This window comes from Carettochelys insculpta, chromosome 33 (genome assembly GCF_033958435.1).
Source record: "Carettochelys insculpta isolate YL-2023 chromosome 33, ASM3395843v1, whole genome shotgun sequence".
NCBI classification, from domain to species: Eukaryota; Metazoa; Chordata; order Testudines; family Carettochelyidae; genus Carettochelys; species Carettochelys insculpta.
In genome coordinates, this window is record NC_134169.1 from 1,956,059 (window position 1) to 2,024,680 (window position 68,622).

The 68,622-nt window shown below is 55.1% G+C and overlaps 2 protein-coding genes and 7 non-coding genes across 9 annotated transcripts; 6 read left to right on the forward strand and 3 right to left on the reverse strand.

The window, feature by feature from the left end:
* Positions 1-6,863: 6,863 nt before the first annotated feature.
* Positions 6,864-6,936, forward strand: TRNAV-AAC (transfer RNA valine (anticodon AAC)). Its single transcript has one exon. It is a non-coding gene; the product is annotated as a tRNA-Val (tRNA).
* A 1,719-nt stretch (positions 6,937-8,655) lies between these two features.
* Positions 8,656-8,729, reverse strand: TRNAT-UGU (transfer RNA threonine (anticodon UGU)). The gene has a single exon. It is a non-coding gene; the product is annotated as a tRNA-Thr (tRNA).
* A 6,444-nt stretch (positions 8,730-15,173) lies between these two features.
* TRNAL-UAG (transfer RNA leucine (anticodon UAG)) lies at positions 15,174-15,255 on the forward strand. Its single transcript has one exon. It is a non-coding gene; the product is annotated as a tRNA-Leu (tRNA).
* A 6,884-nt stretch (positions 15,256-22,139) lies between these two features.
* On the forward strand, positions 22,140-27,930 carry LOC142005134 (C-signal-like). The gene is made up of 6 exons (XM_074982823.1): positions 22,140-22,286; positions 23,131-23,182; positions 23,884-24,071; positions 25,734-25,892; positions 26,840-26,959; positions 27,817-27,930. Exons 1-6 carry the CDS (start codon positions 22,140-22,142, stop codon positions 27,928-27,930), a joined length of 780 nt encoding a protein of 259 aa, XP_074838924.1.
* A 3,701-nt stretch (positions 27,931-31,631) lies between these two features.
* TRNAP-AGG (transfer RNA proline (anticodon AGG)) lies at positions 31,632-31,703 on the forward strand. The gene has a single exon. It is a non-coding gene; the product is annotated as a tRNA-Pro (tRNA).
* Positions 31,704-41,615: 9,912 nt separating this feature from the next.
* On the reverse strand, positions 41,616-41,688 carry TRNAA-AGC (transfer RNA alanine (anticodon AGC)). The gene has a single exon. It is a non-coding gene; the product is annotated as a tRNA-Ala (tRNA).
* Positions 41,689-47,525: 5,837 nt separating this feature from the next.
* LOC142005131 (C-signal-like) lies at positions 47,526-53,049 on the forward strand. Its single transcript, XM_074982820.1, has 6 exons — positions 47,526-47,734; positions 48,565-48,616; positions 49,311-49,498; positions 51,210-51,368; positions 52,269-52,388; positions 52,862-53,049. The coding sequence occupies exons 1-6, from the start codon at positions 47,588-47,590 to the stop codon at positions 52,973-52,975; spliced, it is 780 nt and encodes a 259-aa protein (XP_074838921.1). The 5' UTR covers positions 47,526-47,587; the 3' UTR covers positions 52,976-53,049.
* Positions 53,050-57,991: 4,942 nt separating this feature from the next.
* TRNAP-AGG (transfer RNA proline (anticodon AGG)) lies at positions 57,992-58,063 on the forward strand. Its single transcript has one exon. It is a non-coding gene; the product is annotated as a tRNA-Pro (tRNA).
* A 551-nt stretch (positions 58,064-58,614) lies between these two features.
* TRNAV-AAC (transfer RNA valine (anticodon AAC)) lies at positions 58,615-58,687 on the reverse strand. Its single transcript has one exon. It is a non-coding gene; the product is annotated as a tRNA-Val (tRNA).
* Positions 58,688-68,622: the final 9,935 nt, after the last annotated feature.

The following is a 68,622-nucleotide window of genomic DNA, read 5'->3' on the forward strand; positions in this document are numbered from 1 at the left end:
TGCTAGAGTGGGGAAGGAGCCATGAAACAAGTTTCTAACCCCTGGCTGTGGGGTTGGTGTTAGCGTGGCTCACTCATGTCTTTCTTTGGGGGCTTTGGGCCAATGCATGGGGCTCTGCAGCTGGGAACTGTCAGTGACTTTTCTGAGATGTGTTGGTCCTTTCTGCAGCCCCCACTGTGGGAGGGTTTTGCCTGGTCCTGGGCTGGGTTCTTTTCTGGGGCTTCCAGCAGCTCTGCCCCTGCCATTTGAATGTTTCTTGGTCAGAGACACAGGCTTCTTCCTGTGCCTGGGGTGGGCCCTGATGCTGCTGGACTAGCGTGATGAAGACAAAGTGCTGTGAGCTCAGTCTGAAACAAGTGGTCTTTGTGTGTTAGATTCCTGAGCCCCCTGGCTTTGAGCCTGGTTCTCCTGCCCAGCACAGGCCACTGTGAGCAGGGCCCTGCATATCTGTGATGTAAAGTACCCTTGTGTGTTCAATGGAACAGAACCCTGAGCTTTGCAGGCTGGGAACTGATCTCCGCTGAAGGATAGGTTTGCTCAGTGCTGGTACATTGGCAGAGGAAAATGATAAGTGTTTAAATGTATTTCAAACATCCAGGGAAAACCCCAAATGGACTGGAGATGAAGATCTATTTCCCTTAAGACAACCATCTGTGAAGGAGCACCTGGGACTTTTTCAGCTGCAGTCAAATGCTCCACCACGAAGCTGTATTCTTTACCAGCGGCAAATGGTGAAAGTTTGGTTATGCTGTGGAGGCAACTGTGATGGCGTGGGAGGAGTGCATGTGTGAGACTCAGGCTGGATGTGTGTGAGACAAGCAGAGCAGCTCCCAGCAGCTAAGGATGACCCTGGGGCTATAACCTAGGCTGGCAGGTAACACCTCTGCCCTGAACAAAGAGGAGGGAGGAGCTGATCTGGCTTTGAATCAGAAGGGGCAGTTAGAAGCTGGAGGGGAGAGGGAGCTTGAAGCCAGCCAGCCTTGCAAGGGGAAAGCTACACCTCAGAGGGGCACCCCTTGGGCTCCTCTCCCCAGGACGAGATGGAATGACTTTCTCTGATTGCTTCACTGACTCTTCTGTGAGAAACTGGGCCTCTGTCGCTTAATAAATTTCCTATTCAACCTGCTGAGTGAGAGTCACTCCTGCCTACGGCTAGGGTGCAGTGCATGGGGACCCCTGAACCCCACCACAGAAACTCTACCTTTCTCAGAAGGAATGCATGTATGCCAGTATCAGTAGCCAAGGTATGCAGGGTGCCAACCTTCAAAGAGTCAAAGGTGCCCAGAAAGTGTTTATCTGCAGGTCCCATGGCGTAATGGCAGTATTCAGAGCTCTGCATTCTGCAATCTGATTTCAAATCTGTGGGTTTTGCTATAAATCTCTGTCTCTCCAGGGCCTTTCTTCTCCACAGGTACACCTGAGTTGGAGCTTTTTCCTCCTAGTGAATGAGTGAGGTGCTCCGGATCTCCATCAACAGCATTTTACCTTTAGGGGAACTTCCCAGAAAATGGCCTACGTTTCCTACTGCTTCAAAGCCCTCCCTGTGGACCAAGCACAAATCTGGTGCTGCATTTTGTTGGCTGGAAAAATATGCAAGGGGTTGTGGACTTTGTTGTCACTCCACCATTTCCTGTTTGTCAGACCTCCTTCCCTTTTTCAGCCACCCACTTGCCTGGCCACTCTTTCCTCATCCAGCAGCTTAAAGCTGGAAACCAAGAAAAGAGAGTCCTTAAAGGTTTCTCAGCCCACCACCTCAAAGGGTGTCTCAAGTGTGGAGAGGCAATCTCACATCTCAAGGAAGATGAGCGAGCTCAGCAGCTTCTGAGTTGGCTGCTTCTTATTGCCTCAAACAGAAGAAATCAACAGCATACAGGCACCTAAGTGCAGCAAAGGGGCCAACTACTGTTGGTGGAAGTATTTTGTTTCACTAATTACAAAAGTGTTCCCATGTCTCATTGAAAGGTACCACAGGCTGTCTGATTGCTGGCACTCATAGGGACAGGGAATGTCCGGCTCCAGGCCAGACATAGAAGCAGGAAAACAGGCCAGGACACAAATGACATACTGTGTTTTTTGCTGATTTCAGCTTGGAAAGTTCTGTGATAACCAGTGCACCACAGAATCTCGGCTGTGTTCCTCTGACCCTCCCCTGCAATGCCATCCACCTGTGTAGCATTTGCCGTGACACCTGGATGGGCCAACCTGGAGAAAGTGGTGGTGAGAGGGCCTAAGAGCTGCCTTTCACTCGCTCAGTGGATTGAGCAGTGGACTTTAGGGAACACTGAGCAAGGTCTGTGAAGTTGGCTGGATCATACTGGGCACAATGGGGTCTTTTTTTTCCCTCCCCTTGCTGAGGAAGAGCAAGAGAAGAAAGGAAGAGCATACTTGCTCATTGGTGTCCCAAGACTGCTGACAATATCCTTTCCAGGAGCATTTGCCAGCAGCAATGCCCAATGCAATCACTAATTGCTCTCTGGCCAAAGTTCAGAAAAGCCCTGTTGAAGCCTGCAATTGAACCAAGGACCTTTAGATCTTCAATCTAACGCTCTCCCAAATGAGCTATCTCAGCAGCTGTTTATGAGGTTTTCAGGCCATCATCTCAATATTGGAGATGTTTTTCTCAGCTATTGCTATGACAGCAAGCCTACGTCTACACGTGAAGCCAACATCGAAATAGCTTATTTCGATGTAGCAACATCGAAATAGGCTATTTCGATGAATAACGTCTACACGTCCTCCAGGGCTGGCAACGTCGATGTTCAACTTCGACGTTGCGCGGCACCACATCGAAATAGGCGCTGCGAGGGTACGTCTACACGCCAAAGTAGCACACATCGAAATAAGGGTGCCAGGCACAGCTGCAGACAGGGTCACAGGGCGGACTCAACAGCCAGCCGCTCCCTTAAAGGGCCCCTCCCAGACACAGTTGCACTAAACAACACAAGATACACAGAGCTGACAACTGGTTGCAGACCCTGTGCCTGCAGCATGGATCCCCAGCTGCCGCAGAAGCAGCCAGAAGCCCTGGGCTAAGGGCTGCTGCCCACGGTGACTGTAGAGCCCCGCAGGGGCTGGAGAGAGAGCATCTCTCAACCGCCCAGCTGATGGCCGCCATGGAGGACCCAGCAATTTCGACGTTGCGGGACGCGGATCGTCTACACGGTCCCTACTTCGACGTTGAACGTCAAAGTAGGGCGCTATTCCGATCCCCTCATGAGGTTAGCGACTTCGACGTCTCGCCGCCTAACGTTGAATTTAACTTCGAAATAGCGCCCGACGCGTGTAGCCACGACGGGTGCTATTTCGAAGTTAGTGCCGATACTTCTAAGTAGCGTGCACGTGTAGACACAGCTCAAGTGTCCTTGGGAGGCAGGAGGAATTTTGACAGCTTCCTTCAGCTTGAGTTCCTCTCTTGCCCCATTTCTTCCTTACTTCCTGGGTTCACCCAGTGACCACAGGGGACTGCAGGATACTGATGGCAAGGAAGGAGATGGGATTTGACTCTTATGCCACAAGAGTCTCTTTCCACACCCTAACCACTTGGCCCCAGGATCATTGTGTGACTGGATGGTGGCCAAGCTTTTGGTGAGGGGCAAGAAATAGGTAGAGTTATTTGTTTGTAAAGGTCAAGAGTTACAAAGACAAAGCAACCCCAGGAACAGTCTTTGAAGAAGTGACCCCGAGGGATGAAGCATCTAGAGGTCCTCGGGTGCTCTCGGCCAGACTCCTTGTTGAAGGAAAAGGTCCAGGATCATTGGAGATAAATGCGTGGTTATGCAGAGAGCTATGTTTTCTTCAACCATGGGATTCTGTTCTGGGCATAAACATTGTGAGGCTGAGATGCGGTGACTTAAAAAAGAGAAGATTCTATGTTTCTATGACCTTATTGTGTAACTATATAAGGGGAGTTGGGAGAGAGTTAAAAAACTGTTTAAAAACAAGCCACAGACCTGGTCTTGAGATCCAACAGCACCTCAGCTCAAGAGAGTTTCTCTTGAAAAGAGAACTGGCTCCACAACCCTGAAGTTTTTATACCATTTTAACCCTTTGTTCAAAAAAAAGTCTGTAATTATCAGGTTGATTAACCCACCACCCCTCCCTATTGTTCTCCTTTTCTGAAGGGAAGGGGAGTGGGGCGTGGGGGTAGTTAAGATGCCTGCACAACTGGGCTTTTTTTCTTTGGGCTATTTTTTCCTTTTGGCTTAAAGTCCATTTTTTTCCTGTTTCATTGGAAATTAGAGCCCTGAATGACCTTCTTATAGGATTATAAAGTAAATCACGACACTTAACAATCCTTAAAATGTTGTGTCCGTAACTGAGCTGCTTTCGGGGTTTTAGCCCCTCTTAGTTTAAAATCCATTCTGTTTTCTGTGTTTCAGTGGGAACCAGAGCCTTGTAGGACTTTCTTAGAGTATTTAACAGTAAATCATCATGCACAACAATCCTTAATGTCAATGTGACCTTGTCCGGAATGAGGACCCTTTGCAAATATCAAAGTTTGTTTTTTTAAAAGATGCTTCTTTCATATTTTGAAATAAATCTATTGCAAGCATAAGGTGCACTCGACAAATACCTCTATGCTTGTAATATCTGTTAATTTTAACAGCAATTGCGTGTTCAGAAGTATGGTAGAAAAACTAGGAATCCTTGAAACTTTTCAGTTTGGGTTAAAGTTGGGGCTTCTTTCCCCCCAAATGTTCCTGAGTTACTAGAAAGTGTGACTGATAGGCTGTTTCTACACAGGTCACTTCCTTTGGAAGTGGCATGCTAATACACGGAGCGAAAGATGCTAATGAGGTATGGATACAAATTCCCTGTGCCTCATTAGCATTACATCACCTTCCGGACTCCAAAATGCCATGTAGAAGCGTGGCCCGGGGGGCCGTTCCAGAAGCCCCTTCTTCCCAAAAATTTTCAGGGGCCCAGCTTCTACATGATGTTCAGGAGTCTGGAAGAGCATCTTCTGGACTCCAAATCATGTGACCTTATGCTAATGAGGTGTAGGAAATTTGAAGGAAACCCTTGCTGGGTTCTGGGCAGTCTCAGACCAACCCTGGTCCAGCCTGGCAGCCCTGTTTACCCTGATTCATGTTAGACAGTCACAGGGTCAAGTTACCACCTGTAGCTCTTTCTGAGCCCCTTGAAGCTATTGCCACTCCCACCACAGTTCCCCTCCCCTGTGTGAGTGGTGTGGGGCAGGACTGAGCATCTTTCCCTTTCTCACACGAGGGCACCACAAGCACCACAGACAGGTGTGTGGCTCCCTCCCTCTCTCATGGCATCATTCTGGCCACGGGCTGAGACTAAACAGCTATCACAGGGGACCACCACAAGGTGGGGAAGTGACCTACAGGGGCAAAATCTCCTTTGGCGTATTACAAACCTGGCATTCTTGTAGTTCTCAGAGCAGAAAATAGGTGACTGGTACAGGTGCTGGCTTCATAACTGTGCGGCTGCAGTGCGAGTTTCTCCATTAATTTCCCATGAAGTTCCTGTCTGAATTGTGCCTCAGTCGTGCCACTCGTCTAACAGAAACCCATAGCAAGGGCTGGCGCAATGTTAGCAGAGACATTGAAATGAGGCCAGCTGAGCATGCAGAGAATAGAACTGATGTTAAGAGTGGGATTTGAACCCACACCCCACTTTGGAGACCAGAATACCGAAATAAGGGACAGACAGAACCTTGAGTTTGGAATCATAGACCAATTGAGCAGTGGTGAAAAGGGGAACTCTCAGTCCTAGCTATCTTTAATGTTTGATGAATTGCTCAGGCAGACCACAGTAGCACGTCTTTTTCAACACCAGCACAGCTGTGTTCTCCAGCACAGCTGGTTTTCATAAAGAATCACCCTCACCTAACATTTGGAGGTGCTTTGTCATTAGCTAAAAAGTTTTGGACAAAGTAGGAACTGCCGGCTTGCAGAACTCAGGGCTGGAAGTCTTCTATGCAAATATTTGCTAAACAGGTGGTTGATGGGAGCTCTGATGGGCCGTGTCTACACTTACACAAAACTTTGAAATGGACATTTCCACCAGCTTCTCTTCCCCACTTAACACCTGTGAGCTAAGTAAGAACATAGAACTCCTGGCTACCAAGTAAACTTAAACCCACCAACTTGTTATTACAATAAGAAGCCAAACAGCTAAGCTAGCCAGCCCACCTGAAAAATGCCTTGGAAGTGGCCCTTTCAGAAATGATTCAGAGGGCAGAGAGAGGCCTATTAGGGGTTCAGGAACAAGGTGAGTGGGTTAAGAGTTGCTCCTAGGTAGAGGTGTTAGTTCAAGTGGCAAAGCCCTCAAACCCTTGTCCTTCTGTAAGTGAATAACACAAATTCAGAGTAAAACTGGTGTTTAAACATTTGTTTGTTCTATAGTTGTTAAAAGAATTCTTGTGTTCTGTTATGAACACACACATTTCTTTGTTATAAGCTGTTGCAATTGTTTTGGCTGCAGCCTGGCTCTGCTTTACTACTTTTTCCCCATGGCTATGTCTGCACTAGAGAGTTTTATTTCAAAAAAGCCACAGATCTTTCAAAAAGTCCTGTGGAGCAGCTACACAGCAAGGCTGTGGCTACACTGCCCAGCCCTTTCGGAAGTGGCGTGGAAATGTGGCCGATAGGAAATGCAAATGAGGTGCAGATTTAAATATTCCATGTCCTATTTGCATAACCGGTTAGGACCTCAATTCTGGAAGAGCTGATATTGAAAGTCCCAGTTGTGAGTGCAGCTGCTTCCCTCTCCTCGAGCAGCTGAGCCAGTAAAATACTTCCCTCAATTTCTATAAGGTCCCCCATCCACACGTGGCAGGGCAAGCAGTGGCTTGAGGATGCAATTTAGGGGAGGGCAAGACATGAGAAAGTAGAGCTCCTGTAGTGTAGTGGTTATCACATTTGCCTAACACGCAAAAGGTCCCTGGTTCAAAACCAGGCAGAAGCATGAATGCCTCTGTTTGTGGGGCTCACTCTTATGCCCAGAAGGGCTCATCTCTTTCTCCTATAACCTCTCTTACAGATAAGCCCAGCACCCATGTGACAAGAAGAAGTTGAACCAGACCCTGTTGTACAGCAGGACAGCCCAGCAGATGCATTGTTGCTCGTGCACAGAAACTCTGTCCCAGCATGTACTTGAAGGCTTTTCCCTCACTGATGTCGCTGGCTGGGAATCACAGAGCTATCTTTGCCCCTCAGCCAAAAGAAGCTGTGCCAGGCAAGTGCCCCTGCCCTATCCCACATGTTCAGTCCCAGCCAGACTCAGCCAAAGCCTGCTCCTGAACCTGCCTCCCATCGGCCCCTCACAGACTGACCTGGCAGAGAAGGGGCCAATCCAGCCGGAGCTGCTGTGCTAACAGAGCAGCTGGAAAGGAGCAGAGCATGTCAGGAGGAGACACAAATGCTTCAGTCCCTGCCCATGGCCCTGCTCTGTACCCACCCAGCAGGGACACATGGGCTGAGCTGTGCTGCTCCCAGGGCAGGGCACCACAGTCCCCTGCTCACCCCAGGAAGCAGCTCTGCAGGGGACATGAGTGATCATAGCCCTGTTGGGCCAAACCTGCCCTTCCTGTGTCCCCGGCCAGCCAGTGAGTGGCAGAAAGGTTCCTGGCAGGGTTGAAGTTGGGACATATGAAAAAGTTCCAGGCACGTTGGGTGAGGTGGCCGAGTGGTGAAGGGGATGGACGGCTAATCCATTGTGCTCTGCAGGGCTTGAATCCCATCCTCACTGAGCCTTTATAGGCACCATCCTGCTGAGCTTTGTTGAGTTCCAGTCCTATTGTGTGATGCTACTTCTACAACGGCTGAGCCTGCTGCCCCCCAGCGCCTGTGCTGGGCAGACTCCAAGTACAGGCCAACACTCTTGCTCACTAGTGTGGGGTGTCTCTGCAGAGGCAGGTCTGGGGCAGGAGAGGGCCAGGAGACAATACACACTGTGAATGGGATTCCCCAGTGCTCAGTGGCCCAGGCCTTAATGCTGAGCCCTTGGCTCCATAGACCTGTTGGTGAATAACAAGAATCAAGGGCATCACCTCCCTGCCTTTGTAACAGACAAAGGGCTTTGGGGTTCCTCCCATGCTGCCCACACCCACTCTACAGCCACCTCAGCTGTCCACCTGTCAGTGTCTGTTACTTCTTCCTGCAGAAGGACGGCAGCCGCCTCCTGCAGCTCTCTGAACTCTCCAGCACAGCCCAGAGGTGCTGCAAAGCAGGTGAGAGGCAGCCAGAAAGATTTGTCCAGGCACCACTGGGTGCTGCTTTCCTAATCTGCCCTTACCTGGGAGGTCCATGGGCAGGGGAGCCACAGAGCCTCTGGGACTTTTCTCCTAACTCGTTTGGGTTTTGTCAGTGACAAACAAAGGGATGTGAGAGGAGAGTAACTCTCCCTCTCCTGCCCAGCTGAGATTGCGCTGTCAGCAGCTGTGCACAGGCAGTGCCAGAGAGCCACAGGGCTGGGAGGATCAGTCTCTGTTCTTGTAGCCAGAGGAGCCACCTTCCCAACACCAGTTTCCGCTGCCTTTGCCTGAGCTCTTGTCTGTGTCTGGATTCTTCCCAACGCTCCTCTCCCATCAGCCTTTGCCTCCCCCAGCCATGACTGGGATTGCCAAGGGAGGGCTCTTTGGTTCCCCAGACACATGTAGGTAAATGTTGCTCATGATGCACAACAAGGCACCACTGGGAGTTGAACCCAGGATCTCCTGTTTACAAAGCAGGTGCTTTTACCAGTTAAGCCTTGGTGCCCCCCTTGCTTGAGCTGTGGGTCCTGACAGGGAGGTATCTGTGTTCGTCTGTTTCTTCAGCCAAAAAGCCGTCCTGCAGCACTTTAACGACAACCAAACGAATTTATCAAGTGATGAGCTTTTGTGGGGGCCGACCCACTCTGGTGGGCTGCCCACAACAACCCCTTCCCATTGCCCAGCACAGACATTGTGCCCGACGGAAGCTGGAGTTGCTGCCGAGAGGACATTGCGGATGAGAGGAAGGAAAAACCCCCTTTCACTTCCTGTCCCCTCTGCCGTGTGCAGATCAGACTCCACCAATCTACCCTCCTCCCACTCCACCTGCCCCAGTGCCAGGATCCCACCAGTCCTGCCCCCCTTTGCTCCCTCCGCCTGACTTTCACTCTGTGCTCCCCACACCCTCCTTTCTCCCTCTTCACACCCCAGGGGTGGGGCGAGGAGGGCCCAGCTGTGGGGCAGAGTTATCGCCTGTCTCTCACGGAGTGGGGGATGGGCTGTGCCGCCCCGGCTGGAGCTTTTCAGGGTGAGCATTTGCTGCGGTGTAACTAGCAGAACATTTTGCCTTTCTGTCTCCTTCTGCCCTTCAGTCCCACTTGTGACCCTCCACACAACCCCTTTGCTTTATTACCAGCCCAGTGCAAATCACTGTGCCCTGGGGGTGGGGCTGACTTCCCCGCTTTCCCTGTGTGAAACCTTTGAGCAGGGCCTGGGGCTGTTACTGTGCAGTTGCAGGTCGGGGTCCGCTGGGGGTGTGGGGCTCCCAGTCATGTCTGGTGCCCCCGCCCCATGTCACAGAGGTGTGTGCCGTGTGGGGTACATACCTGACTGTCCACTGCCGCAGGTGGGGGTACCCTTGCGTGGGCAAATCCTCCTTGCTGAACAGCTGCAGGTGGGCCATGGCAAGACCCAAGTGGGCATCAGTGGGGAGCCACAGACCCCCCCAATCTGCCCTGGATGAAGACTGTGAATGCAGGGACATGAGCTGGGGCTCATTGTTGGCCTCTACAGGGTATGAGTAGGATCCATGGCTCCGCACACCTTCCTGGGTGAGGCTCCTGCTTCTGGGCTGGCTGGGGGCTGGGCATCAGTGGGAAGAGCAGAGACCCACCCTCCATTCTGGTGCCCGGCCTCACGAGCAGAACTCTGGTTCCTTTTCTGACCCCAACCCTGCTCTGCTCTCCCCTCTGCCCAGGCCTTCCTACCCTTGCTGAAGCAGGCTGCCCAGGGAAGCCCCCACACAGGGCTGAGCTGCAGCAAGGCGGCCATCGTCAACATGTCCAGCATGGCGGGCTCCATCCAGAATGTCTGTGGCTGGCAAAAGGTCCAAATCATCTCCTATCACTGCAGCAAGGTACAGGGCACACCCGGCAGGGCCTGACTGCTGCCTGGGTTTGCTACTTGCACAAATCCCTGTCACTCGGTGTGTTCCCCTTGTTCCCCATCCTGCTGTCATCATTCCAGCCTCCAGCGCTGTGCTGGGCAGGGCCGTCAGATTTTGTCTGCCTGCAATTCACTTGGGCTTTAGATCAGACTTCCCATCTGGTGAGGAACTTTCTGTTGTGCCTATATCCCGCCGGAGAAATCCCCACGCTGAGGTGGGCTGGGGACAAACCTCTCACCATTTTCCAGTGATAGAGAGCCTGGCTCAGTGGTGGAACACTTGACTGCAGATGAAGCTATACCAGATGCCCCTGTTTGGATGGTTTTCTTAATGGAAATCCATTTTCACCTCTGGCTCCAGTGTGTTTTGGGGTTGCACTGGATGCTTGACATGGATTTAAACACTTCACACTTTCCTCTGCAAACGTACAAAAACTGAGCGAACCCGTCCCTCAGCTGCCTCAGTTCCTAGCCTCCGAGGCTCAGGTTTCTGTTCCCATCGATCACACAAAGGTGCAGTAGGATGCACATGCGCAGGGCTCTGCTTGCCATGGGCTGCACTGGGCAGGAGAACCAGACCCACAGCCAGGGGGCTCAGGAGTCTGACACAGAAATGCCCTTGGTGCAGGCTGACACACCTAGGCTGTGTCACACTCAGCCAGCAGCAACAGAGACTGACCCAGGCCCAGGAACAAGCCTGTGGCTCTGAGCAGTAAATAGTCACCAGGCAGGGGGCAGAGCTGGGCAGAGGGCCAGGCAGAGCCCTCCCACAGAGGGAGCTGCAGAAAGGACCAATGCAGCAGAGAAACAAAGAAACATAACTGCCGAGTCTCACACATTGGCTCAGAGCTACCGAAGCAAGAGACGAGTGAGCCAGGCTGATGCCAGCCCCACAGCCATGGGTCAGTAATTCACCCTGAGACTGAAGGGGAGAGAGGTCCCGTGAGTGACTCCTTCCCCCAAAAGGCTCATTTGTGAGTTTACCTCTGGGCACCCAGAGGGAACAGACCCCTTGGGGCACAGCCCATGCACAGCACAGTTTAGTAAGCATGAAAGGAAGCACAAAAATCTACCCCACGAGCCCCAGTTTGAACTCTTATTGCCAGAGACAACGACATCTCCACTGCGGCTGCTCTCAGAACATGGAGCACCCACCAAAATGCTCGCAAGTGGCAGACTTGTGCGGTTGACGCAACCAGCCCTGTTGCATGTATCTCACCTGCCCAAGTAGCTCAGCAAATCTGTGTGACCAGGCAGGTGACAGGCACAGAAACACAGAGGATGCCAAGAAGTGTAACAGCAGGTTACTGCCACTCACCAGCACCCCTGGACAGAGGCATTTGGAATTCTTTTGGTGATGCCAACAGTGACACCCAGCAACCCCCCATCCTCCAGGCTGACCCCTGCACAGCTCCCTGGGCATCGTAGAGCCTATTTGTCCATTGCAGCCAGGACACCAAGCAAAGGTGAGCTAAAAGGTACAGCAGAACTTGAACCCCTCATTGGAGCATTAGGAGACTCGCAATAACCAGTTCATCTTGCCAGCCTCGGTGGAAAGGAGCCATGGGCAGCTGCAGAGAGTTTGTGGTCTCTGGAATGAGCTGGGCGGGTCAGGACATTTGCTTATTCCGAGGGTCATGGGCTCCAGGGGTAGAACATTTACTAGTGCTCGTGGCTGAGTGCCCAGGGCTGGGGCTGGGAAGTGGCCATGTCAGTGTCTCACTCAGGTCAACGCTGGAAGGGAGTTTGGCCCATGAAAACAGCCCGGGGCAGGGAAGTGTTTCCCTGGACTCTCCGGCATTTCAGTGGGTCTGGCTGCTTTGGGGCCGGGACACTGACCTGTCCTGCTGCAGTCGTTACCCCAAAGGGGCTTGAGGTTTCCAGTCTCAGACACAGCACACAAAGCTGCCCTCAGCAGCACTGCAAGAGCCACCCCACAGTGTGGCAGCCGTCATCTGCGGTTTGACCTGAAAGCCCAGAGCTGGTCCTTTCCCACAAGGACAGGAGTATCCAGGGGGCCTGAAGCACTGGCCTGTCACCAGCATGTGAACCTTCACAACATCCATTGTGGGTCAGAACAAAGGTCCCTCCAGCCCCATGTCCTGTCAGGGCCAACACCAGGTGCTGCAGAAGGTCGCAGCCTGGCACCCCTGGGAGCTGAACCCAGCAGCTCCTGTGTGCTCCTTTCAGCTGTGGGGCAGGAGATATGTCCCAAAGAGGCTTTTCCCCAGCTGCTGAGAAGCACAGAAGAACTCAGGACTTGCTCAGGGTTAGACAGTTGTTTGGAGACCTGCCTCAGGCCCTATGGCTGGATCTATTGCTGTCAGGGGCAGAGAAACATTCCTTCCCCCTGGGCAAGTATCTGCTCTTTTCCCAGATGTGCACTGCCCAGCCAAGGAGCTGGGAGAGACCGGAGCACTGCATCAAGCCTTGGGGAACCAGCAATTCACTCAGAGGCAGCTGCACCTGTGCCTGACCTCAGCTGAGTCAGGGCTGCCCCTTCCTTGCCAGGGAACTACACCCCTGGCTGTGTTTGGGGCCCTACTTAGCCCCACACAGCAGCCCTGAAGGGGGCAGAGGTGAGTGGAACTGACACTTCAGTCAGGCTTGGCACTTTCCGGGCAAATGAAATCATCCCACCCCCAACCTCTGCCAGCTGGAGCTCAGCTCAGCCTCACAGAGGTGTCCTGTGCTTGGAGTCTGCCCAACACAGGAGCTGGGAGGCAGCAAACTCAGGTGTGCTGGAAGTTGCAAACAATGGGGCTGGAAATCAATAAAGAAAGATGCAATGAGGATGGGATTTGAACCCAGGCAGGCAGAGCACAATGGATTAGCAGTCAATTACTTTCACCACTTCATCTTCATGTGCTGCAAGTTTTTCATCCTTCCCAAAGTCAACCCTGCCAGGAACCTTTCTGCACCTCGCTGGTTGGCCAGGGAAACAGGATGGGCAGATTTGGCCCAACAGTTCTACTCTCACTCCTGTCCCCTGCAGTGCGGCTTCCTGGGGTGAGCAGGGCCCCAAACACAGCTGAGGTGCAGTGCCCCGGCCAGACATGGGGATGAGGTGGGGGAAGCCCTGGTTCAGCTGCAGCCACTGACATGGGCAGCTGCCTGTGAGAGAAGGGCCTGTCCCCAAGGCTGGCTCAGGGGCTCTGCTCTCTCCCAGCAGCTGGGATGAGCTGGGCTGTGCACAGCTGGGAAAGGGGCAGACACTTGCTTCTGGGGTTGAATGTCAAACTCCCCTCTCTCTGACACTGAGAGCAATAGATCAGCCTGCAGCACCAGCCACAGGGCCTGAGGCAGGTGTCCGTGTGACTGTCCCGCCCTGGAGCCCCTGGGGTCCTGTAACCAGACACAATCCCCCTGCTCTACTCCATCTTGCCCCTTTTCGGTGCCTCTGAGCACACAGCACAAAGGAACAGCCCAGTCTTAGAGCGTTGGAAAGCACAGATGCGCCTATCTCAAGCCCAGCGTTTAGATGCTTCAGAACACAGACGTGCAGTGTCAGCATGACCCTGGACTGAAGCGTACAGACAAGGGGGCTAACAGGCTAGATGTTGACCACAGGGCCTCAAATTGCCCTCGGCTGCTACCGATAATTGAGACGCCCACACTTCATGCAAAGCCGAGCTGCTGAGCCTTCAGCTGTACCCCTCGCTTTCCCAATGAGCCAACAAGACAGCAGGGGCTACAGGATGGGCCATTAAGCAGGCGAGGCAGCGTATTGCCCAATCGTCTGTGAGTGTAACCCAGAAACATACCACACGCTCTGTAGCACAGACAGACAGACGGACAGACACATCCTGCACCCAGCTACAAAGGCTGTTCACACACAGAAAAGAGGTTCTGATATTTGACAGCTAAACCATTTCCCCAGCTCCCTCAAATGTCACATTAAGCACATCTGCCCATCACACAGGCAGGTGGAGGGTTTGTGGTCCCAGTTGCTCACAACCGGACACATCCAAAGCCATGAACCACCAGCCTGGCTCAGTCACAAAGGGACAGTGGTCCCTGCTGCCCCAAGGCTGACAGAGAGTCCCTCAAGACCACCACTGCCCAGTCCACCCAGGACCTGCTCCTTACTCACTCAGACAGAGCTTTGCTGGTTTTCCTTCCACCCAGAATCCCACTTCTCTTCCTGGGGTACCAGGAGCCACTCCTGGAGCACCATTGGACAGGCACAGGATTCTGCCTCCCTGCAGCCAGCCTCACCTGCACAGGCTTTGGCAGGAGAAAGAGTGGTGCTCCATTAACTGCACTGAGGTGCTAAGCTGCTCTCCTGCCTGCCTCAGCTTTACTTCCTTCTTCTGCCCCGTTCCAGCCTCACTTCTTCCTTTAGCAAGTCACGCAAAGGAGGCCAGCAGGAGAGCCGGCCTCAGTAGGTCAATCCTCAAGGGCAGAGGAGGCCAAGACCGGCCGAACTTGTGTAGCTTCCCCAGTCTGAGAGCGACGTATAAGCTCTGCTGATACCTCTACCCTTTTTCACACAGCAGTTGGGTTTACCCCGGAGACAGAATGAGACCAGCTCTTCTCAGCCCCAAAGGGGAGCAAAGCAACCAAAGCACTGGTGTTTTCATGGGGCTTTAAACAAGTACATTGCACGTGTGAAGCAAATATAACAGCCACAAAGCTACAGAAGTTCTCTGTGTTGGATTCCCCCCCCATCACGTCCATCCACAAGTCACTGCTTACCCTGGCCCACGTGGGGAGCCCTTCAAAGGCTCAGCTGCCAGAGCAGAGGATGGCAGCTGCACCCAGGAACTGTGACTTCAGCTTTAAGAGTATCATGACCAGTAATCCCCATCACCTTCCTCTGTGTGTCAGTGTGATCTGGGATAAAAAGCAGCCGAGAGAGACGGCAGGGGAAGGTTAGGATGTGCTAAAAGCCATCTTTTTGGAATACTGTGTCACAGCCCCCTTTTATTGAAAACATGCTGACATTTTCACTAGGTATGACATATGAGGCGTTTTAAAACTTCCTATGTCCTCTTGGTGTAAACTGTTCTGAAACTGAGGAAATGTCAAGAGAGGTTGATGCTCACATGAGGCACCTTTTGTAGGTAGTGTGGCCGAGTGGTCTAAGGCGCTGGATTTAGGCTCCAGTCTCTTTGGAGGCGTGGGTTCAAATCCCACCACTGCTATCTCTTTATGAACGGGAAGATGGATAGAAAGCTGCATTGATGGCCAGACCCCAACACTTGGAACTGAAATCTCTGTTTGGAGATGGGTTTCAAATATGATGTCCTCATGATCAATTCTCTGTCTTGCAAGGTTCAACATCTTTATTGAAAAGCTGGATGAGGGGGAATACTACACCCTTAGCAAATTTGCAGATGACCCTAAACTAGGGGAAGAGGAAGATCTGCTGGAGGGTAGGGATAGGCTCCTGAGTGACTTGGATAAATTGCAGGGTGGGGTCAAAAGAAATGTCATGAGGATCAATAAGGACAAATGGGCTTTGGCCACATTTGGCCAAAACCTCAAAATAACCATGCTAATGGCCAGCTACTCTGCTGATAGGAATAGGGGGATTTCAAAGTCTGCGGGGTCCTTTGGAAACCTGCCTGTGCACCAAAAGGAGATGATGCCAACACCCAACCCCATTGGATGACTTCACCGTACTTGCCAACACAACAAGATATTGCATCAGGAACTGGATTTGAGAGAAGGTCTGCCAGATCCAAACGACCACCTGTCTAGACTAGAGACCATGGTGTGTAGTATTTCCAGTGTTTTCGATGAAGTATTTCTGCCAACAGTATAGTGGCTTATTCCATATTTGTTGCTGTAGTTAGATCAGTTTTATTTTAAAATGAAGAGGGCTTCTCAAGAGGGGAGGGAATGTGGTGCTTTAGGTGTAAGACTGCTTGTAATTACTAGAACTGCGAATCCAGGCTGCTGGCAGTCTGGAAACACAGAAAACATGAAGAAGAAGTTGGAAGATTCGCAGGGGCCTTACAGAGAGCTACAAAATGGTGCAGCAGCTTTGTCAAGAGGTCTCACTTTTGGAAATAAAGTGTGTGGATGTGTGTTAGTGCCTTGCTTGTACGGTACCACAGGCTGGTGGGAGCAGGTCCCTCACAATCCTGGGTGTCCCTGAGGAGCGTCACACTCAGCTCAGAAGATTGAAAAGCTGAGTTCCCTTGTTCCTGCTCTGCCCTGTTTGTGTGCAAAAGGACACTTGCCTCCTCTGTCTGCCTCCACATCAGCTCCAGTAGCTCCACACCACAGCAGTGGTTCACAATCCGTGACCTGTTTGCAGCTCAGTCAGCACCCACTTGTGACATCCTCACAAACACACAGGTAGTATTGGACACAGCCCACATTATGCACTGTGGTTTCATATGCAGCCTACAGTGGTGAACAAGTTGAGAACCATTGTGCTCGAGATGCTCAGAAGAGCCAAGTTTGGGTTAAAATTCCCCTCTGGCTGGTTCCCCACCCATTCAGCCCAGCCCAGACTCTGGGAATGGGAAAGAAAGTAACTTCTGGAGGACATGAAATACCCTCAACAAGTTCAGCAGCTCCAGATCAACCAAGAGATTATCAGACTGAGAATCGGGTGCCAGATAGAGGGGTCTGTAACTGTACCTGCTGAGTCCCAGGGGAGGGAAACCAGCATTCATTGCTTCTGTGAACTCCAGCACAGACAGAGAACTGCCGCCTGGTTCTTCTTTCCCCTGCAAGTTGTTTAGGGACAGAGGTCATCAATGGCCTTGGAAAGAAGCTGTAACATTTGTAAGTTCTCCCTGGTTGTTTACACAGCTTTTCATTCCTGTGCTGGCTAAAGTAGGGCCAGCCAGCCAGTCAGCTGCTCTGGGACTGTCATTAGGGCTGCAGGGAGTTGCCTCATCAGAGACCTAGGCTTCATTACTTGCTTGCCAGAGGGTGGTCTGGAGGGTTGTTACTCATTTAAACCCTGACAGTCTGACATTGGGATTTCTGAGTGCCCCAGAACACACCTTACTGTCTCCTCTTCACTAGCAAGTAGCCCCTTTTTGCTTTTTTGTCACATGGCTGTCAGTGTGAAGAGGCACAGCTCGGTGAAGTGCATGTACGGTCCCCCGCCCTGCTCATGAACTCTCTGCAGGGAGACACCAGCTAATCTCCTGCTTCTCAGAAATTTTCTTCTTCCTGTAAAGAATGTGCCAACAGGAGCTTTGTACTGCTGAAGGATTTGGGGAATGTGTCCCCAAATGTAAAGGTGAGCCCATGTAATGCCTTGAAAACAAAGCCTGATGGGAGCAAGTGAAGCAAAGCGTTTTCCTCTCTTGTAAATAGCTTGTTGTTGGAAAGTCACATTTTATGACTTTACCCAATGTAAGAATTGTGGAGTCTCACCAGTGCTTGAAGTTGTTGTGGGCTACAGGGCACTCATGACTGCTGTGTAAGATATGGATTACAGAGGGATCCCTTCATGGAAACATTATGAAGTGAGAAAGGGTAGGACTAGTGGTTGATTCAGCTTGCTGGAAGCCTTTGGGTTATACAGCGGTAAAACTGGTTTGACTATTTCTTCCCCCCGCTGTTAGAAGGTGGACCTAAAAATGGGTCAATAACTATTCTGCTAGAATTCATCCTGGTGAATACCGAGATGCTGCACCTCGATGCAGAGCTGAATACCAGTGTGAACCGAAATCCCCTATGAGCTGGTAGCTGAAGCCCTGGAGTGCTTCAAACACAGGGTTCTGTCTATTGCAAAACCCACAAGACAGGAGAGGGACGTCTGGTGTGAGAAGCAGCCAGCAGGTGTGAGCAGCGGGTGGGCAGCTGGCAGGGGATGTGGAACGCCGGTCCAGCACGAAGGTTGCATTACCTCCAGTTCAGAGAGGGAATGCAGCAAGGGCCATGTCCACACTAGCCTGTTCCTTTCAGAAGGGGCATGGTAATGAGTGAGGTCGGAAGATGATAATGAGGTGCTGCCATCAACGTGCAGTGCCTCGTAAGCATAATGGAGCACAGGGCGATTGAAAAGTGCCACTTTCGAATCTTGTACCATTTGTTTGGGGGGGCCTGTCGAAAGGACCACCTATTATTCAAATGTCCCTTCTTCCTGTTTCGTTTTATGAAGGGGTGAGTGTAGACAAGTCGAAAGTGATGTGTCAGGGAGTGCAGGGACTGGGGAGACTTGGAAGTGGGGCATTTGAAGTGGATAGGGAGAAAGCTTGGGTGTGTGGATTGGCTCTTTCCAGTATAGGACGGCTGAGCCTGAGAGGCAAAGGGCACGGCTCCATCTACTTGAGCTGGGACACTTACTTGAGGCTTGGTTGTGAACTCTGGGTGTGGTATTTTCCCCAGCTTATGCCATATGACTTTTCTGCCTCTTTCATTAAAAGCTCATTTTCTACACTCAGACTCTGTGCTTGTGAGTGGGGAAGCATTGCCCCTGCGAGGCACCCAGGGCTGTGCAAATTTCCCAGGCTTCTGGGTGGGGGCTCCAGCCGGTTCTATGTGAAATGGATGAAAAGCGACCCCTCAATGTTGAAACAGACCCTGGTTGCTGCCGACTCATTCTGACAAAAGGCTTACATTACACAGCTGTAGACCCTCTTATCAGACTGATGTCCTTCATGAGTCCCTCAGTAAATCAAAGGGGTGACTATCCTCCAGTCTCTTTCACAGAGTACTAGAAGTGGAAGGGACCTCACGAGGTCAACAAGCCCACTTCCCTGCACGTTTCCTCGCACAGAGTCCCCAAATGTCAATCAAAACTCCAGTAGCTGAGATTTATTCCCCACAAAAAGATCATTTGCATGTGTTTCGAGGTGATATTGGTGCAGGAGTCCAGAACTGTTACAAGAGAAAGAAAAGAGAAATTCCGGTCTAATTCCTAAAAGTGCTCATGCTGAGCCAGATTGGAAGGTTTCCCTTCCTCATAACTTCTAGCAGTTTGTGCTTCCTGGGATGCTTTTCTGATTAGGCCACGTCAAAGGCTTCTTTGTCTTTCCAATATTGTTGCTGCCTTCATTGTAGGTACAGGAGGAGAGGAGAAATGATCATGACAATGTCCCTTTCTTTACACGCTCCTCTGGGTGCCAGAAAGATCCTCGGTGTGTCTCAGAGCCAAGCAGCTCATGGTGTCCAGCCCATTGAGCAGCTGCCTTTCATGGCCATTGTGAACCTGTCACCTACATGTCCCTTCCTAGTGAATGACCAGGGATGGTAACTTAACATCTAGCTGGGTGTGGGTCACTGCTTTGTTGCTACTGCAGAGTTAATCTCTGGGCATTTCTCAGATTCTGAACAAAGAAAGAACAAACACAAAGAAAGAGCAAATGTTTTGTCTTCCAAGGTAAGAAACGTACGTTTTTGAGAGAGAAATTTATCCCTTATTGCTTCTACCTACCTGAGTGGCCTAATGGATAAGGCATGGGCCTCTGAAGCCAAGGATTCTGGGTGCAAATCCTAGCTGGGGTAAAGCCCTTTTTCCTGACTGTCAATCTCAAGATAAATGAAAATGTGGGCTTTTAAAATCAGACAGGGTCACTTCAGCAATTGTGCATCACTGGTGCTCTTGAAGTGCCTGAGGTTGGCTTCATGTGAATGAGTTGCTGCATATTCATATCACTGCCTCATTTGTATCTGTCATGGGGTTCAGGCTTCCCCAAACTCTGCACCCCATCTGCAGGCAGGAGTGACTCTTACTCAGCAGGAGAACAGCAGGTTTATTAGCTGACAGGACACAGCATCTTACAGAAGAGTCAGTACAGCAGGCAGAGGCAGCCAGTCCAATCCATGCTGGTGAGAGGAGGCCCTGAGGGCCCCCAGAGCTGGGTCCTTCCCCCCTCCTTTGTCTCTCTCCCTCCCAGCCCAGACTAACTGCTTCCCACCTCCCAGTTTCAATTTAAACTCCTTGGGCCCGACCTCCCCCTTTGTCTGCAGTACAAAGGTGTTACCTGGTTGCCAACTTACCTCCAGCAGGAGCCCCACACCCTCTGTGAGCCACTCACATAAACACACACACATACCCCCCACATCACAGCATCTTCTGAAGTGGCACACTCCCATAGCCCCTACAAAAGAGAGGATAAAGTGGCCCCACATCCTGCGTGTATCAGACAGAAGTTGGGCTGTGCAGAAGGAGAAAGGGGTTGCTTGAGAAGAAGCAGATCCTGAAAATAGGCCACTGTGGGAAAGGAAGAGACTCAAAGCTGTGGGTACCCAAAAGGCTCCTGTTACCACCTACCTTCAGCCTGAGGAGACGGATGGAGTGAGACCTCTTCTGCTGGCAGCACAAACACTCTCCTGTTCCTGCCCTGGGCTTTGCCGTTCCTCTGCATGCAAGTGACAAACACTCTCTTTTGAGTCATTGATCTTCAGACCCCTGCAGGACAAACCCGGCTTCCCAGCTCCTTTTCCTCCCCACGTCCAGAGTGGTTTTACAAATGGAGTTTAATTAAACTTTCTCTCTCTGGAACAAAAAAAGCAGTAAAGTAGCACTTTAAAGACTAACAAAATAATTTATTAGGTGAGCTTTCGTGGGACAGACTCACTTCTTCAGACCAGAGCCATAGCAGAACACACTCAATATTTAAGGCACAGAGAACCAAAAATAGTCATCAAGGTTGACAAATCAGAAAAAAATCATTATCAACGTCGGTAAATCAGAGAGAAGAGGGGCGGAACGGAGGGGGGGGGAGTCAAGAATTAGATGAAGCCAAGTATGCAAAAGAGCCCCTACAGTATCTCAGAAAATTTGCATCCTGAGTGAAACCACATGTTAATGTGTCGAATTTGAATATGAAAGAGTTCATCACGAGCATGGAAATTCTTTCCCAGAACAACCATTCCCATTGCCTGCAGCACCAGTGCTCCACAGAGCAGCCTGGGAATGACTGGCTGAGAATCAGCACACGGGATCATTTCCAGGGCAGAAGGCAATATGCCGCCTCTGTGATAGACCCAACCTGGAAAGCAGCCTATGGAAACTGGAAGCACAGAAATGATCCAGGCGCACGGACAGTACAGACAGAATGCCTGTCCACACTGGAGCTGGGGACAGGAGCTGGCTGGCTTATGTCGGTGCACAGCAGCAGCCTGGAGCTGTTTGCTGCCTTTTGACTCTGTGCAGACGAGAAAGGACAACTTGTTTCCAGCCTCAGCGGAGGGTGGGGAGAAAAGAAGAGCTCTGCAAAGACAAGGGCCAAGTTATCCCTCCCACCCACCCCATATGCTGTGGCTGGAAGCAGCTCCTGTCCCTTTCCTCCCACACACATTACAAAAATTGCTGCTGGGCACATTCTGATGGGAACCCTGACAAAAATCTGGGCTGGGCGTGTGACCCTGCAGGCTGCGTTCTGCTGGAATCCAACTGAACTTGCTCAAACTTGAGGAATTTTACAGGTGTCCCATATTCAGCAAACGGAAACATGGTCACTCTCGGAAAAGTGCTGCCTTGGATTGTGGAAGAGACTCCTTGAGAAGAACCCGACCTTGTCTCTTGCAACAGTGTAAGATCTTCTCCAGCTCTAGAGGGGCTGGGTACAGGCACCTGACCCATTGTCATTGCCTCTACAAATACACATCTACATCCTTAGCCGTGCACAGCCTTGCCCTCCGCTTTGGAGCCAAAATCAACAAGCCACAGAACTGTACTGCAAAATCCTGGCCTCCATCTACATAATCTTACAGTCCTTCACCCAGTCCCACTTTCTCCCTCTTCTGCGTACGGCACCTCTGACAGCTGTGGAAAATGGATCTTCATTGCAGTGACTCCTCGGTCACAGCACGGTCACCGCAGTGGTGTTGCCCTTCTGCACAGGAAGGCAGCCAGAAGTTGATTGGCCCTGCACCAAAACATGAGTAAGTAGCAAACCAAACCAAACCGACCAACCCGCTCACCTGAGAGGAGGAGTAACAAATAGACAAATAAGGTCTGGCGTATTGGAGCACTTTCTGTTTTGTCACCTGATAGCAGCAGAGTTATTTCCCTGGATGTATCATTCCATAACCCCAGCTGTGAGCAGGCAGGGAACTCAGGGCTCTGACAAGTGCAGCTCTCACTGAGTAGAGGCAGGGAGGTGCCATGGCTGGTTTAAATCTCCGCAGTGTTCTGGTGACAGGGGCCAATCAAGGAATCGGCCTGGAACTGATCAAGCAGCTTCTGGGGAACTCCAACCCACCAGAGTGGGTCTTTGCCACCTGCCAGGACCCAGCAGGGGAGCAAATGCAGGTGAGAACGGGGCAAGGGGGGTGGAGTTAGCAGTAGCTGGAGGGGGAAGCAGAAGCTGCGCAAGGGGCTTCCAGTGTTGCAGCACTTGGGGCTGAGACCCACACACTGGAGCAGGCAATGACTGCAGACCCTGCTCCAGCTCGAAGGTGCACAGTTGCACCCCAAACCCTCTACACCTGGCAGCTCAGGTCCCAGAGCAGTGAGGATGTGGCAGCATTTGGTGAGCCTGGGGCACCGACCCAGGGGCTGTGGATCTTCTTGCCCAGCATAGGTGAATAATGACTATAGCACAGCAATACCCAGTCCCACCAGCCTCCAGTGAGCCTAATTCATGAGTCTGACACCTCCCTTGTCTGCCACTACCTCAGGTCCTCTGTCTTCTCAGCTCTGCTCCCACACCCAGCCTGCAGAACTGCAGATTCTGAGTAACTTCTGGGTCATGGCACCAGCTCCTTCCACAGCTGACAAAATCCCCACTCACAACCAACTCCTGAGAACTTGAGACACTGCCAGATCCCAGCGGCTGGGGGGAACCCCCCTTACCTCCCCTGGGGGAACTGACCTCCAAAAGCCTCCTCCCAGTCCCCATGAATGATGGGGAAGTGATTTGTGTCCCAGACTCCATCACACTGAGTTAGACAATGGCACTGGAAATGCTCAGGGGCAATTAGAAGCCTCCTACTGGTACAGAAACCAGGGCAGGTTGTTGTACAAGGAGGCTTGGTGGAGAAAAGCAGTTAAGACATTGACTTGGTTCCCAGGGTCAGTGGGGATCTGGATCCTACCCAGCATGGCCCTGGGCATGGGCCCAATGTCAATAACCATTTACTTCATTCTTTTTCAGGAATTGCGGAAGCTGGAGGCCAAACATCCGAACCTGGTGATCATTGCGCTGGGTGGGTGCCCGGCCCCAGGCCCAGAGCTGAGGTTCCATCTCCCTGCAGCATGTTCTTCCTGTTCCTATCCCCCTCTGCATCCCCCCTCCCAGGTTCACCCAGTCCCAGTGAGGAGAACAGGACCAGAGTCAATAATCGCTGAGAGCTCATTGATACCTTCACCAGCCCCAGAGGAGGCAGGTGTGAGTGGAAATTCTGGCAGGGTTGGTTGGCTCTGGAGAGGCTGGAAAGCCCCAGGACCACCATGTGGCAGGTTCCTCCTGTGAGAGTCACACATGGGCAGCTCTGTCTGGCATTCCCACCTCTGGGATGGAGCCCTGCACGTCCAGCTGGGGACTTCTCTCACCTACAATGCATCACAAGCAATTCTAAATCATCCACTTCCTTTGTCTAAGTGAGATCAACTCCGCGCGTATGAACTAATCACCGACTCCAGCACATTTCCATTTTCTGGGCTACTCAGATTGTCCAAGGAACTGATCATAATTGTCTCTCTGAACTAGCTTTTCCTCTTGTTGCTCCAGCACAGCTCCCCATGCCTGGACCCAGCAGCAGTCCCCAACCCCCACCTCCTTTCCCCAACCCCTCTCCCACCTCTGAGACCAATGGAAGAAGCCCTCTGGCCCAGGGGGCTGTGCTCTGGTGGGGGTGACATCGGAGAGGAGGAATCATGCTCTTGACCCCCTGCTCTGTCGCTGTAGATGTCACAGAACCAGCCAGCATCAAGGCGGCGGCAGCCAGAGTTGAGACACACCTGAAAGGCTCGGGGCTCAATCTGCTGATAAACAACGCTGGGATAGTGAAGTTGAACACACTGGAGTCAGAGACACCAGAGGACATGGCCCTGGTGTACGCGACCAATGTGACGGGGCCCTTGCTGGTGAGCCAGGTAAGGGCCCTGACAGAGAGCACGTGGCCAGATGCACCAGGGTTTGACAGTGCTTGGGCCAGGAGTCCTCCCTTCCCTTGGTTTGGGTCACTGGGTCAATATGGGGCCTTGGCTGGGAACACAAAGGCTGCAAGTGTATTGAGGGACTTGAACCTCTCAGAAATGAAACCTCACCCCAGATCCCTGCATGGCCCTGGCTCTGCACACACACTGCTTCAATCCCTCACTTTTCACACCCAGAGCATCAGTGCAAGGACAGCGTCATTCATGAAGCCCCAGTTCCCTTACTTGAGAGACCTCTGTCTCCCCAGTCCCGCCACTATGTGTGGCCTTAAGAGGACTCTCTCCCCATCCCCTCAGATGTGGCCCAGCCGGCAGAGGGGCATCTGTCTGCTCCGGGGCTGAGGGTGACTGCAGCACGGAGCTGCGAGATGGTCTCTGGCTGGCCGGGCTGGGGTCATGGACGTAGGTCCACAGCCAGGAACTACGGCCCTTCGAACTGTGAGGACAGAAACGTGTCCTTTCTCCTTGACAAATAGTCCCCAGTGGGATAAGCAGCAGGAAGGGGCTATCAGGGCTGGTTCCCTCTTTTACCAAAGGCACCGAGTGCTTGTGAGCATCTCTGTAAAGCCCCTGGACACCCTGGGCAGCCCATGAGGCTCACAAATGGGCACCTGGGTCTGAGTGGCGGCAGGAACTGGCACAAACTCGACAGCCCAAAAAATGAGCTTCCCCGTGTGTTCACTACACACCCATCTCTGCTGGTGCTCAGCAGACTGATGGCCCCAAGTGGGCTCACTCCAGGTGCCATACGAGCTGCAAGTGGCAGCGCACAAGGGGCTGGGGGGGAGCAGGACAGGCTAGGAGGGCTCCACGCTGGGTGGGTCTGTCACTGGCCTGTGTACAGAGACCGAGTGTGGAACAGGCCGGGGAGTCAGGGCTTGTGTGGCCAGAGGCCGGGGGGTTCAGGCACCTGCTGCGGAGCCGGCACAGACCAGTTAGCTTCACGCCAAGGGCAGCTGGTGGGGAGATGCCTCAGAGCAGAGGAAAGAGATTCTTCCAACCCCGGCAGGGCTGTGGGGAGGCTCTGTGCCCTCCCTGGTCCTCATCCTTCCACTCCTCTCCCCACACACCCTGGCTCCTGGCCAAGCCACAAGCTGTAGCCTGGCTGGGCAACTCAAACCATTGACCTGCCCAGGGTAGGCAGGTGGGGGAGCAACATCCAGCCTGAGTCCCTGATCCCGGGGCCTCCTGCTCAGGATATAGGGGGGGTTCCCAGAGGTGTCCACATGACTCTTCCCCTGCCCTGGCTCTGGCTTGCAGCCTTGCCCAGCAAAGACTCACAGCTGAGGAGCTGCAGCTGGGCCATGCTCAGAGCCATGTGGGCAGCTGTGGGGAGCCGCAGACCCCCCATCTATCTGCCCTGGATGGGGACTCTGAAGGCGGGAACATGAGTTGGGTCATTCTGGGCTCCTACCTGGGCATGAGCAGGGTCCACAGCTCCCCACACCTGCCTGTGTGGGGCTCCTACTTCTGGCCTGGCCGGGGGCTGGGTTTCAGGGGAAAGAGCAGAGACCCACCGCATTCTGGTGGCCTGTCTCACGAGCACGAGGCTGGTTCCTTTTCTGACCTCACGGCTGCTCTGCTCTCCCCACTGCCCAGGCCTTCCTGCCCTTGCTGAAGCAGGCTGCCCAGGAAAGCCCCCAGACAGGACTGAGCTGCAGCAAGGCGGCCATCGTCAACATGTCCAGCGAGGCTGGCTCCATCCGGAATCTCTACCTCTGGCATCTGGGACAAGTCATCTCCTATCGCTGCAGCAAGGTACAGGGCACACCCAGCAGGGCCGGACTGCTGCCTGGGTCTGCTACTTGCACAAACCCCTGTCAGTCGGTGTCTTCCCCTTGTTCCCCATCCTACTGCCACCACTCCAGCCTCCAGCGCTGTGCTGGGCAGGGCTGGCAGATTTTTGTCTGCCTGCAATTCACTTGGGCTTCAGATCAGAGTTCCCATCCGGTGAGGAACTTTCTGTTGTGCCTGTATCCCGCTGGAGAAATCCTCACACTCTGAGGGGCCAGGGCAGCTCAGCCCCCGTCCAGCCAGTCTCAGCTCAGGGAAGGTCACTGCGGAGCTATGAATTCTATCCCCCCTGGGGTGGACATACCCCATTTTGAGACCATCCCCAGTTCAACTCAAGGGGGTCAGATCCTTGCTGCGTCTGGCTCAAATGTCGGGTACCCCAAAGGAGCATCGATGTCACATTTCCACTTTCCTCTAACTGCCCAGATCCTGCATAACAGAGAGCGGCCTCAGCACAGCTCTCATGTGTGCTCACCTGTCACGGCTCACTGCAGGCCTGTCAGCATCAGTGGCTCATCAGAGTGCAGCCACACCTGCATCTCGGTGGCTTGCTGTCCTCATTGAGCCCATCAGAGACTGCAGCTCCCACGAGTGTTTTCTTCTCACTAGTGTTTCTGACAGGCTGAGTACTTGGGCAGTCATCCTGGAAAAACTCACATGCCACCCAGGTGATCAGCAGAGCGCGCACAGCCGGCAGCGTGTGTTTTCATTGGTGGGTGCCATCCACACATGCTTCAGTGCACATAAAGTTTATTCTGCACATAGAAGGACAAAAACAAAAGGAGCTCTGCTCTCGCACCTTTGTCTCTCTGTCTCTTCCATCCCTCCCTTCGGGAGGGTGGGTCGTTTCCTACAAGGCTCATTCCCTCCCACACACTCTGCTGTCTCTGCTCATGGTGTCTCACCTGCAGGCTGCTCTGAACATGCTCACCAAGTGCCAGGCCTTGGGGTATGGTGGAGACGGGATCCTGAGTGTCGCTGTCCATCCTGGCTGGGTGCAGACAGACATGGGGAATTCTGACTCCATCCAGGTAGGTGCCTCGCTCGGAGAGGACAGTGATTGCCAAGTGTTAGGAGCAGATGTTTATTGTAGGGGTAATGGCTGTGCTGGAACCCATCCTGCCCTCCGCCTCCGCCCTGAATGGAGGGATCGCGTCCCACTCAGAGGCCCTCAGGGATTCCATGCTGTGCTCTGGGCTTCCAACCTCCTGCTGCCGCTTGCTTGGTTCCTCAAGCTGCTGGCATCCCAGAGTGAAGGTGAGCAGAGCTGCTGCTGCTGCTGCTGCTCTGGGGTTTTTATGGGCACCAGCTCACAGGTACTTTCATGCAGTCATGTCTGTGCTCTCCACCCAGTATCTGCATGTACCCCAAAGCCCAACTCCTAGCCTGGACCCTGGACAACTTCAACTTACCACTCTCCAGCCAAGAGCTGAAACCCACTCCAGCTCCCCAGCCCAGATCGGGGACCCCCATCCTCACACCCACCCCCCAGTCCTGAGCACCTTCCACATCTTCTGGTAGCCCAAATCACTAATTTCCAGCATTTCCCTAAAGCCCAAACTCCCAGGCAGAGCCCTCACACTCCTGCATCCCAACCCTCTGTCCCAGCCCAGAGCCCCTCCCCCACTCACACCCCTTGGCCCCACTCCCACCGCATGAATTGTGTTACGTGCACCAGGGTGAAGGTCATGCATCACAACACAGCTGTGTTTTGCACACCCCCTGCCTTGGGACACACTAGAAAATTCATGCCACTCAGGGGAGGGAAAGTTCAAGGGAACTCCAGCTGGGCCAAGGGCTCAACTTGGTCCTGTTTCTGGGCCCCTGGGGTCCTGGGATGCTCCCAAAGTCAGCTCCCCCACCTCACTCTGCTTCCCCCCACCCACAGGCCCCAGTGACGGCGGAGGCGAGTGTCAGAGGGATGCTGCACGTGCTCTCCACGCTCTGCGAGAAGGACAATGGAGGCTTTGTGAACTGGGAAGGGAAAGTTCTTCCCTGGTGAGATGTTCCCAGCCCTGCGCCAAGAGCCCTGGGCCAGGCTTTTCCAGTGACCGTGCTGTCAGCTGTGCCTCTGGCCTCAATAAACCCACTGAGCTAACTCAGGGGCCCTGACTGAGCCTGGCCTGGTCTGTCCTGTCCTGGAAGTGACTGGCTGCACCTGGGTGGAGATGCCATGTGACCACTGGTACCTCCCTCCACAGACAAAGCCCAGAGCTGGTCTGTGAGGCAGGAGCTTTGGGTGTCCAGCTCGGAGAGGGTGGCTGAGAGTGAGGAAAACACCCAGGCCCTCACTGCTGCAGGTAAGAGGTTCCAGGGAAAGCTCAAGGGCAATGACACCCCTTCTCCCACTCTCATGAAGTGTATTGAATCAGCCACCCCGAGCTATCCCGGCCAATGCAACCTCACCTGGGCTGAGAATCCCCTGCCCCAAGGCAGCCCACAGGGCACGAGGATGGGGAGGCCAGGAGCCTCTGGATACACTGGGGCTCTCTCTTCATCAGTCTGTCATACAGGAGGATTCTCTGGGCACAGCTGAGAGAGCCAAAGCAGGGCAAATTGCTTAAAACTGATTGTAGAGGTGTGGGCCAGGGGTGTGCCCCATCTGGGGTGGAGCAGGCCTGCCTGGTTCTGGGCAGGCAGCTGTCTCCAAAGGGCCCAGTCCTCCTTAACAGAGCTGCAGGTGGGCAGAATATGGACCCTGGCCCTGGGGCAGGATTGGCCACATCCCACATAGGCAGTCAAGGTGTAAGCCCCAGCCCTAGGTCAGGGCAGGGCCACAGTTCATTAGTCAGGCTCAGCCACTACGGCAGGGCAGGGCACACACAGTCTGTGTAGCAGCCCTGGCTCTGGGGCAGGGCTGGGCCGTCTTTAATCAGGCTCAGTACCTTGTTAGCAGCTTGTATGCAGCCACGGCGAAGCTGCCATTCCTTTGAAGTAGCCCAGGCACTTTGAAGTACCGGCAGGTTAGCCACTGCGAGAGACAAGCTGGCACTTCCAAGTTTGCAGCTTCAAAGTTGTCAGTGGGGCGGGGGGGGAGAGAATTAGCTTAATGAAGTGTTGCATATGCATCACAGCACTTCCTTAGTAATCTCACAACACCCTATTTCCCATGCTTCTTTCCAAGATGGGAGCCAGTGCAGACACAGCCTGAGACAGCTGGGCAGGTTACTGAACTAATTTAGAAATAGTGGATGGCTGTTTTCGAGGTCTTTAAACCTCATTCTACTAGGAATAGTGCCTATTCCAAAAGAGAGAATGGGGGCTGTATGGACATGTAAGTGGGGCTCTTTCAAAGAATAGTTTATTCCAAAATAATGCTGCTGTGTCGCCATAGCGCCCGTGTGCTTCAAGGGCTCTGATCTGAGCTAGGCTCTCTTGTGCGGGGACGTGCTGTTTTCCAATAGCTTTTGTTTATTCTGGGGCTTCCTTGGCGCTTGAAGGCATTATTATCAAATGGCTTATTTGGGAGAAATAATTCTGAAATAAGCTATTCTGAAATAACTCTGTAGTGCAGACAAACCTGGAAAACCTCTGCCCTGGGGAATAACAGTGGTGGTGAACTGGCAATGTGTAAAGCCAAATTCCTGATTACAACCAGTCACAGTGTGGGATTATTTTGGGGGTGTCTACACTACAGAGTTTATGTGTGTGTATATATATATATATATATATATATATATATATATATATATATATATATATGAGGATACACATGTCATAGAAGTGGAAGGGACCTCAGGAGGTCATTGAGTCCAGTCCTCTGCCCTCCTGGCAGGACCTAACACCTTCCCTGACAGGTTTTTTTTTTGTCTTAAACTCTATATAGGGCTTGTCTACACTACCTCTACTTCCCTACTTGGAAGGGAACATGGTACGTAGGGTGTAGGGAGATTGTTAATGAAGTGCTGTGCTGCACAGGCAGCGCTTCGTTAAGCTAATTCCCCCCCACCAGCAACTCTTTAGTGTCGGCTGGTGTGTAGCTGTGGCTCACCTGCCCGTACTTTGCACTGCCTGGGGAACTCCAAAGTCCTTTGAGTCCTCAAAGTTTGGAGGAGTTTCACACTTTGGAGTTGCCGGGGGCGGGGGAGAATTAGCTGAATGAGGTGCTGCGTATGCAGCACAGCACTTCATTGATGACGTCCTCACGCCCTGCTTACCAGCCTCCCTTTGAAGGAGGGCAGTGGTGTAGACAGACCCATTTGCCCCAGACTCCTAAATGGCTCCCCTCAAGGGCTGAGCTCACCCCCCTGGGTTGAACAGGCCAATGCTCAAAGCACTGAGCTCGCCGGCCTGCAGAGCAGGACCTTGGAAATGAGCAACAGGCAGCTGCAGGGCCCCTGGCCACTGAATGAGATTTCCTCCCCTCCCCCACCAGCCTGGCCTCCCCTTTCAGACTCTCTCACCCATCCCCCACTGCTCTGAGCCCAGCTGGGGGTTCCCGCAGCCCCGGCTGCCCCTTGCCAGCTGTCCTGGGCCCCAAAGTGGGTCCCCTCAGATCCTGACTCTCCCACCCCTCCCCAGTGCTCTGATCCCCTTGTCCCCTCAGACCCTGCCAACCCCCCCACTGCCCTTTTCCCCTCCTCCCTCAGCCACAAGCCCTGGCCGGGTTCCCCTTCACACCTGGCACCCGTCCCCCCCTGGCACCCGGCCTCCCCCTCCCTCTGCACTGTTTGTCACCCACTGAGGTCTTGGGCCCTGCCACAGGCTGTGTCAGAACAGAGACAGCCCGTGGGTGCAGCCCCTGCCTGGGGGGATCCTGTGGCTGTGTCTTCACGTGCCGCTGCTTCCAGAAGTGGCGTAATAATGAGCTGTCCAGGAGATGCGAATGGGGCATGAATGGAAATGTTCTGTACCTCATTAGCATATGGGCGCATGATTGGGAGCCCAGAAGAAGCTCTTCCAAACTCCAAAACACACGTTCAGACGCGCGTCCCACGGGGATCTTACAGAAGGAAACGCTCCCTCCAGAAGCCCCTGCTGTATTTGATCATCTCTCCCATGAGCTTATCATTTCCAGGGCTTTTGTTTTCTTTAGTCGTCTCTCTGCTCTTTCTGCTTCCTCCTTCTAAACACCAGATGAAGCTCTGCTATCTGCACACACCTGACCCCTGCCAGCCCCAACTCCTGGGCCTGCCCAGCTTTCATGGTGTTTGGATCTTGTAATGCATGGGAGCAAGCTGAGCTCGTTCTGGGTGGAGTCACATGGACCAGGCAGGTAAAGAGTGGTGAAGGACTGAGCACAGCCGCACCAGCCCCCTGAGCTTGTGAATCTCACTCTAACCAGGAGGCAGTGTGGGGACGACCTTGACAAGGTGAAGTCAGGTGCAGCTGGTGTGTGGGGCTGTTCGGTTTTTCTTTTGTCTAAAATTGTTAGAGATAAAGTTCGCTTTTTGTCAGAAGCCGGGTTTGTTTTGCAAGGCCAAGTGTTGCTCAGGGAGCAAGAAGTCTTGAGTTGAACTCGCTGATGCTCCCACCAAAGAGTGTGTTTGTTGCTCTCCCTGACCTTGCGTTGCCTACATTTTTCTCACACACAGTGTGGTTTCTGAACTGACCTGAGTGTGTAGTTGGTTTCTTGCTTCAAAGCTGTGAGGAGAGCTTGGAAATGACCTTGGAAAGGTGAAGTTAAGTGTAGGATTTATCAGAGCACTGGGGGTTTATTGAAACCTGATTCTGTGGAAAGCCCAGTTCTTAGTTTGCAAGAGGGGCTTGTTGGTCTAGGGGTATGATTCTCCCTTAGGGTGGGAGAGGTCCTGGGTTCAAGTCCCAGACAAGCCCTTGTTCTACCATTGTCTAATAGCTGATCCAGATGGTTTTGGGGCTCATGTCCTCTTACATGATTTTCCTCTCTTCATTTGCTCTGTTTAATTGAACAGCCACTTGCTACTGGATGGCTCAGCTCAAGCATCAGCTCTGTCAAGATATGGTCCTGCCAGTGACAACACCTCTCCTCTTCACTGTGGCAGCCCCTCTTGCTGGTAGAAGCTGCCACTGTCCAGCTTCTGGCTCCCACTTCTGTCTGGATGACTTGGCTGTTCTCCCTTCTGAGCTACAGTCCTTCATTTCTCTGGCACTCCCAGTCACCCAGACAATCCTCTCATTCCTTGCCACAAGCCTGATCTATACCCTCAGTGGAGTTGGTGGAACCCAGGTGCACCCCCGCTCTGGTTGCATCCCAGCAGGGACCCTACACTGAGCACTTCTGGGCTTTTACCTCCAACCTCTCCCTGCTCCTTCCCTGGACTGCTTCCGAGAACTCCCACTTCCCTTATCTGCACTGGCTATGAACCCTCAGCCATTCCAGTGTAAGCAACGTGCCAGCAGGAACTCAATGCTGCTGAAGGCTGGGAGGAATGTGTCTCCCAGAGATCATTTGCATGAGAGTGCAATGGGGTGCATATGTGGTACCTTGCAAACAAAGCCTGATGGGTAGCAAGGAAGCAATGAGCATTGTCTATTTTAAAGACATTGTTGTAAAATCATAATTTATGTTCACACTCAGCATAAGAATTGTGAAATCTCACCAATGCTCCAAGCTGTTGTGGGGGACAGGGCAGTCATCACAAGTGCACAAGACATGGATTGCACAGGGCTCCCCTGCTTTAAAACGTTGTAAAACAGAAGATAGAGAAGTACAGCTTGAGTTAGTTATCTGACTGTGGATAGCTTATTATTTTGGATCTGGTTTTACTACTTTTCTGCACCTGATGAAGATAATAGTGAAAACTAGTGTTTTAATAGTAATTAAGATCACTGAGGCTGTATCTACACTAGCCCCAAACTTTGAAATGGCCACACAATAGGCCATTTTGAAGTTTACTAATGAAGCGCTGAAATGCGTATTAAGCACTTCTGTAGCATGCGGGTGGCTGCGGCACTTTGAAATTGACACGCCTCGCCGCCGCGTGGCTCGTCCTGACAGGGCTCCTTTTAGAAAGGACCCTGCCTACTTCAAAGTCCCCTTCTTCCCATCAGCTGGGAAGTAGGCTTCGAAGTAGGCAGGGTCCTTCCAAAAAGTAGCCCCCTCGGGACGAGCTGCGCGGCGGCGAGGCGTGTCAATTCCGAAGTGCTGCGGCTGCCCGCATGCTAATGAAGCGCTGGATATGCATTTCAGCGCTTCATTAGTAAACTTCGAAATGGCCATTTGCGTGGCCGTTTCGAAGTTTGGGGCTACTGTCGACGTAGCCCAAGAGCTACAATCGTAGGACTTGGTTTCAGAGAAAATCTTCAGCAAATACAATGACTAGCAGTTGGTTATTAGCACCAGCAGTGGATGGGTGGGGCAGCTGAGAGGGAGCAAACTGAATGCTGTAACAGGGCAATGCTGGCATTGGCTCAGGTTCGGTGAGGGAATGCGTCAGTGTGAGGTGTGGAGTCTGCATAAAATACAGACTGGATGGGTCACTTTTCAACCTTTGTCCTCTGAATGTTAAAATCAAGATGCTTGAGAGGCTCATCCTTGAAGCCCTTTTTGCTGATGACTCTGCGCTGATGACACACAAGGAATCTGATCTCCAGCTCATTGTCAACAAGCTTGCTGATGCCCCTGGCTTCTTTGGTTTGTCCATCAGCCTGGGAGAGACTGAGGTCCTGTTTCAACCAGCTCCAGGATCTGTTGCTCTTCCCCACTTCAACCTTAACTAAAGGAACAAAGTTAAGAACAGGAGAAGAGTTTAAGTACCGTGGCAGCGTGAAAGCCAATGACAGCTCTCTTGACAAAGAAATCCACGCCAGAATCTGCCGGGCCAGCTGCACATTAGGATGTCTTTTAGGAGGCTTTTCTACAGAGCATCAGAAAGACTTGGCACCTGTAGTTTTACAGCCCCTTCTACTTGGGGTTTTGCTGAAACCTGGGTTTGAAGCAGGGGCCTTTAGATTTTTACTCTCCTACATGCCCTACTGAGCTACTTCAGCACCAGCTTCAACAATTCTGAGGCCATTCCTTATCAGTTGGAGATGATTTTGTCATGCGACTGCTGAGGGAACACACCAGCCAGGCTTTTGGCATCATCATCATCTTCATCACCACCATCATCATCATCAATCATGGGCTCAGTGACCATTGGTGTTCAATGACTCCATCACGATTTCCTTCCATCTTTCCCTGTCCAGTGCGGTGCGCCTTGGTTTCGGTAGATGAGCTCCACACCAATCTACTATATCATCTACCCATTTTCTCTGGGCTCCGCCTCTCCTATTTGAACTGACCATTATGCCGAATATCAGGGTCTTGATTTTCAATTCATTGTTCCTTTGGGAAATAAGCCCGAATAGCTTGTGGAACCTTCTGGAGCAGGTTCTCTGTGGCTGTATCTGCCAATGAAATACCTCATTGTTGACCTTCTCCATCCATCAAAGCTGCAGCCTGTGTTTGAGGAGGTGGAGAAGGGGAAGCCTGTGGAGGCTACAAAGACAGGGGAACTGTGTGAGCAGCAGGCCAGGAGAATGCTCATCACAGTCACCTCCTGGATGGGTGAGGGTTTGGGAGGTGGCACTTGGCTGGGCCAGAGAGAAGGCAGTGGACAGGAGCAAGAGGCTGGTGTGGGGGATTTACCCGGGGTGGGTCAGAGAAGAGGCAGTTCCCTTCATTCCGAGCCAGTGTTGGGTGAGATGTGGCACTCATGTCTCTCTGTTACAGGGTTGTGATCTAAGCAGAGGCAGGGGAAGAGGGAGCTTTGCTCCAGGCCTTACCACAGGGCCGTGTCTCAGGGTTTTCCTTTCGACTGTGCAGAGGCAAAGGGGGAAGGGGTTTCAAGTACAGGACTGTCCCTGTGTGCCCCACCCCTGGGAATGACTGGAACCGATCCCCCTCTCTGAACTCTCCAGCACAGCCCAGTGGTTCTGCAAAGCAGGTGAGAGGCTGCCAGAAATATTTGGCCAGGCACCACTGGCTGCTGCTTCCCTAACCTCCATTTCCCTGGCAGGCACAGGGCCAGGGGAGCCACAGTGCCCTGCTGGGACGTTTCTCCTAACTTATTTGGGTTTTGTCAATGACAAAGGGACATGAGGGGAGAGTATCTCTTCTTGTCCTGCCTTGCCCCACAGGCAGAGGTTGCCACGTTCCCAAGGCCGGTCACAGCTGCCTTTCTCCAAACTCCAGGTTGTGGTTGGATTCTTTCCAACACTCCTCTCCCATCATCCTTTTCCTTCCACATCAATGACTGACCTCACCAAGGAAGGTCCCCTCTGTTCCACAGACAGACACAGGAAAACTTTAAGAGAGATGTATGGCAAGGCACCCCTGGGAGTTGAACTCCAGAGCTGTGTCTACACGTGCACGCTACTTCGAAGTAGCGGCACTAACTTCGAAATAGCGCCCGTCGCGGCTACACGTGTCGGGCGCTATTTCGAAGTTAACTTCGACGTTAGCCGGCGAGACGTCGAAGTCGGTAACCCCATGAGGAAATAGGAATAGCGCCCTACTTCGACGTTCAACGTCGAAGTAGGGACAGTGTAGACGATCCGCGTCCCACAACGTCGAAATTGCCGGGTCCTCCATGGCGGCCATCAGCTGGGGGGTTGAGAGACGCTCTCTCCAGCCCCTCAGCTCACTGGTGGCCGCGTGGAGTGGCCCCTTAAAGGTCCCCTCCCCCGCCCTGACTCTGCAGGAAGCTGAGGCAACGTGCAGGCTCCTGACTGCACACGCGGCGGCGAGCCTGCACAGCCCTCAGCCACCCAGCCAGCGGTGATGCCAGGGGACCCCCCCAAGGAGAGCCAGGGCAGCCAGCCCAGCCAGAGGGCCACCCAGTCTGGGAAGCGGCAGCGGGGCCCCTCCTGGATGGAGGCCGAGCTGCGGGACCTGCTGGGGCTCTGGAGCGAGGAGGAGGTGCTCCAGGTAATGGGGAGCAAGAGGCGGATCACAGATGCGTTCGCTCGGCTGGCTGACGGCCTGGCTGCCCGGGGTCACCCTGCCCGCACTCCGGATCATGTGAGGAGTAAGGTGAAGGAGCTGCGGCAGGGTTATGCCCGGGCCCGGGATGCGGCCAGCCGATCTGGGGCCGCCCCCGTCACTTGCCCCTTTTACAGGGAGCTCAGGGACATCCTGGGCTCCCAGCACACCTCCTCCCCTCCGACCACCCTTGACACCTCGGCTGACGAGCCCCAGCAGGCCCTCCAGCCGGGCTCCGCCCCGGAGGCAAGCCCCGCACCCCGGGGCCCCCCCCCGGAGGCCATCCCCGGGACATCGCGGCAGGAGGAGGAGGAGGAGGGGGGCTCCTCCTCCACAGAATCCAGCCTGCAGATCCTCCTCCTGCCATCCCGGAGCAGCAACAGGGCCTCCGTCCCCCGGGGATCTCCGGACCGTGGGAGCGGACCCACAGGTAGGTACCCCTCTCTGGTGGACACCCCGGGACTGGAGGGGCGGGGGTAACAGAGATGTGTCCAGGGCCCCCCACACGCTCACATGGCCATGGCCCCAAGGACACCAGGGCCATGGCCCTCACAGCACTGCAGCCATCAGCCCCTGCCCACCCCCCCCTGCATGACAGTGCCATACCCCATCCCCGAGCCAGGGGGGAGCGGAACCTCGAGGGGCCCCCGGGCGGAGGGGGTGGGACACCCCGCAGCAGCAGCATGTGATGGAGTGGGGGGAGTGCCCAAGGGAGACTCAGGCTACATATGAGCCACAAGAGCCGAAGAGCTCCCAGGGCCAAAGGAGGATCCTGGCGCTACAGCTGGCAGGTGACACCTCTGCCCTGAACCAACAGGAGGGAGGAGCCGAGCTGGCTTGGAATTGGGGGGCGAGGGTGGGGGCCACAGGTGGAGGCTACGGGAAGGGAGAGCTGGAAGGCAGCCAGCCTGAGGAGGGGGAAAGCTGCATCCCAGAGGGGCCCCCCTTGGGGTCTTCTCCCCACGACGGGTTGGAAGGACTGTCTCTTCCGACAGCTGGTGCTGTCACTCCTGCCAGAAACTGGCCATCTGTAGCCTAAGAAACCTCTCCTGCTCTCAGACCCTGCGGGGTGAAGTGAGAGTTGCTCCCACCAGGGGACGGGGTGCAGGGCTGGGGGACCCCTGAACCCCATCCATCACAGCAGCATCTCCCGGGGACGGGGATGGGGAACCTGCAGCACAGGGCGGGGGGGACAGAGGCCACGGCTCGGGGCCCACACTAACGCCTGTCTCCATTCTTCTTTCCCCCCTCCTCTCCTGTGTCCTGCACCTGCACCTGCACCATCAGAAGGACCGGAAGAGAGCGCCGGCGAGGCCTCAGTTGTCCCGGAGAGCCCTCCGGGACCATCGCTCCAGGGCAGCCCCTCGGCCGAGGAACGACCAGCCCCGCGGAGGGCTAGAAGGCGGACCCTGCGCCTACTACCGGCGACGGCGACGGCGACGGACCCCCAGCTGCTGGCCATCCTCCGCCGGCAGCTGGAGGTATCGGAGCAGCACCTCCAGCTGCAGGAGTGGGCGCTGGCCTGGCGCCAGGAGGCATGGGGGGCCTATATGCAGACATTTAACCGGCTGGTGGAGTACCTGGCCCCCCATGCCGCGCCGGCCGAGCCATCGCCTGCCCTGCCCGCTCCTGCAGCCCCACCACCAGCTGCTCCGGCCGTCGCCGGCCCGTCCGCCGTCGCCCCACCACCCACCCGCGAGGGCCAGAGCGCCGAGGGACCCCTGGAGCCACCTGAGACTCGCTGGCACCGATACCTTCCGGTCCAGCCCGCTCCCACCCAGCCGTGGACCAGACTGCAGGCGCGGCGGGGCTCCCGGCCGGGCACGCCCAGTGCGGGGCTATAGGGGCGAGGGGCCCGGGACGTGGCCCCCGCCTTGTTGTATATAGTTGGACCCTCTTTTTTTGGTGCCCCCGTTTGCCCCGTCCCCCCCATGTAAATAATTCTCCCCTTTCTCCTCCCTGGTTTTCTTTTTATTATGTATGCCACACAGTTGTTTCTTTGGTTTGTTTTATTTGTGTACATATTTCTTTGGCTGAACGTTTGTACTTAGTTTTCTGTTTGTGCTTCACATATTTATTTACACCCCAAAAAAAAGGTTCGGCCAGAAAAAAAAACATTTATGTTCACCCACAAGTTCGTGCTGTCATTTGTCCAGGACAAGTGGGGCGGGGGTGCTCCATGGTGTGGGCGTTGGGGCAGGAGTGTGGGGGAGGAAGGGGCGGGCAGTAGGGGGCCTGGGCAGAGTTCACCCCGCGGCCTGGTCGTCGAAGTGGGCCCGCAGGGCGTCCCGGACCCGGGTCCCCTCGGGGTCCACCTGCCGACTGGGGGCAGCAGGTGGCTGCACATGTGCCCTGCCGGCCTCCGCGGCCCAGCCCTGCAGAAAGGTCTCCCCCTTGCTCTCCACGAGGTTGTGCATGGCGCAGCAGGCACCCACAATCTGGGGGATGTTGTTGGGGCCCGCATCCAGGCGGGTCAGGAGACATCGCCAGCGTCCCTTGAGGCGGCCAAATGAGCGCTCCACCACCTGTCGCGCACGGTTCAGGCGCTCGTTGAAGCGCTCCTGGCTAGAGGAGAGATGGCCCGTGTAGGGGTGCATGAGCCACGGCCGGAGGGGGTATGCCGCATCTGCGATGACGCAGAAGGGCATGGTGGTGTCCCCCAGAGGGATCTCCCGCTGGGGGATGTAGGTCCCTGCCTCCAGCTGGCGGCACAGGCCCGAGTTCCGAAAAACCCGGGCGTCGTGGGTGCTGCCAGGCCAGCCCACGTAAATGTCCTGGAAACGTCCCCGGCTGTCCACCAAGGCCTGCAGGACGACAGAATGGTAGCCCTTCCGACTGAGGTATCGTCCTCCACTGTGATGCGGGGCGCGGATGGGGATGTGAGTCCCATCCAGAGCCCCGAAGCAGTTGGGGAAGCCCAGGGTGGCAAAGGCGGCGACAGTGGCATGTGGGTCCCCCAGCCTCATGAGCCTGTGCAGGAGCATGGTGTTGATTGCACGCACGACCTGCAGAGAAAGCACATGGGACAGCCCCAGTGAGGGGTGAGAAGGGTGTGCGTGGCCCTGCCCCGCTCTGGCCCCCCTGCCCTGCCCTGCTCTGCCGTGCCCTGCCCTGGCCCCCCTGCCCTGCCCTGGCCTCCCCCTGTGGGTTCTCTTACCTCCATGAAGACAGCCCCGACGGTGGCCTTTCTGACACCAAACTGCTGCCCCATGGATCGGTAGCTGTCCGGAGTGGCCAGCTTCCAGACAGCGATGCCGACCCGTTTCTCCACAGGGAGGGCACGCCGCATGGCAGTGTCCCTGTGCCTGAGTGCGGGGGTGAGCCACTGGCACAGCTCCAGGAATGTCTGTCGGGTCATCCTGAAGTGGCGGACCCAGTGGTCGTCGTCCCACTCCCCAAGCACCAGCCGCTCCCACCAGTCGGTGCTGGTGGGGTAGCTCCACAGCCGCCGGCGTGTGAGGCGGGGGGTGGAGCGGGGTGCTGCAAGGGTAGAGGCTGAGCCCTGCTGCCCTGGGGGCATGTCCTCCCCTGGGGCAAGAAGGTGCTCAGCTGCCCCCAACATGACATGAGCCAGGGCAAGCCCTGCTCCTGCCGGGAGGGCTGGGTGGACCTCTAGCTGCTGCTGCTGCTGCTGCTGCTGGGGGTCCATGACTGCGGCGCTCAGGGTCTGTGTGCCTATATGGCTCCTCAGACCGCGTGCTCTGCAGGCTGAGTGTATGTGGGAGGGGCCCTTTAAGGGAGTGGCTAGCTGTTGCCCCGGAAGCGCTAGTCCGCCCTGTGACCCTGTGTGCAGCTGTGCCTGGCACCCCTATTTCGATGTGTGCTACTTTGGCGTGTAGACGTTCCCTCGCAGCGCCTATTTCGATGTTGGGCTGAGCAACGTCGAAGTTGAACATCGACGTTGCCGGCCCTGGAGGATGTGTAGACGTTATTCATCGAAATAGCCTATTTCGATGTCGGGTGCACGTGTAGACGTAGCCACTATGTGAGATTGCATGGAAGGAAGGAAAGTCCACTGAGGAATGGACAACAACCGTGCTAGCGACAATACACAAGAAAGGCAGTGCACAGAAGGTTTGCCCTAACAAGTCATCTAGGCAAGCTACTGCTGATGATACTGATGGAGAGATTGAGATCAAAAATAAAAGAACATCTAACAGGCAAGCAAGTGAGATTTGAGAAAGATAAAAGGACCATACAGCAAATACAGACACTAAGATTAATAGCAGAGAAAGGCGCTGAAAGAACAAGGGCATCTGCAACTGCGTCATTGATTGGGAAGGAGGCTCTTGAAGAGTTCCACCAGGATTTCAACAGTTTCCACCCCACCATCAACATTTGTCTGGACCAGTCCACAAAAGAGATCTACCTCCTGCACACTATTGTGCAGATAAGGGATGATCACATAAATACCACCCTATACTGAAAACCCACAGACCTCTTTGCTTATCTACACGCCTCCAGATTCCATCCAGAGGAGACTACACGATCCATTGTAGACAGCCAGGCACGAAGGTACAACCGTATTTGCGCTGCTCCATCAGAGACAAACATCTAAAAGACCTTTTCCAAACGTTCCTCAAACTGCAATACCCACCTAAGGAAGTGAGGAAACAGAGTGACAGAGCCAGATGGGTATCCAGAAGCCACCTCCTAAAAGACAGTTCTCGCAAGGAAAGCAAGAGAACACCACGGGCCGTCACACAGAGCCACAACCTAAGGCCTCTCCAACACATCTTCAGTGATCTGCAAACCATACTGGACAATGATTCTTCACTCTCACAGCCCTTGAGAGGCAGGCCTGTCCTCGCCGACAGACAGCCTGCCAACCTCAAACAAATCCTCACCACCAACTAAAGATCACAACACAGTAACTCTAAACCGGGAATCAAGCCCTGCAACAAACCTTGCTGCCAGTTCTCCTCACATATCTACACCACGAATATCCTCACAGGACCTAACAGCAACCATACCATCAGGGGCTCCTTTACCTGCACATCTACTAATATAATATATGCCATCGTGCACCAGCAATACCCCACTGCAATTTACTTTGGCCAAACAGGACAGTCTCTATGTAAAAAAGTAAATGGACATAAACCAGACATCAGAAAGGGTAATGGAAACAAATCTGTGGGAGAGCACTTCAATCTCCCTGGACACTCAGTAACAGATTTGAAAGTTGCAGTCCTACAACAAAGACATTTTAAAAATCAAATTGAGAGAGAAATCTCTGAGCTGCAGTTTATTTGCAAATTTAACTCCATCAACCAAGGATTAAACAGAGACTGGGAGTTGCTGGCTCCTAAAAAAAGCAGCTTCTCTGCCCTGGTGTGAACAGCTCCACATTAGACTCTGACAATGGGCCACATCCCCCTGTGTGATCTGACTTGGTTTTTCCTCTTTTGATACCAACTACTGATCATGGGCCATTTCCACCTGGACAGAATAGACCGTGTCAGCTCTGGCCCTCCCTTTTACTGGGACCCCACTCTTGGCGTTCGGAGAACCATGCTCAAACCAATCGAGCAAGCCAGCCTGCACAATGACAGCTCACAAGGGCCCTTTCAGAAAGGAGCAAGAGGCAGCTGCAGGGTCCCTGGGGCCTCTGGAATTGGCTTGTTACGCCTCCCCCACAGCAGGTGGGAGAGAAGATGGTCCAAGTGCTCTTTTGTGCCCTTGCACACAGCTGAGCACAGACACCTCCAAATGGCCCCTCTGCATGGAGAGCTTCCTGGGGAGCAGCCAAGAAGAAGGAAGTAGGGAGGGGTCTCCCATTGCCTTGGAAAAAAAGCCAGCAATGGAGAATGTGGGTATCGATCCCACTACCTCTTGCATGCTAAGCAAGCGCTCTACCATTTGAGCTAATTCCCCTCTGGGCAAGAAAATGTTCTGCCCCAACTACATCATTGTTGAGTCCATATGTCCCTGCAGCTCCCCTGACTCCTTTCCTAAGATGACACTTGTAAAACCAGTTCCAACCAGCTGGCTGAGCGGTTTCGACAGCGCTGCTGATAATGTCACAGTGACGGTTTCAAGATCCAGGTGAGACTTTGGGGCATCTTGACTAAGTGGCCTGGCTGCTGTGGATGGGGAGGTTCCATCACGCACAGGGAACTGTGCAGGTCCAGCCTTGTGGGAGGGCTCTATGGGAATCCCTGCCTGCATCACAATGCCACTGCCTGGGGGTGCTGGTGGTGCTTTCTAACAGCTCTGGCTAGTAAACACACCCAGATGGGGCACTCTGAAAACAGCTCTAGAAATAAATCACGCACGTGGCCAGTAATTAGAAGCATAAAAATATGCCCCAGAGCCCCAATTTGAACCCCTCCTCCCACAGACACTGACTGTCCATGATCTCCTCTGCAGCTGCTCTCAGAAATGAAGCATCTGCCAAAGCACCACATGCTACAGACCTCTGCAGTTCACAGAGCCACCCCTGTTGTGTGTATGTCACCTGCCCATGTAGACCAGTGAAACTCTGAGCCCAGGGAGGTGACATGGTTAGAGGCCACCAGGCACTGCAAAGCCAGGCTGCCAGGCACCAGCAGCCCCAGGCAGTGGCATTGTGATGCAGGCAGGGATTCCCATAGAGCCCTCCCACAAGGCTGGCACTGCACAGATCCGTGTGTGTGCTGGAACCTCCCCATCCACAGTAGCCAGGCCACTTCATCACAATGCCCCAAGGGCTCACATAGAGCTTGAAACCGTCACCATGGCATTATTTGCAGCTGTGTCTAAAGAGCTCAGCCAGCCAGCTGGTAGGAACTGGGCTAACAAGGGTCATCTTTAGACAGGAGCCAGGGGAGCTGCAGGGACGTATGGAGTCAGCAATGAGGTGACTGGGGCAGAACATCCCATTTTCTAGAGGGTGTTAGCTCAAATAGTAGAGCGCTTGCTCAGCCTGCACAAAGTAGTGGGATCAATACCCACATTCTCCCATAAAACTGCTCTCCTTGTAACTTCCTGCCCAAGGAATCAAGGGGAGCTGCTTTTGCGGCCCACCCGCCGGAAGCTCACAATGTACAGGGGGTTTGGGTCTGTCTGTGTTGAGTGATGTGCACTGGCACAAGAGAGCACTATCATCATCTTGTCTCCCACCTGGTGGGAAGAGGAAGTGCTCTCATGTGCAGGCTGGATTTGAAAGAGGAAGTCAGGGCCATGGGCTGCCTCAGGTGAGAGAAAGTGGTGATGCACAGGTGAGCCATGTCCTGAAAAGGGAGATACCCCTGGAGCAGGTAGGAACAAGTTGCAGGTAGGTCATTTTGGTGGGCAGGTTTCACACTGCGCATGCAGAAGGTTCTGGAGTTGGGGTGACAGCTGTGGGGTCTGCTCCTGTGGGCTCTGTGTCTGTGGGTAGGAGAGCAGCCAGGGCAGCTGCTGCTCCAAGGCCATGTGCTGTGGGTGAGCTGGGAGCAGCTGAGCTCAGGAGCAGGCAGCAGACTGGGGTCCCTCCAAAGGAAGCACATTGCAGCAGGTGGTGATGTTTTTACCCCTCTGCCAGGGAACATGGGCCATGTTAATGTCGTGCTCAGGGGAAGAGAGGGAGGGGATAGGCAGGGTCTGAGGGGAAACCTGGCAGGGGCCTAGGACAGCGGGTGAGGGGCGGCAGGGTCTGAGGGAATTCCGAGCCAGGCCTCAGGGCAGTGGGGAATGGGAGACAGAGTCTGAGGGGGAGATTCCAGGTTGGGGTTCAGGGTGGTGGGGGAGGGGCTGTGGGGATGCCTGGGTGGGATGCTGAGCAGTGGGGGAGGGACAACAATCTCACTCCAGGAACCACACTGCACCTACAGCTGCCTGTTGCTCCTTTCTGAAAGGGCCCTTGTGAGCTGTTGCTCTGTAGCTTGGATAGTTTAGGTGGGTAGCGCATGGTGCTCATAAAACCAAGGGGTCGAGCCCTTGCTAGCCAGTAGACAAGTGCAGGGTGTTCCTCTGTTACCCTTTGCTGGACTGCTATAGGCAGCAGTGTCCAAAGACATGAAGGAAGTTGAGTGGCTTCTGGAGACCTGACCAGAGTCTTGCTCAGGAGGCTTCACTCTGCTTTGCAGGGAGGAGCCCTGCCCTTTAATCCTTTCACTCCATTACCCTTCCTAATGCCTCTTCACTGGGGTGCTGATGAGTGACAACCTGACCTGCAGGGCTTGTTATCTTCTGAGCAGCTGCTGCTGTGCCTGTGACAGACCTGGATTTATAAGGGGGTTCTACACAACAAAGTTATTTCAAAAAAACTATCCCAGCCTCTGCACAAGCCAACCGCTGCTTTGAAATAATTCAGAAATAAATAGGGGACGGCTTATTTTGAAATGGGTAAACCTCCTTGTACAAGTACAAGTACAAGTACAAGTACAAGTAATAGCAGCTATGTGGAAACAGGGGCTGCGAAGACAGGGGTAAAACCAAGTTTGAGATAAGCCATAGTGTGTCCATTGGCTGCATCTGAAATTAGCTTCCTGTGTGTAGATGCAGTATTAGGAAATCTTGGTCTTGCCACTCACTGATGCTGCAGTTCTCCCAAACACTTCATGCACCCAGAGTAACATTACCTAGAGTAAACCTCCTTTAACCGATCGTCTGGATCGGACTCTGACTCACCTCACACAGACGCTGCCGTCCAGCGCAGTTAGTCGTGGGAAAGAAGAATGGGCCAAAAAGGATCCTCCTTGTGCTCATGTTCCTCACCATGAATTCTCTCCCCAGCCTCCGGGGCAGAGCTCTCAAGAAGGAGACTCCCTGAGGCAAAGCCCTGGGGGGTCTCTGAGATGGCCCCGGCCCTGCAGCCTGTCCCACCTGGCCATTGTGTGGGACTGTCTATGAGGTCACCACCTCCCCACCTCCTTTAGCCAATCACCTGCCTGCCCTGCTCCTCTTCCTGCATGAGTTCTCCTTCTTCACTCAGGTCCCCCAGCTGCTGCTCCGGTGGGCAGAGGGCTGGGGAAGGCAGAGGAAGGGCCCTTGGGGGTGAGGTGCAGAAGCACAAGGAGCAGGCCCTGGAGGAAGTCCATGATGAGCAGCTTTGGCCATGGGAGCTCAGGAGAGGGGCAGAGAGGTACAGGTGACAGGGTGGGTCTCTGCAGAGGTGGGGTTGGCTGGCAGTCCTGGGGGAACGCACCCCCCCGGATGCTGTTTCCCTGCTGCCTCCCTGTCTGGGCAGCCCCTGATGCTGTCCCATCTATGTGGTGGTGAGTGCCACTCATCATCCCCCTGAGAGCCCGGGGAACATCGCTGTCCAGGGTCCACATGCACCTGGACTGGTGGCCCTGTGGGATGCCTGTGGCCACCCCGGGTGGGACCTGAGACTCCCTCCATGAGCACTAGGGAGGCTGGTTTTCATGGCACCTACCTAGTGGTCCCTCCAGGAAGGCAAGCGAGGCACAGTCGGACAGGACCCAGCTGGATGGCCCGGATGGGAGATCAATGACGAGAGCCCCTTCACTTGAGACCTTGTCATCGCTGGTGGGGTCAAGTGGCTGTGCTGTCCGTGGTCGCCTGGTGCTGGTGAACGACCCCGGATGCTCCTCGCCCTCGGTCGCTGTCTCTGGCTCAGTGTCCCTGACAGATATGTTGAGGAAGATGGTGGGAGGTCCGGCCTACTTCAGCCCCAGGAGGCAGTGGAGCTCTTTGTAGTATGGGCAGCTTGTGGGGGCTGCCCCCGACCGCCTGGCTGCGTCCCAGGCCCTGCAATACCCATGCCACGGTTCTTTTACCTTTGACCGGACCTGGTCCAGTGTGCAGGTGGGGTGTCCATGGCCCAGCGGCCCCTTTGCCAGCAGCTGGAAGGCGACTGCATTGCGGCAAAGGACCCCCCTTTGTTAGAGGACCTCCTCATCCTCCCAGAGGGAGAGGAGGTCCTGGATCTCGGCTTCTGTCCAGGAGGCGGCTAAATGATTCAGGGCCTGGCCCACCTCCTGGGACAGCTCCCCGCTGTGTTTGGAGGGCCCCTGGGGTGGGTGGGAGTCTGTGTGGCTGGTCATAAGTCTGGGTGGTGTGGGGGACTGGCTGTCACTCGTGGTGGCTGGTGAGCTGGAGAGCAGTGTGGCCTCACTGCTGGCTCTACGCTCTCAGCTTCCTGCCTGAGGGTTTCTGGGAGCCTGCGTCCTCTCAAGCGTGGTCGGACACTAGAACCATAGAGCTCCGTCTGTGTTGTGAGCGTCACCGCCGCCTGCCAGCTGATCGCCGCCATGGAGGACTCTCCCTTTCGAATGAGCGGGCCACAGAGTGTCTCCACTTGCTCTCTTTCGAAATTCTCTTTCGAAGGAGGCCGCTCTTCCCATCCCAGGGATGGAGGACCGACTTCGAAACAACGCGGGAGTTCTTTCCCAGTTACTTTTGAAAGGGCGCAGGGTGCGTGTGGACGCTCCGCAGGTTCTTTTCAAAGAGCTCGGTCTTCCAATTCTAATTTCGAATGTACTTGCTAATGTAGACGTGACCTTAGGGGGCAGCATGGAGCTAGAGCAGGCAGGGAACCTGTTTTATGCCCATTGTGCTGCTGAGTGGGAACTGTCTGAGATATTCACCTCCAGGCTGTTTGCACCACAAAGATGTAGGATTCACAGCAACCCCCGGACAAGAGATTAAGACCTTCTGCACACACTCCCAAGCCCCTCTCCAACACCTGTCCCAATGTGCAAGGAGCTGCTGTATGGATTGTGTGCTAAGACCCCTCTCTGGCTGAGTCATCTGAACCGCACCCACTCAGGCCCTCTGGGCCGTGGTGCACACTGCAGCCTTAGGTTTCAGTCCCTGCCTGCCCACACTGTGTCTGGGGACAGGAGGTGGCTGGCTAATGTTGGTGGCCAGCAACAGCCTGCAGCTGTTAACTGTCTTTTATTCTGGGCAGGCAACAAAAAACGACTTATTTCCAGCTGCAGAGGAGGGTGAGGAGAAAGGAAAAGCTCTGCAAAGACACGGGCCAAGTCATCCCTCCAACTCACCCCATATGCTGTGGCCTGAAGCAGCTCCCGTCCCTTTCCTCCCACACAGATTACAAAAATTGCTGCTGCGCACATTCTGATGGGAACCCTGACAGAAATCTGGGGCGGGCGTGTGACCCTGCAGCCTGCGGTCTGCTGGATTGCTCATGAGCCTGCTCAAACCTGAGTAATGTTACCATGTGTCCCGCATGCAGCAAATGGAAATAAGGTCATGCAAGGGAAAGTGCTGCCTTGCATTGTGTAAGAGACCCCTTGTGGAGAACTCGACCTTGCGTCTTCTAACAGTGTAGGAACCTCCCCAGCTCTAGCAGGGCTGGGTACAGGCACCTGACTGATTCTCACTACCTCGACAATCGCACATCTACATCCTTAGCTGTGCAGAGTTTTGCCCTCCGCTTTGGTGCCAAAATTAACAAGCTATAAAACTCTGCAGGAAAATCCTGACCTCCAAGCACACGCTCTTCCAGCCTTTCATGCACTTTCTCCATCCTGTACACACAGCACTACTGACAGCTGTGGAAAGCGGATTATGATTGCAGTGGCTCCTGGCTCAGGGCTCAGTCAGGACAGGGGTGTTGCCCTTCTGCACAGTAAGGCAGCCAGCACTTGATTGGCCCTGAACCAAAACGTCAGTAAGTAGTAACCAAACCAACCGACCCCCTGACCCAGGGAGGAGGGGGAACAAATAGACGAAAACCATTCCAGCTCTTCCTGTCTCGTCACATGATAGCAGCAGAGTTATTTCCCTGGAGGTATCGTTCGACAACCCCAGCTGTGGGTGCGCAGGGAAGTCAGGGCTCTAACTAGTGCAGCTCTCACCCAGCACAGGCAGGCGAGGGACCATGGCTGGCTTGAATCTCCGCAGTGTTCTGGTGACCGGGGCCAATCGAGGAATCGGCCTGGAACTCGTCAAGCAGCTTCTGGGGAACTCCAGCCCACCGGAGTGGGTCTTTGCCACCTGCCGGGACCCGATGGGAGAGCGAATGCAGGTGAGAATGGGGTGAGGGGCATGGCTGGAGGGGGAAGGAGAAACTACTCAAAGGACTTCCAGTCTCTGAGCACTCGGTGCAGAGACCCACACAGCAGAGCAGGCAGTGACTGCAGACGCTGCTCCGGCTGGAAGGTGCAGAGCTGCCCAAATAGTTAGTCCAACCCCTCCCTTGTCTGCCACTGCCTCAGGCCCTCTCTCTTCTCACCTCTGCTCCCACACCCGGCCTGGGAAACTTCAGGCTCAGAGGAACTTCTAGGTCAGGGCACCAGCTCCTTCTGCAGCTGACAAAATCCCCACTCACAGCCAGCTGATGAGAGCTTGTGACACTGCCAGCCTTCATCTGCTGGGAGGGGACTCCCCTTACCACCCGTGGGGGAACTGCCCTCCACCACCTTCCTCCCACTCTCCATTGGTCTCCCTCCTGTCCAACTCCTAGACACGCCTGCTGCTCCCCCATGCCCTGCTCCTCCCCAGCATCCCCATTCCCAAAGGCTCAGCCGCTTCGCACAGTCACTGTGTCTGGCCTCGCTGTGGGACACACATTTGCAGAGGGCACCGAGGGAACACAGCTGGGCTACTGATGGGGAAGTGATTTGGGTCCATGACTCCATCGCACTGAGTTAGATGATGGCATTGGAAATGCTCAGGGGAAATTAGGAGCCTCCTGCAGCCTCAGAACCCCAGGGCAGGACACTATGAGGAGGCTTTGCAGAGGAAAGCAGTAAGGCATGAACTTGGTGCCAAGGGGCAGTGGGGATCTGGACTCTGCCCAGCCTGGCCCTGGGCTTGGGCCCAATGTCCATAACCATTAGCTTTATTCTTTCTCAGGAGCTGCAGAACCTGGAGGCCAAACATCCAAACCTGGTGACAGTTGCACTCGGTGGGTGTCCAGCCCTTGGCCCAGAGCTCCGCTCCCCTCTCCCTGCTACACTTTCTCCCTCTTTCATTACACATCCCCCTTCCCAAGCCCTCCTGATCCCCGTGGGGAGAACAGGACCAGAGACAATAATCGCTGAGAGCCCACTGACACCTGACCGAGCTCCAAAGGAGGAATGTACGAATGGATAGTCTGGAGCATGGGTTGGAGCTCCAGAGGCTGGAAAGCCCCAGAGCCACCACGTGGCAGGACTCTCCTGTGAGAATCACACATGGGCAGCTCTGTCCGGCATTGCCACCTCTGGGATGGATCCCCACCTGTCCAGCTGGGGAATTCTCTCACCTCCAATGCATCACAAGCAATTCTAAATCATCCACTTCCTTTGTCTATGTAAGAGCAACGCCACACGTACGAGCTAATCACCGACTCCAGCACATTCACATTTTCTAGGCTACTCAGATTGTCCAAGGAACTGATCATAATTGTCTCTCTGAACTGGCCTTTCCTCTTGTTGCTCCAGCACAGCTCCCCATGCCTGGACCCAGCAGCAGTCCCCAACCCCCACCTCCCTTCCCCAACCCCTCTCCCACCTCTGAGCCCAATGGAAGAAGCCCTCTGGCCCAGGGGGCCGTGCTCTGGTGGGGGTGACGTCGGAGAGGAGGAATCATGCTCTTGACCCCCTGCTCTGTCGCTGTAGATGTCACAGACCCAGCCAGCATCAAGGCGGTGGCAGCCAGAGTTGAGACACACCTGAAAGGCTCGGGGCTCAATCTGCTGATAAACAACGCTGGGATAGTGAAGTTGAACACGCTGGAGTCAGAGACACCAGAGGACATGGCCCTGGTGTACGCGACCAACGTGACGGGGCCCTTGCTGGTGAGCCAGGTAAGGGCCCTGACAGAGAGCACGTGGACAAATGCACCAGGGTTTGACAGTGCTTGGGCCAGGAGTCCTCCCTTCCCTTGCTTTGGGTCACTGGATCAATGTGGGGCCTTGGCTGGTAGTACCACAGGCTTCAAGTGGATTATAGGACTTGAACCTCTCAGAAATGAAGACTCACCCCCAGATCCCTGCATGGCCCTGGCTCTGCAGCACACAGAGCTTCAATCCCTCACTTTTCACACCCAGAGCGTCAGTGCAAGGACAGTGCAATGCATGAGGCCCCAGTTACCTTTCATGAGAAACCTCTGTCTCCCCAACCCTGCCATTGTGTGTAGTGTTAAGTGGCCTCTCTCCACGCCCCCCAGCTGGGGCCCTGCCAGCAGAGGGGCGTCTGTCTCCTCTGGGTCTGAGTGTGACTGCAGAGTGCATCTGTGAGATGGTCTGTGGCTGCCCGGGCTGAGTCTCATGGACACAGGGCCACAGCCAGGAACTGGGGGGCCTGGGAACCGTGAGGACAGAAACGTGTCCTTTCTCCTTGACAAATAGTCCCCGGTGGGATGAGCAGCAGGAAGGGGCTACCAGGGCTGTTTCCCTCCTTGAACAAAGGCATCGAGTGCTGGCGAGCATCTGCCTAAAGCCCCTGAACCCCCTGGGCAGCTTGTGATACCCACGAGCGGAGGGCTGGGTCCGAACACCGGCAGCTGCCTGGGTGCGCGAGAGGCCGCTGGTGCCTGCTCGACCCACGCCCTGCCCCCGCTCAGCCTCTTCCCCTGATGCCTGACCCACACTGCACCCCCACTCCCGCTGCATCCCCACCCTGAGGGAATTTGTGAGTCACTTGCACGAGGAGCTGGCGCTAAATCGACAGCCTGAAGAATGAGCTTTCCCCTGGGTTCACTCCAAACCCTCCTCAGCGCCGGGTGCTCAGCAGAGTGATGCCCCCCAAGTAGGCTCACTGTGGCTGCCGAGCCCTGGTGAACCTGAGAATGGTGGTGCACAAGGGGCTGGGGGGCAGGACAGGCTCGGAGGGCTCCAGGCTGGGTAGGTCCGTCACTGGCCTGCGTGCAGAGAGCAAGGCTGGCGTAGGCCGGGGAGACAGGGCTTGTGTGGCCAGGGGCCGGGGGGCTCAGGCATCTGCTCTGCAGCTGGCACAGGTAAGTCAGCTTCACGCCAAGGGCAGGTGGTGGGGAGGTGCCTCAGAACAGGGGCAAGAGATGTGGGGAGGTTCTGTGCCTCTCCCCCCACACCCCGGCTCCTGGCTAAGCCAGATGCTGGAGCTGGATGGGCAACTCAGACCCTTTGCCCTGCCCAGGGGAGGCAGGTGTGGGAGCAGCACACAGCCTGAGTCCCTGAGCCTCGGGGCTCCTGGCCAGGACACGGGGTGGTCCCCACAGGTATCCACATGACTCTTACCCTGCCCTTTCTCTGGCTTTCAGCCTGGCCTGGGTAAAGCCTCATAGCTGAAGAGCTGCAGCTGAGCCATGTGGGCAGGCGTGGGGAACCGTAGGGACATGAAGGCAGGGACATGAGCTAGGGATCATTGTTGGCTCCTGCATGGGCATGAGGAGGGTCTGCAGCTCCACACACCTGCCTGCCTGGGGCTCCTGCTTCTGGTCTGCCTAGGGGCTGGGTGTCGGGGGAAGAGCGGAGACGCACCCCATTCTGGTGACCTGCCTCATGACTGCATTGCTACTCTGCTGTCCCCACTGCCCAGGCCTTCCTGCCCTTGCTGAAGCAGGCTGCCCAGGGAAGCCCCCAGACAGGGCTGAGCTGCAGCAAGGCGGCCATCGTCAACATCTCCAGCGAGGCTGGCTCCATCCAGAATGTCTGCGACTGGCATATGGTCCAAATCATCTCCTATCGCTGCAGCAAGGTACAGGGCACACCCAGCAAGGCCTGACTGCTGCTTGGGTTTGCTCCTTCCAGAAATTCATGTCAGTCGGTGCATTCCACATGTTCCCCATTGTACTCCCACCACTCCAGCCTCCAGCACTGTGTTTGCTGGGTCCAGCTCTTCTTCAGCTGCCTGCAATTCCAGTCAGCTTCCCATCAGAGTTCCCGTCTGGTGAGAAAGTTTCTGTTGTGCCTGTATCCTGGCAGAGAACTCCCCATGCAGAGATGGGCCAGGGATGGCTCAGCCCCGGTGAAGCCAGTCTTGGCACAGGGAAGGGCCACTGCAGAGCTGTTAATTCTACCCCTCCCAGGGTTGGACTTACCCCACTTTGAGACCATCCCCAGTTCAACTCAAGGGGGCCTGGTAAAATGGAATCCAAAGGAGAATCGCTGTCACATTTCCACTTTCCCCTACCACCCAGATCCTGCATAACCAAGAATTGCCTCAGCACGGCTCTCAGGTGTGTTCACCTGTCACAGCCCACTGGAAGCCTCTCAGCATCAGTGGCTCGACAAAGTGCAGCTCCCTCTGCATCTCTGTGTTTTGCTGCCCTTCTTGAGAGATTGCAGCTCACACTATTGTTTTCTTTTCACAAGTGTTTTCTAGAAGCTGAGTGCTTGCGGGGCCATCCAGGAGAAATTCAAATGCAGCCTAGCTGATTAGCAGCGCACCCGCAGCTGGCAGGGTGTGTTTTTACTGGTGGTGCCCACACGCACATGCCCTGGTGTACATGCAATTTATTCTGCACGTGGAAAGATGAAATTAAAAGGAACGCTGCTCTCAGACCCTTGTACACCTGTGGGAGGGTGGGTCATTTCTTAGAGGGCTCACTTCCTCCCCCACATTCTGCTCTCTCTGCTCATGGCTTCTCACCTGCAGGCTGCTCTCAACATGCTCACCAAGTGCCAGGCCTTAGGGCATGGTGGAGATGGGATCCTGAGTGTCGCTGTCCATCCTGGCTGGGTGCAGACAGACATGGGGAGTTCCGGCTCCATCCAGGTAGGTGCCTCGCTGGGAGAGGCCAGTGGTAGGCAAGTGTTATGGGCAGATGTTCATTGTAGGGGTAATGGCTGTGCTGGAACCCGTCCTACCCTCCACCTCCGCCCTGCACGGAGGGATCGTGTCCCACTCAGATGCCCTCAGGGTTACCATGCTGTGCTCTGGGCTTCCAACTTCCTGCTGCCGCTTGCTTGGTTCCTCAAGCTGCTGGCATCCCAGAGTGAAGGTGAGCAGAGCTGCTGCTGCTGCTGTTGCTGCTGCTGCTGTGGGGTTTTTATGGGCAGCAGCTCACAGGTACTTGCATGCCTCTGCCTTTGGACACACAAGAAAATTCATGCCACTCAGGGGAGGGTCAGTTCAAGGGAACTCCAGCTGCACCAAGGGCTCAGCTTGGTCCTGTCTCTGGGCTCCTGGGGTCCTGGGATGCTCCCAAAGTCAGCTCCCCCACCTCACTCTGTATCCCCCACCCACAGGCCCCAGTGACGGTGGAGGCGAGTGTCAGAGGGATGCTGCACGTGCTCTCCACGCTCTGCGAGAAGGACAATGGAGGCTTTGTGAACTGGGAAGGGAAAGTTCTTCCCTGGTGAGATGTTCCCAGCCCTGCGCCAAGAGCCCAGGGCCAGGCTTTTCCAGTGACCGTGCTGTCAGCTGTGCCTCTGGCCTCAATAAACCCACTGAGCTAACGCAGGGGCCCTGACTGAGCCTGGCCTGGTCTGTCCTGTCCTGGAAGTGACCGGCTGCACCTGGGTGGATCTGCCATGTGATGACTGGTTCCTCCCTCCACAGCCAAAGCGCAGAGCTGGCCTTGAGGCAGGAGCTTTGGGTGTCCAGCTGGGAGAGGGTGGCTGAGGGTGAGGAAAACACCCAGGCCCTCACTGCTGCAGGAAAGAGGTTCCAGGGAAAGCTCAAGGGCAATGACACCCCTTCTCCCGCTCTCATGAAGTGTATTGAATCAGCCACCCCGAGCTATCCCAGCCAATGCAACCTCACCTGGGCTGAGAATCCCCTGCCCCCAAGGCAGCCCACAGGGCACGAGGATGGTGAGGCCAGGAGCCTCTGGGTACACTGGGGCTCTCTCTTCATCAGTCTGTCATACAGGAGGATTCTCTGGGCACAGCTGAGAGAGCCAAAGCAGGGCAAATTGCTTAAAACTGATTGTAGAGGTGTGGGCCAGGGGTGTGCCCCATCTGGGGTGGAGCAGGCCTGCCTGGTTCTGGGCAGGCAGCTGTCTCCAAAGGGCCCAGTCCTCCTTAACAGGGCTGCAGATGGGCAGAATATGGGCCCTGGCCCTGGGGCAGGATTGGCCACATCCCACATAGGCAGTCAAGGTGTAAGCCCCAGCCCTAGGTCAGGGCAGGGCCACAGTTCATTAGTCAGGCTCAGCCCCTACGGCAAGGCAGGGCACACACAGTCTGTGTAGCAGCCCTGGCTCTGGGGCAGGGCTGGGCCACCTTTAATCAGGCTCAGCACCTTGTTAGCAGCTTGTGTGCAGCCACGGCTAAGCTGCCATTCCTTTGAAGTAGCCCAGGCACTTTGAAGTACCTGCAGGTTAGCCACTGCGAGAGACAAGCTGGCACTTCCAAGTTTGCACCTTCAAAGTTGTTCTTGGGGCGGGGGGGATAGAATTAGCTTAATGAAGTGTTGCATATGCATCACAGCACTTCGTTAGTAATCTCACAACACCCTATTTCCCATTTTCCCTTCCAAGATGGGAGCCAGTGCAGACACAGCCTGAGACAGCCAGGCAGGTTACTGAACGAATTTAGAAATAGTGGATGGCTGTCTTCAAGGTCTTTAAACCTCATTCTACAAGGAATAGTGCCTATTCCAAAAGAGAGAATGGGGGCTGTATGCACAGGTAAGTGGGGCTCTTTCAAAGAATAGTTTATTCCAAAATAATGCTGCTGTATCGCCATAGCTCCAGTGTGCTTCAAGGGCTCTAATCTGAGCTAGGCTCTCTTGTGTGTGGACGTGCTGTTTTCCAATAGGTTTTGTTTATTCTGGGGCTTCCTTGGCGCTTGAAGGCGTTATTATCAAATGGCTCATTTGGGAGGAATAATTCTGAAATTAGCTATTCTGAAATAACTCTGTAGTGCAGACAAACCTGGAAAACCTCTGCCCTGGGGAATAACAGCGGTGGTGAACTGGCAATGTGTAAAGACAAATTCCTGATTACAACCAGTCACAGTGTGGGATTATTTTGGGTGTGTCGACACTACAGAGTTTATATATATATATATGAGGATACACATGTCATAGAACTGGAAGGGACCTCAGGAGGTCATTGAGTCCAGTCCTCTGCCCTCCTGGCAGCACCTAACACCTTCCCTGACAGGTTTTTTTTTGTTTTATCTCTATAGGGCTTGTCTACACTGCCTCTCCCTCCCTACTTGGAAGAGAACATGTTACGTAGGGTGTAAGGAGATTATTAATGAAGTGCTGTGCTGCACAGGCAGCGCTTCGTTAAGCTAATTCCCCCCCACCAGCAACTCTTTAGTGTCGGCTGGTGTGTAGCTGTGGCTCACCTGCCCGTACTTTGCACTGCCTGGGGTACTCCAAAGTCCCCTGAGTCCTCAAAGTTTGGAGGAGTTTAACACTTTGGAGTTGCCGGGGGCGGGGGAGAATTAGCTGAATGAGGTGCTGCGTATGCAGCACAGCACTTCATTGGTGACGTCCTCACGCCCTGCTTACCAGCCTCCCTTTGAAGGAGGGCAGTGGTGTAGACAGACCCATTTGCCCCAGACTCCTAAATGGCTCCCCTCAAGGGCTGAGCTCACCCCCCCTGGGTTGAACAGGCCAATGCTCAAAGCACTGAGCTCGCCGGCCTGCAGAGCAGGACCTCCCAAGGGGCCTTTTTGGAAATGAGCAACAGGCAGCTGCAGGGCCCCTGGCCACTGAATGAGATTTCCTCCCCTCCCCCACCAGCCTGGCCTCCCCTTTCAGACTCTCTCACCCATCCCCCACTGCTCTGAGCCCAGCTGGGGGTTCCCTCAGCCCCGGCTGCCCCTTGCCAGCTGTCCTGGGCCCTGCAGTGGGTCCCCTCAGATCCTGACTCTCCCACCCCTCCCCAGTGCTCTGATCCCCTTGTCCCCTCAGACCCTGCCAACCCCCCCACTGCCCTTTTCCCCTCCTCCCTCAGCCACAAGCCCTGCCCGGGTTCCCCTTCACACCTGCCACCCGTCCCCCTGGCACCCGGCCTCCCCCTCCCTCTGCACTGTGTGTCACCCACTGAGGTCTTGGGCCCTGCCACAGGCTGTGTCAGAACAGAGACAGCCCGTGGGTGCAGCCCCTGCCTGGGGGGATCCTGCGTCTCTGTCTTCACGTGCTGCTTCTTCCAGAAGTGGCGTAATAATGAGCTGTCCAGGAGATGCGAATGAGGCATGGATGGAAATGTTCTGTACCTCATTAGCACATGGGCGCATTATTTGGAGCCCAGAAGAAGCTTTTCCAAACTCCAAAACACACGTTCAGACGCGTGGCCCACGGGGATCTTACAGACGGAAACGCTCCCTCCAGAAGCCCCTTCTGCCTCAGTTTTTCTTTCCTTTTTTATTCTTTAATTTTTAGTCACTTCAGTTTTTAATTCCTCATGAGGCCGTTCAGTGTTTTCACATTATTGGTGCTGTAGGGTGTGAGAAGAGTTTGTAATGGTCTCATAAGAGCAGTCCGACCCCTCTGTGAACCCTTCCAGGAATCCTATACAGATGCACGCTGCCAATACTTCAAGGCTACACGCTGCAAACCAACTCATCCTGACCCACAGCATCTGCGAAACAAGGCTCGCTTGCCAAGACTTCAAGGCTACGCTGGCAGTCGGCCACAAGAGGTAGTGATCAGGAATGCATCGGCAATTTTAGGCAATCTTATGTTAATGAGTTCAGCCTTATCAGCTAGAGTTAGGAGGCCTGTTACAGAGCCTGTCCCCGAGCGAAGCTCCGACGCGTCGGGTTTTCCCCCACTGGTGACTGCGGCATCTCCGGGGCTCCCGCCGCGGGTGTCACGCGCTTTCAATAAACCAAATATAGCCCTCGCCTTCTGGGTGCAGCCTCGTTTCTGGGGAACCCGAGCCTGGTTGGTTACAGATACATTTGGGGACAAAATTCTTTGCAACAAGATTCCAACATTTAATCTCCTCCTCATAATGCCAAACCAAAGCTAATTATTTTCCCCAGGTCAGACTGGGGGAGGTCTCAGGGGGTGGCCGAGCTCATTGGAGCATCACAAAACGAGCAGTTCTGTACCACCTTAAAGACGAACACATTCCTGTATGAGGGAAAGAGCTAATTGGTAGTTTCATTCACGGTCACAGTTAGATTATTGCTTTGGTAAGAGGGCTGATAATAGGAAGATGGGTCCTCGAGCCTGAAGGCGTGTGGCCACCACCAGAAGAACTGTGGAACATGCAGCAGAGCCAAGGGATGGGAGGGAAGCTGGAACATGCATGGAACGAACTGTGACCTTCCCTTTCCTTTCAGAGATGGGGGTTCATGATCTCCTCATGCCACAGTGCCTGGCTGTGTGTTTTCTTTTAACCATTCTCAGTTCTCCGTATTGCCTTACACGCATTGCTGCTCAGCAAACTTTCTCCGCTATTAATCTCTGTGCCTATCTATGCTGTATGGTACTTCTATCTTTCCCAAATCCTGCTTGCTCGTCTGCTAGATGTTCTTTGAGCAGTGACCTCAGTCTCTCCACCAGTATCATCATCAGCACCTTGCCCAGATGACTCATTAGTGCAATCCTTCTGTGCACTTCCTATCTTCTGGACTGTCACTAGCACGGACCTTGTCCATTCCTTAGTGGCCTTTCCTTCTTTCCTTGCGACGCTACAGAGTTGGTGTGTTTCCTGAGTCATACTGAATCATACTTTCTCTGCTGTATTTGATCATCTCTTCCATGAGCTTATCATTTCCAGGGCTTTTGTTTTTCTTTAGTCGTCTCACTGCTCTTTCTGCTTCCTCCTTCGAAATACCAGATGAAGCTCTGCTATCTGCACACACCTGACTCCCTGCCAGCCCCAACTCCTGGGCCTGCCCAGCTTTGATGGTGTTTGGATCTTGTAATGCATGGGAGCAAGCTGAGCTTGTTCTGGGTGGAGTCACATGGACCAGGCAGGTAAAGAGTGGTGAGGACTGAGCCCAGACGCACCAGCCCCCTGAGCTCGTGAATCTCACTCCAACCAGGAGGGAGTGTGGGGAAGTCCTTGGCAAGGTGAAGTCAGGTGCAGCTGGTGTGTGGGGCTGTTTGGTTTACTTTTGTCTAAAACTGTGAGAAGTGACGTTTGCTTTTTCTCAGAAGCCGGGTTTGTTTCGCAAGGCCAAGTGTTGCTCAGGGAGCAGGAAGTCTTGAGTTGAACTCCCTGATGCTCCCCCCAAAGATTGTGTTTGTTGCTCTCTCTGACTTGGTGTTGCCGACATTTTTCTGACACAGAATGTGGTTTGTAATCTGTCCTGAGTGTGTAGTTGGTTTCTTGCTTCAAAGCTGTGAGGGGAGCTTGGAAATGACCTTGGAAAGGTGAAGTTAGGTGTAGTGTTGATCAGAGCACTGGGGGTTTATTGAAACCTGATTCTGCAGAAAGCCCAGTGCATCCTTCTTGAACTAGGGGCTTGTTGGTCTAGGGGTATGATTCTCCCTTAGGGTGGGAGAGGTCCTGGGTTCAAATCCCAGACAAGCCCTTGTTCAACCATTGTCCAATAGCTGATCCCAACAGGTCAGTGGCTCATGTCCTCTTATGTGATTTTCCTCTCTCCATTTGCTCAGTGCAATGGAACAGGCACTTGCTACTGGATGGCTCAGCTCAAGCATCAGCTCTGTCAAGATATGGTCCTGCCACTGACTGACTACACCCCTCCTGTTCACTGTGGCAGCCCCTCTTGCTGGTAGACACCACAACTGTCTAGCTTCTGACTCCCCCTCCCCCTTTTGTCTGGATGACTTGGCTGTTCTCCCTTCTGAGCTACAGTCCTTCATTTCTCTGTCACTCCCAGTCACCCAGACCATCTTCTCATTCCCTGCCACAAGCCAGATCTATGCCCTCAGTGGAGTTGGTGGAAACCAGGTGCTCCCTCCCTCCCTCTGGTTGCAGCCCAGCAGGGACCCTACACCAATAGCAAAGGGGATACTCAGCTGATGTCACCCCAGAGTCAGACTTATTAGAGTGTTTGGCCTGGGCACAAGGAGATGAGCCATCCAGCATAAGGGGGAAACACAGTAATTGAAACTTTGATGCTTCTGCCTGGTTTTGACCCAGGGACCTTTTGCGTGTTAGGCAAACGTGATAACCACTACACTACAGAAGCCCTTATCAAGGACCTTTCCCATCCCCACAATTCGATCCACAAGGCACCACTTGCCCTGGCACACATGGCTGGAGAACCTTCGAGAAATGGGGGGAGCCCCTCACACACTCAGCTGCTCCAGCAGAGGGTTGCAGCTGCACCCAGGAATTATGCCTTGGGCTTCAAGGGGAGTGTGACGTACTAGAGCTGGGAAGAGCAACCAGTAACTCCCATCTCCCTGCTGTGTGTGTCAGGGGGATCTGGCACAGAAAGCAGCCCAGAGAGAGAGCAGCAAAAAGTCAGGAGCTGCTGAAAGTCATTTTCATCTCGACATACGACAATCCTCAATGCACAGGAAACGTTAAGAAATGAACTAAGCTGTGGGTTGTGAGGCAGCAGCTGTTAGCTGGACAGAGCCAGAGACAAGGGAGGTGAGCAACACCTGGTGGGTGTTGCTGAACAGACATTACGATTGTTAAACAGGGGAGCCACAACTCACCTGCATGAGCCCAGCCCAGCAGAATGGCTTAACTTTGCCTGGAGACTTTACAATGCCCCCAGATGTGCCTGGCCTTGTGTTCTCCAAGCACACGTGGAGTTTGCAGATGAGATCAAGCTGGGAGGGTTTGCAACTGTTTTGGAGGATCCGCTCAGAATTCATAATAAGCTGCACCAAGTGGAGACAAGGTCTGAGGTAAACAGCAGCTAACCAGGCAGCAGGAGAAAACAGTGCGTTGAAGAGACTTTCTCTGGGCCTCGCTGAGCAGGGGCCCCAGGGTGACTCATCCACATGGAGACCTGCTTTGGGCCCTGTGGCTGGTGCTGCAGGCTGATCTCTTGCCCCCAGTGTCAGAGAGAGGGGAATGTGACATTCATCCTCCCTGGGCAAGTGTCTACACCTTTCCCAGCTGTGCGCTGCACAGCCCAGCCCAGCCCAGCCCAGCCCAGCCCAGCCCAGCAGCTGGGAGAGACCAGAGCCCCTGAGCCAGCCTTGGGAATGGGCCCTTCCCTCAGAGGCAGCTGCCCATGTCACTGGCTGCAGCTGAGACAGGGCTGCCCCCACCTTGTCCCCATGTCTGGCTGTGGCAATGCACCCTGGTTGTGTCTGGGGCCCTGCTCACCCCAGCAAGCCGCACTGCAGGGGACAGGAGTGACCATAGCATTGGTGGGCCAAACCAGCCCATCCTATGTGCCCAGCCAGCCAGCGAGTGGCAGGAAGGTTCCTGGCAGGATTGACTTTGGTGGGTATGAAAACCCACCATGCAGGTGGGGTTATTTAGCTGAGTGGTAAAGGTGATGGTTTGCTAATCCCTTGTACTTGGCATGAATGGGTTCAAATCCCATCTTCAGGGTTGGAACTGCTTTTGTTGAGCCCCAGCCCCAAGGGGAGGCTGCCAGTGGAGGGGTGAGATGATTTCATTTACCCTGACAGGGCCCAACCTGTCTGCAAAGGCAGCCGAATTGTGTGCTGCTCCCTGGGGCTCAGCAGGGCCCCAAACTCAGCCAGGGGTGTGGTGCCTTGGCAAGGAGGGGGCAGCCTGTGAAATGGGCAGCTGCCTCTGAGGGAAGGGCCTGTCCCCAAGGCTGCCTCAGGGTCTCTGGTGCCTCCCAGCAGTGGGCTGGGCAGTGCCCATCTGGGAAAGGAGACTTGCTCAGGGGGAATGAATGTTTCTCTGCCCTTAACAGCAATAGATGCAGCTACAGCTTGGGCCTGGGGCAGGTCTCCATTCAAACGTCCCACTCAGGGACTCTTTCTCTCACCTTCAGTTCCCTGATGTTTTAGCCTGATCTTCATGCTCCTTCCTTTAAGTGCCATGCCTGCAATGGAAATAGCCTGGCTGCTCCAGGTACAGGCACCGCCACCAATCATGCAGGCGAAGGAGAAGCTATGGGAAACACAACCTCAGACATCTCAACACAGACTGATGAGTTCTAGAGCCCCAACCTGTTACAGGCATGTGGGTGAGTCAGCCCAACCAGAGGCCGAGCTCCAGTGGGCCTCACTCATTTAGCAGGATGAGGAGCTCTAACTCGGATACACCTGTGTGCAAAAAAGCCCAGCCCGTGGAGGGAGAGAGATTGAGGACAAACCACCACAGCTCCAGCAGGTCTCACAGACATTTGAATTCAGATTTCAGAATCCTGTGTGCTGCCACTTACACAATGCGACTGGCAAATTTTAGCTCTTTTGGGCACCTCTGAGACTTTTTGTAAGCTGGCACCCTGCACTCTATGCCACCCTCCAGCTGTTTCACCTCTCAGGACACTCCTTCCTACCCCATCTCTACCCCTCTTCTCCCTGAGAGATTGAGCCCATACCTTCTCGCTGCCCCCTCCACCTGGCTGGAGAGTGACTCTCTGAAACCCCCAGAGTTTTGAAACAGCTTTATAATAACCAGCCTGCAGAGAATTAACAGAAATACAGATATGGGGAGGGATGTTGGTGCTTGTGTACGAATATGGAGGTGAGGAAGCACATAATGGCCCTGGCTGTGAATTCCTACAAAATTGACATCCTCTGTCCACACACATTTACAAAATGTGCAGCTGCTTCATTGCTGAATGTGATACATTTGATGGACTCTGAATGAGAACCTCTTTAGAGAAATGTAGAGCAACGAAGGGTCCTGTGGCACCTTATAGACAAACAGAAAAGTTTAGAGCATGAGCTTTCGTGAGTTAACTCACTTCTTCAGATGCTTGACAAGCATCTGAAGAAGTGAGTTAACTCACGAAAGCTCATGCTCTAAACTTTTCTGTTCGTCTATAAGGTGCCACAGGACCCTTCGTTGCTCTACAGATCCAGAATAACACGGCTACCCCTCTGATCTTTAGAGAAATGAGACCCAAAATTCCTCATATCGGTGTCAACAGTCAGTTGCCCTGTTTAGCCAGATTTGAACTGAGGGAGGGATTTGCTAGGTATATATGCAATGGCTCTGGCAAACATTGAGGGCTGGTCTCCATTTTAACCCCTGCCCCACGCAGTAGAAATCCAGAGTGTGTAGGGAAAGGTGAGACAGCTGTAGTCACACAAGTAGCTGCCTTTTAAAGGAGGGGCTTGGACTTGAAACAAGACCACTTGATCTACAGTCAAACACCGAAACCCTGACCTACCCCCACATTTCACTCTTGCTTCTGCCACTGATCTTCCGGCCCCTTTGAACAAACCCTCCTTCCCCAGGTTCCCTTTTCTGTCCCCACCCTCAGGGGTTTTACAAATGGGGTTTTATTAAACTTTCTCTCTCCCGGTGCACACCACAGCTTCCCCTACTGACCTGGCTTCTCCCACTCACAGAGCTGCCATCACTCAGGGAGGCTGGTTTCATGTGAGTGGGGGACGGCTCTCCCATCCACTTGGGCTGTGCCACACTTGGCCACAACTTTGAAATGGCCATTTTGAAGATTACTGATGAAGTGCTGAATTGAATATTCAGCGCTTCATTAGCATTAGGATGCTTCCAGCTGCGGTACTGTAACACGTCCCGTGACGCCCAGCCCCTTGGTCTAGGGCGGGCGGCAACAAAAGAGGGGGGTTAGGGCACCAGCCCGCACTCAGTTCGGGCAGTCAGCGGCTCACCGCTACCCCCGTACAGGCCCCAGCCCTCAGTCCAGGGCGGGGCAGCAATTCACAAGAGTTAAGCACCAGCCCAGCCCTCAGTTTGGGGCGGGGCAGCACCACAAGGGTCTACAGACAGGCTCAGCGGGGGCTGGCCCTGTCAGGGAGGGGGGTAGGGGGTCGCAGGCCCTCCCACTCCACTGCGACCCGACCCTGGGGGTCGCTCACATGCAACCCCGGCAGTGGGGATCCAGACCGCAACACAACTGCCATTGGTTCGTGAGCGTCGTTCCCCGGGCCACTTCCTACCTCACCCTCTGTTGGCGGCAGGTCCCAGTCCATCTGGTCGAGGGGTCCTCCTAGGTCGGTCTCCTCTGGGTCATCCACCTGTGGGGGCCCCGGCCAATCGTCCATGACCACGTCGTTAGGGTAGTCAGGCGGCGGCAATACAGGAGACGCAGGGCGGTCCTGGGTCTGAGTGTTGTAGGGATCCGCCGGGACTCTGGGGCAGCCCGCCCCCGGGGCCTCTTCCACGGCAGGGGGTCTCCACCGGCGGGAAGGTCCTGGTAGGTCCGGGAAGTGCGGGTAGTCTCCTTGGGGCATACGGACCCGGGGTTGCGGGGAGCCTCTGGGGGCCTGCTCCTTTGGCCTGGCCGGGCAGCCGCAGGCCCTCTCCCTTTGGCCCCGGGGAGCTCGTGCAGGCACGTCCTCCCTGCCCGGAGGCCCAGCACTGAATGGTTCCCGCGTCCCTCCTTTGGCTCTTCTAGCCCTTGGCCCCGCCCTCTGAGGGGCGGGCCTCTGGTCTCCTGACTCCGGCCCCGCCCACCAGGGCCTCTGCATAGCTTCCCCGGCCTCTGGGTCTGCGGGAGGCCATACTGACCCACTACATTCCCCCCCCTCAAGTCCGTCTCCCATGCCATGGGGGCGGGCTCTTCCATTTCCCCCAGGCGGGACAGGAAGTCTGCATTTATGTGGTCCTTACCTGCCCGATGACGTACGTCAAAGGCGTATGGTTGCAGTGCCAAGTACCACCGCATAGTCCGGGCATTCGTATCCCTCATTCGCGCCAGCCACTGTAAGGGTGCATGGTCTGTAACTAGGGTGAAGGGGGTACCCAGCAGGTAGTACCTAAGGGCGTCACAGGCCCACTTCACCGCCAGGGCCTCCTTTTCTATCACGGCGTAGCGCTGTTCCCTGGGGAAGAGCTTCCGGCTGATGTAAACTACAGGGTGGTCCTCTCCGTCCACCTCCTGGGACAGGACAGCTCCCAGGCCTACACCGGAGGCATCCGTCTGCAGGATGAACGGACGAGTGAAGTCGGGGCTGTAGAGGACTGGTTCCCGTATTAGGCATTGTTTTAGTGCCCGGAATGCCTTGTCGGCAGCCGCAGTCCACACCACCCTTTGTGGCTGGGTTTTCGTTAACAGCTGCGTCAGGGGGGCTGCAACTGAGGCGAATTCAGGGATGAAGCGTCGGTAATATCCTGCCAGTCCCAGGAACTGTCGTACCTGTCGCTTGGTACTGGGGGGAGGGCAGGCCGCTAAGGCCTGTACCTTGCCCACGAGGGGCTTTACCCGGCCCCCTCCTATGGTATACCCAAGGTAGGTCGTCTCCTGCCAACCAATCCGACACTTCTTTGGGTTCATTGTTAGGCCCGCGGCCCTCAGAGACCTAAGGACCGCGGCCACCCGGTCTAGATGTTCCTCCCAGTGACGACTATATATAATGATGTCATCAAGGTAGGCCGCGGCATAGTCCCGGTGGGGCTGAAGGAGATGGTCCATAAGCCGCTGAAAAGTCGCCGGGGCACCATGGAGACCAAAAGGCATCCGGGTGAACTGATATAGGCCTGATGGGGTCGCGAAGGCGGTCTTCTCTCGTGAGGAAGGTGTCAGGGGGATCTGCCAGTACCCCTTGCTGAGATCCAGGGTACTAAAGTAGCGGGCGGCCCCCAGACGTCCCAGCAGCTCATCGACGCGGGGCATCGGGTACGCATCGAATTTGGAGACTGCGTTCACCCGCCTAAAATCGATGCAGAACCGCTGGGTGCCGTCGGGCTTCGGGACAAGCACCACGGGGCTGCGCCACTCGCTTTGGGATGGCTCTATAACTCCCAGAGCCAGCATCGCCCGTACCTCCTCCTCTACTACCTCACGCATTCGAAAGGGTAGTGGACGTGTGGCGTCGCGAACCACCTTCCCTGGCTCCGTGCAGATGACGTGGCAGACCAGGGAGGTGTGTCCTGGGAGGGCCGTGAAGTTCTCTCGGAACGCCTGGAGGAGGCACTGGGCCTGTTTCCGCTGCTCCCCCGTTAGCGTTGCCCCAAGGGCCGGTTGTACAGGTTCCTCCCCATGAGGCACCTGGGGTCCTAGTTCGGGTTCCGGGGGGCAGGGGTTTATCATGAAGCCCTCCCGGTCCCGCCATGGTTTTAAAAGGTTAATGTGGTACCGCTGTGTCTTCTTGCGGCGGTCGGGTTGGCGGGACTTCGTAGGTGACCGGCCCTACGGCTCGAACCACCTCGTAGGGTCCCTGCCACCTAGCCAACAGCTTCGATTCGCTGGACGGCAGTAGGACCAGGACCCGGTCACCTGGCTCGAAGCTGCGGCTCCGTGCCTCCCGATTGTACGATCGAGCCTGGGACACCTGCGCAGTTCTCAGATTTTCCTCTGCGAGAGTCTCTACCCGTTCCAGGTGCTTCTGGAGCTGGAGGACGTATTGCAGCAGTCCTTTTGAGGGGGACGTGGTTTGTTCCCAGACCTCTCGCACCAGGTCAAGGACTCCCCGGGGACGCCGTCCGTATAACAGTTCAAATGGCGAAAACCGCGTAGAGGACTGGGGAACCTCACGGATGGCCAAAAGCAAGGGGGGCAACAACTGATCCCACCGTCGCAGGTCTTCTGGGGGGAATTTGCGCATCATTTCTTTTAGTGTGCGGTTGAATCGCTCGACCAGGCCATCTGTCTGAGGGTGGTACACGGAGGTGTGTAACTGTTTGATCCCTAGGAGGGCACAGACCTGTTTCATCAGGCGTGATGTGAAGTTAGTTCCCCGGTCCATAAGCAGTTCCCGTGGTAATCCTACCCGGGCAAAGATCTTCATTAGTTCCCCCGCGATGGTGCGGGCCGTGATATTGCGCAGGGGGATTGCCTCCGGGAAGCGAGTGGCATAGTCCACGAGGACTAACACAAACTTATAGCCGGCTACGCTCTTAGGGAGTGGGCCCACTAGGTCCATAGCCACCCGCTCGAACGGGGTCCCCACCACTGGCATTGGAACCAGAGGGGCCCTAGGGACCCGCAGGGGCGCAGCAAGCTGGCACGCGGGGCAAGAACTACAATAGTCCTTCACATCTTGGTAGACCCCGGGCCAGAAGAATCGGGACAGTATTCGGGCCACGGTTTTCTCTTGGCCCAGATGGCCTGCAGCAGGGATGTCATGGGCCAGCTTCATCACGGCCCGTCGGTGGCACTTCGGCACAAAAAGCTGTGCCCATTGGCCCTGGGTCTGGGGGTCCCGATTCACCCGGTAGAGCCGATCCTGGCGTAGCTCAAAGTGGGGCCATTGCGTCATGAGCTGGGGGTTTGTCGCCACCCCGTCGATGGCCGCCACCTGAGAATAGGCCCGACTTAGTGTGGGGTCGTCTTTTTGATCGCGACAAAAGTCTGAGGTTGCCCAGTCGTCGGGGCTGGTCCCTTTTGGGCCTTCAGCAGGTCTTTCCTCTGGGGACTCCAGGCTCGGCTCCACACTCTCCTCGGGTGGGTCCTTGGGCGTGTCCCCTTCTAGAACAGGGGCTGCCTCGTCGTGGGGTCCCGTGGCCGGCCGGAAGATGTCTGTGAAGCCTGGCCAGTCCCGACCCAACACCACAGGGTATGCTAGTTGGGGGGCTAGGCCGACGACCAGATAATGGGTCACCCCTGCCACCGTCAGGGGCACTCGTGCGCTGGGGTAAGGGCGCACATCGCCATGGATACATTGGAGCCGGATAGTCCCTAGAGCGGGGTCAGCCTCCAGGCCAGCACGTTGGCGTATTAGAGTCTGGCTGCACCCCGAGTCCACTAAAGCAATCACGGCTTTGTTTCCCACGAGGACTGGGACTGTAATTGTGGGTGCCTGAGGAGGTCGCGCCCTCTTTTCAGCCGCTCACACTCGGCCAAAGCTACAGATGCCTTCCGGGCAGTCCCGTTGGAGGTGCCCCCATTGACCGCAACTGAAGCAGGGTCCTACCGCGGGTTGGGCCCGCCCCCGGGTTTGGCGCCCCTTAGGATCTGGTGGTCGCGTGCTAGTAGCCCCCTCCATCCGCCCCTGGGGTTTACCGGGGTCCTGCTTCAGGGGCGTCGTCCGACATGGATTGGGTGGGTCCCGCAGCTGGCCGGACGATTTGGAGAGGGGCTCCTCTGGCTTCCCAGCTCCCCGACGCAGGGGCCAGGACGATGGGACCAGGCCCGTGGGTGCCTCTGGCTCCTCCGCCACTAGGAAGTCTTCCATAAGGCCCACAGCAACTTGCACGGTGGCAGGGCGGTGGCGCCGCACCCAAGCCCGTCCTCGAGGTGGGAGGATGCAGAGGAGTTGTTCAAGCACAACCTGCTCCACGACCTCTGCAGAGGTTCTCACCTCCGGCTGCAGCCACCGCCGGCACGCGTCCCTCAACTCCTGTGCCACGCACCGTGGCCGGGCTCCCGGGGGGTAGGTCAGGGACCGGAAGCGCTGGCGAAAGGTCTCCGGGCTGACGTCCAATGCGTCTAGGACGGCTGCCTTTACCCGGTCATAATCTCGGGCGTCTTCCACCGACAACGCCCGATAGGCTCTCTGGGCCCCCCCGGTCAAATAAGGGGCCAGTAATGTGGCCCACTGGCTCTGGGGCCACCTGGCCACCACTGCCACCCGCTCGAAGGTGACCAGGAAGGCCTCCGGGTCATCCGCGGGGCCCATCTTCGTCAGGCGTACCGGCGGGGCCGACGCTGGGCCCTCCCCTGGAGCTTCTTGCTGTGGCTCGGCGGGTAACGGCACCAGGGCTGCCAGCTGCTGCAGGCACCGTTGTTGGTGCTCCTGGCTCTGTGCCATCAGTTCCGTCAGGAGCCGCTGCTGCTGGGCTCCCAGCTGCTGGAGTAACTGCTGCTGCTGCTGTAGTTGGGCAGCTTGCTGCTTTTGCTGGCTCTCCGCCAAATACTGCAGTAACCTGTCCACCTCCATTGGGGAAGCAGAGTTAGCAGCAAGACAAGAACCCACAACACAAGCACCAGAGGGAAAGAGGAGAGAGAGAGAGAGAGAAAAAAAAAAAAAAAGATAGCGGACAGTTGCCCTCACTGTCCAGGGACCTTCCCCTCCGTGGGTCTGCGCCCACTTCCTCACCCCTTACGTCAGGGGTGGGGATCGGGTACCCACATTCTCCACCACGTGTAACACGTCCCGTGACGCCCAGCCCCTTGGTCTAGGGCGGGCGGCAACAAAAGAGGGGGGTTAGGGCACCAGCCCGTACTCAGTTCGGGCAGTCAGCGGCTCACCGCTACCCCCGTACAGGCCCCCAGCCCTCAGTCCAGGGCGGGGCAGCAGTTCACAAGAGTTAAGCACCGGCCCAGCCCTCAGTTTGGGGCGGGGCAGCAACACAAGGGTCTACAGACAGGCTCAGCGGGGGCTGGCCCTGTCAGGGATGGGGGTAGGGGGTCGCAGGCCCTCCCACTCCACTGCGACCCAGCCCGGGGCCCTGGGGGTCGCTCACATGCAACCCCGGCAGTGGGGATCCAGACCGCAACACACTACCATTGGTTCGTGAGCGACGTTCCCCGGGCCACTTCCTACCTCACCCTCTGTTGGCAGCAGGTCCCAGTCCATCTGGTCGGGGGGTCCTCCTAGGTCGGTCTCCTCTGGGTCATCCACCTGTGGGGGCCCCGGCCAATCGTCCATGACCACGTCGTTAGGGTCGTCAGGCGGTGGCAATACAGGAGATGCAGGGCGGTCCTGGGTCTCAGCGTTGTAGGGGTCCGCCGGGGCTTGGGGGCAACCCGCTCCCGGGGCCTCTTCCACGGCAGGGGGTCTCCACCGGCGGGAAGGTCCTGGTAGGTCTGGTAAGTCCGGGTAGTCTCCTTGGGGCATACGGACCCGGGGTTGCGTGGAGCCTCTGGGGGCCTGCTCCTCTGGCCTGGCCGGGCGGCCGCAGGCCCTCTCCCTTTGTCCCCGGGGAGCTCGTGCAGGCACGTCCTCCCTGCCCGGAGGCCCAGCCCCGAATGGTTCCCGCGTCCCGCCTTTGGCTCTTCTAGCCCTTGGCCCCGCCCTCTGAGGGGCGGGCCTCTGGTCTCCTGACTCCGGCCCCGCCCACCAGGGCCTCGGCATAGCTTCCCCGGCCTCCGGGTCTGCGGGAGGCCAGACTGACCCGCTACAGGTACTTTGACAGCGCTGCTTT

What these genes read in the sequence shown, in the direction of transcription:
- LOC142005134 (XM_074982823.1), top strand. Translation starts at nt 22,140, where the DNA reads ATGGCTGGTTTAAATCTCCGCAGTGTTCTGGTGACAGGGGCCAATCAA. An exon ending in GGCCCTTGCTGGTGAGCCAG is followed by an intron (nt 24,072 to 25,733) that starts GTAAGGGCCCTG and finishes CCCACTGCCCAG; the next exon opens with GCCTTCCTGCCCTTGCTGAA. An exon ending in GGAATTCTGACTCCATCCAG is followed by an intron (nt 26,960 to 27,816) that starts GTAGGTGCCTCG and finishes CCCCACCCACAG; the next exon opens with GCCCCAGTGACGGCGGAGGC.
- LOC142005131 (XM_074982820.1), top strand. Translation starts at nt 47,588, where the DNA reads ATGGCTGGCTTGAATCTCCGCAGTGTTCTGGTGACCGGGGCCAATCGA. An exon ending in CGATGGGAGAGCGAATGCAG is followed by an intron (nt 47,735 to 48,564) that starts GTGAGAATGGGG and finishes ATTCTTTCTCAG; the next exon opens with GAGCTGCAGAACCTGGAGGC. An exon ending in TCTCCTATCGCTGCAGCAAG is followed by an intron (nt 51,369 to 52,268) that starts GTACAGGGCACA and finishes TCTCACCTGCAG; the next exon opens with GCTGCTCTCAACATGCTCAC.